The sequence below is a fragment of the Oryctolagus cuniculus genome, chromosome 13 (genome assembly GCF_051225735.1).
Source record: "Oryctolagus cuniculus isolate XC-2025 breed Fujian yellow rabbit chromosome 13, ASM5122573v1, whole genome shotgun sequence".
Taxonomy (NCBI): Eukaryota; Metazoa; Chordata; class Mammalia; order Lagomorpha; family Leporidae; genus Oryctolagus; species Oryctolagus cuniculus.
Window position 1 is genome coordinate 8,589,607 of NC_142879.1, and position 72,089 is coordinate 8,661,695.

Genomic DNA, 72,089 nt, shown 5'->3' on the forward strand with positions numbered 1-72,089 from the left:
TGCTGTTGAGCCACTCCTCTTTTGTTCTCATTCTTGGCCAACAAAGTGATACGGTTAATTGATAACATAAGGAGAAAGAACCCAGTGAACACAGCCAGACCTTTCTTGGCATCCTCACAGGTGGAGTAAATGCAATGTTCTGTGCTCTCCACTCAGGTATGCTAGGTGAACTTTCCATCCAGGTGCTGTTCTAGGAAGAACTGAGGCCTGGAATTGTGCCACTGCTGAGGTTAAAGCCTTGGTGGCATCACTTTCGCCTTGGATCCAACAGGTGTCCTCCAGTCAAGTCTTACCAAGCATTAGGCAGATACTCACTCTACGTCATATCTCTATCTCCTTAGGTGTTTCAGATCCCACAGGAAAAAAAAGAACCCCCAGGAGAAAGGACACGGTTTGTTGGTTTGTTGACCACCCACGCATTTATTATTGAAATATTCTTTAAAAATATATGAATTTGTAAAGAAGTATCTTGGAGATGTGTGTTCCATAGCAAACACACTAAGAAAAAAATGATTGAGGAGTCTATACTGTACAGATCAATGCCTTTCAAAATATGTTTGACAGAATTCTCATTGCTTATTGAGTGCTAGAAATATAACTGACTACATAGAAGAGTCAGAATCAGAAGTCCGTGATTCATGGGAGGCAGTTTGAAATAATGTCAGCACGATTTTTAGAAAATTCAGGCAAGGTTCAAATTCTGGCTTCTGCACGTTTTAGCTGAGAAACTGCACCTTTCAAGTGAATCATGTATAAAGTGCAGCAAAACATGTTCTGTGGAGTTACAACAACAATACACATAGAAGTGACTCAACAGTAATTTTTGTTGAACATGACTGAATAAAATACTGGCAAATGTGCAATGCCTCCCAGAGGGGAAGCTGAATAAATAGTAGCTCTCACCATGCTATTATTTTAATTAATAACATTAATAATGTCCATCAATAAAAGTCTGGTGGGTTGCCATTGGTTCATTATTGAACACATTATGCAATAGTTTACTGATAGTTTTTAGATTAGTGTTGCTGGAAAACACTTTGAAGTCAATAGAGAGTTGGCAGAAGTTAAGAGGAGATGATGAATATGGTTATAACAGAATTAGGATTTAAAATGAAATTGGAAGCAGGAATAATGAACCAAAAATAACTAAAATATATAGAAATTTGTAAAAAGCCTTAGGCTCTGGGCCGGTGCAGTGGTTCCATGGGTAAAGCCACCACCTGCAGTGCCAGCACCCCATATGGGCACTGGTTTGAGACCCAGCTGCTCCACTTCTGATCCAGTTCCCTGCTATGGCCTAGGAAAGCAGGGAAGGTGACTCAAGTCCTTGGGCCTCTGCACCCATGTGAGACACCCAGAAGAAGCTGCCGGCTTCAGATCAGCCCAGCTCTGGCTGTTGCAGCCATTTGGAGAGTGAACCAGTGGATGGAAAATCTCTCTCTCTCCCTCTGCCTCTGCCGCTGCCTCTCTGTAACTCCTGCTTTCAAATAAATAAGTAAATCATTGAAAAAAAAAAAAAAAGAGCACTAGGCTCCCATAATGTAGCAGCAGCCAATGTAAAATAATTAAACTGTCTAGGTAAATAAAAGCATTCTATTAGTAAATGATGCTGTATCTATAAAGCATGCTAGTTTCATTAATATAAATTGTCTTCAAAAATAGCCAAGAAAATGTCCTAAAGATCTTTGTATTACCCAAATAACTATTGGGTTTTAATATTAAAATAGGGAACAGCATTTTGGTGCCAGTATCCTGTATTATCAGCCGCTCGAGTCCTGGCTAATCTACTTCCCATCAGGTGCCTGGGAAAGCAACAGGAAATGGTCCAAGTACTTGGGCCCCCATCACCCATGTGGAAGACACGGATGGTGTTCCAAGCTCCAGGCTTCAGCCTCATCCAGACTTTGGCCATTGTGGCCATTTGGGGGAAATGAAACAACTGATGAAAGACCTCGCCTTCTTCCTCTCGATGTAATTCTGCCTTTGTAATAAGTTTTTTTTTTTTTTTTTGAAAATTTAAAATATGGGGCACATTCCAATGAGATAGTCCAGGAAGATATCAGAAGACAAAACTAGCAAAAGAGGAATGATTTAAAGTCCTGGTCCCATTTATCAAGCAGAAAGAAGGGTTAGTAACTATACAAAGTATCTTCTAAATTCTTTAGGAACCTTTAAGTAAGAAGGATGGATTCACTTTGCATGACTCCTGATGTGAAAATAAGCACTGTAGAGTGCTTTATTGGGAAATCAAACTCCAATCAGCATTTCAAAGAGCATGACACATTTTAAAAATTAAACAATCCTGGGAATTACGTTTGGAAGGAACTACTTTCAACAGATGTCTTCTCAGCCCCCTTTACATCTCCAACAGTATTTCTACCATTTTGTTTCCTAGCATTGGGGGATATCAATGGAAAGGTTTAATCATCAGCACACCTATAGTATTCTTACATGCAAAATTCCCATGGATGTCTTCTATAGGAATTTAGAGGTTCATTTAAATCTCATGTGAGATGTTTGGACATCTCCAAATTATATTCTGAATTTAATTTCAAATTGGCTCATCAAGTTTTCTATTTTAAAATGCTTGCCACAAATGAAAGGCTAAGAAAAAATATTTAGTTCCTTTTTCACTTTTATAGTTGAATTAAATAGATTCAATGATCACTGGTCTTCTCATTGACAATGAATGTTACTTTTACCCACTTTTTCGTGGAAATTGTTTCTGGGATTTCATTTCACATCCAGTATTATAAGTAAGAAACTACATTAGGTAATGAATTAATTAGTAGGAAGGAAATACAAAAACAAAATACCCCCTTTCTCTAATAACAAACAAAAGGGGCCAGCATTGTGGTGCAAAGGGTCAGGTCACCACTTAGGACACCAGCATCCCATTATAATGCACCCATTTGAGTCCCAGCTGCTCTGCTTCCTATACCTGAGAAGGCAGCAGAACATGGACTTGGACCCCTGCCATCCACGTAGATGACCTGGATAGAGTTCTTGGCTCTTGGCTTCATTCTAGCCCAACCCAACCATCACAGCCATTTGGGGAGTGAACTAGTGGATCAAAGATTTCTTTCTCATAATTATATTATGAATAATATAATTAGTGCTGAATTAAGCCTGTGAATAGAGTAGATTAAAATGATGCCTTTGCAAAAACGGATAATGGGTGGGGAGGAAGGGAAGGTGGATGGGAGTGAAGGAAGTGTGCTTGTCTTTTTGGAACTATACCTATGGAATGAGGAAAATCTGTTTTCCTTATATTAACAAGAAATTTTAAACAGACCTTATCAGAATGTTAAAAAAATCTGAAAAAAAATACACTATTTTAGAAATAACATTATGATGTTTAGGTAACCCTTCTAATTCTACTGCTGCACTTCTGAGTAGCTACACAAACAACAGAATTACATATACAAAGAAAGACTTTTTTATTTCAATTATTTATTTATTTTAAGATTATTTATTTGAAAGTCAGAGTTACAGAGAGTAAGTGAGAAACAAAGAGAACATTCCAACCACGGGTTCATTCGCCAGATAACCACAACAGCTAGCTCTGGGGCCAGGCCAAAGCCAGGAGTAAGGAGCTTCTTCCAGGTCTCCCATGTGGGTAACAAGGACCCAGGTACTCCAGCCATCTTCCACTGCTTTCTCAGGTGCATTAGCAGTGAGTTGGATAGGAAGTGGAGCAGCTGGGATTTGAACCAGTGCCCATATAGAATGTCGGCATCACAGGTGGCTGCTTTACCCATTACGCCACAGCACCGGCCCCCTAAAGTTTTCATTTTTAACACAAATGACTATCTACAGTAGATATGTCCAGAAATTCTAGTTATCTAAGGGAATGCTACATATCAATAGGAAAGAACAACTGATGAACAGTATGGATGGATCTCAGACACGAAGCTGTGTGAAAAGAAGACAAAAAAGAAAGTACATGGTTATGATTCCATTTGTATGAAGACATAAAAAAATACAGATCCATTTATTAGGCAGGTGATAGAAGGTGTAAGTCCATATCGGAGAGCACTACAAGTGTTCCATAACTTGATCATGGTGACATGATTTATTGGTGATGACACAAGAGAAGGAGAAGCACAATTTATGAGGCTGGACGATTAGGATTCATGTCCTTCACTGTAATTTACACCTAAAGAAAACTAAAGGTGAGGGAGTGTGCAGGGAGGAGTTGACACAGCAGGCAGTTGCGACTGCCACTTCCCAAAGGCCTTTTGTGCGAAGTCCGCCCTTGGCTGTCACGCTTGAGCTTGGATTTGGCAGTGTTTTCATCATGCCCAGATCTTAGGAACAGTTTTCTGCACCTGAGTGGCTTCTGCTTCTAATATGGTTGATGCCGAACACCTGCTCTCCTTCTGGGACTCTGGAATTGTGGCGCGTGCCAGACAGAAGCTGCTTTGTGACCCGCCTCCAGTGAAAAGTCTGGGTGCTGAGTCTCTAATGAGCTTCTCTGGCAGACAGCACTTCTCTAGAATAAATAACAGTCAGGAATGCAGCTATTTGTGAGTTTTTCTACTGAATTATCTAATATGAGAGTAGCTGAAAATTCCTGGCACAGGGATGTTAGGAAACTAGATTTTCTTGTTGTTTTACAGTTAAAATTTTAACACTTGAAATGTAATACTTCTTCTTGTTCCTATTCATTTCACTTCTTTTGAAAGGTGCGTGCCTGAGTTGAGAAAGAGGATCTCCCACATGGAGAGTAAGCCCTGAGGAGGAGAATGAGCAGCTTGGTTCCATAATGAGGGCTCAAGGAGATGAGCAGCCTAGTCCATGATTTTGAACTTGAGAAAGGTATGTGGATGTCCACGTGGGGGCGGGGCAGGAGCGTCCTAGCTCTACTAAGTATTCTACCAGGTAGAGAAGTAGACTTGGGGGCAGAGTTATTGGCAGTGGTGACGAGACGCGAGTTCAATACAGGAGGTCCAACCACATAATTAGCAGTATGAGGGATAAAGGGACATACTACTCTTACCGTAACAACGTTCGTTACAAATACAGAAGCGTGTTATTGGATTTGGACTGGATGTATATTTGTCATCTTCCATATACACATGTAGATATATGCTGCATGCACACCTCTACGAGACGTGTGTACTGAATAGACAGGGAATAGAAACAGGCTAATAACACAAAGCACAATTAGCACACACCATTGGTTTCTATAAAATTTTTTTCCACTACAAAGCAACAGGCCTCATTAAAGAAATGGCTAATTTTAGAACTATGACCTAAACATTCATGTGATTTTGGAACATCACTTTTGTCAGAAAGTAAGAAATTACTCCAACAATATGGTGATATGTTAAAAGTAAACATCAATCAACTGGGACTTCCACTAATGAAACCATAAAGAGTTGAGGATTAAAACAAGTAGTTGTGTTAATGGATTACATCCCACAATTAAAAACGAGAAACTGCAAACCCCGAAGGACTTAAACATGAATGCATTGAAAGTGTAAGGAACAATACCTTTCTCTTATGGTTCACTTCTATAACATTGTTATAAGTTTAAAGGAAGTGGTGAAGTAATTTTAAAATGGAGAATCCGGGCACACAGTCATGGACCAAATGAACAGACTAACATTGCCAGTCATGGGACATATTGGACTCACACGCCCACCAGGAGGGAGAGTCAAGAGGGCAGGATCACTTCTGTGTTGTTCCTGACAAAGGTACAGAGCCTTAGTGTAAACACAGGGAAAGGTTAAACACAACCCGATTGAGTGGCACTTGTAAGGGTAAACACAAACCACAGAAGGGAAAAATAATTCCAAAAAAAAAAAAAAAAAAGAGTGAGGAGACTCCTTCCTTCCTTACAGCATGTACTTTATAAAACTTAGAATTCTAGGTTCTTTATCTCTGAAATATCTGTAAATCCTGAAAACTAAGTAAATCTCTTCTGGGTTTACAGATTAAGGGCTGGGTTTCTCAAAGGTGGGAGCTACCTCTTTGAAAGGTATTCATCAACCAAGAGAGCACTCTGCTTCTGGGGAAAGGTAGCAGGCTAACTTAGAAGGGCACCTCACTCTAAGTTGTACAATCACCTCTAGTCAGAGACATAAGGACTTCATTTTTCTTTCTGATATAGCCAGTTAGCAAGCACAGAAGGTTCCTTCCATCATGAAGTGAATTTGGGATGGACTATTTGTAACAAATGCTGCTGCCAAGCCACTAACTTGAGGTCTAGTTACTGTTTATAGAACATGTATGCAATGGATTGCACCTGCTTGCCATTTAAAAGGGTAAGATTTTTCTCTTTTCAATTTCTTGTGATGTGAATCATACTCTGGTTTGTTATTCAATAAGAAAAGTTAAACTATTTTGTTTCTCTTCTAGCTTTATGGAGAAGTTTTCCAGATTAGGAGGATGACCCGTAATCATAGAAAGCATAAAGATCATGATACCAAAGGCTGTAGAGACAATGTAGGTCAAAACAAACAAACAAACAAATAAAAACAAAATGATCACGACTAAATGCAATGTGAAATTCTAGACTGTTGAAGAGTTCAGTGGCTGCCAGATATTAGATATTAGTAGTATACTGATGTTATTTTTCTTATGTTCTTGGTTTTATCGAAGAAAATGTTTGGAAAAAAAATACTATTTATAATTTTTCATTATTTTCAAATCGTTTAGTAAAAAGTTATTTGTATTGTATCTTTTGTACGTTTGAGATGCTTTCAAAGTTAGAGTGGAAAGGCATGTAGATGAAGAGGAGACACCTGCATATTCCTCAAGAAATGTAAGATTTGTTAAAATTTCTCAAGTATTTTTTTAAAAGGACAGATAATGGATACTGTTACAGTTCCACTGTGTCTCCTCACTTGTATATTAGTTAAAATAGAGAACTTGTATATTAGTTAGTTCCACTGTGTCTCCTCACTTGTGTATTAGTTAAAATAGAGAACAATAGTGTGTTATATAAGTCTTAGATACGTAAGTGCTATCTTACATACAGATACATACATGGCTTTTTAAACTAATGTTTCTTGAGATTTATATGATTTTTTTACATCTTGCCAAATTTTATTTTAACAGCAGTGTTGTATATGCCAGTTTATACATTCCCCTACTGAGAAACAAGTTTTGATTTTTCCAAGTATTACAGATGCTGTTGAAGCGTTACATAAAGATTAACAAAAGTCTCCTGGGGTATCCCTAAGGTAAGTCTTTAATTTTTCCCTTGGTTGACATGGGGCATGTGAGAGTTTTTAATTATGGGAACATTTATTGATCAATTTTAATGTTATATACTATCATTTAAAAAGAGAAAGAAAATCATTATTACACTCATGTACTTTATACATTTTAATGTATACATGGGGGGAAGTACAGTGAGGTTTTTGAGAAAAGCTTTATCTTGAAAAACAGGCAACTTAAATAACTCACTAGAAGATTTTGTATATATGCTCAAGGAATATTTATATAATGCTATGTAAATACTCATTAAGAGTACATAGGTGTACATAGTCTTCTAAAATAATTGCATAAAGAATTTAAATTTGAGTTTTGAGACAATGGAAGAAAATAAGCAAGGTACTAACTCTTAATTTATCATGTAGGAAAATGTTTGAAATTAGTTTCTGAATCAACGTCTAAAATCATTTACTAATTTATCCATGCATCCATGCAAGCATTCATCCATTTCACTCAACAAATAATGTACTTACTTATGTTTATTTTAGTATCTTATAAATGCAGTAGAATATTGGAGGTCAAACAAAATCTCTGGCTACAGAAATCTTGCATTTTGATAAGGAAAATAACCAATAAACTACTGAATCAGTAACTGTCCAATGGTCAGGTGATGCTAGGTGCTATGGAGAATATAGAGCAGCTGGAGTGGAGGTGAAGTGGTGGCTGCTCACACACACAGGGAAGGAAGAATATTCCAGGGAAGAGAAGGGCAGTACAGTGGCCCCCACCCTGACCCCTGCCCCATCCACAGAGCAACCTAACAGCCCCAGAGAATACCTGAAACTCTGGAGACTACCAAGTCCTCCATATTGTACGCTTTCACCCTGTATGTGGTGCCTCAACATGCACTGTGGCCATAACTTTTACATTTTGAAATGCAGCAAATTATGCATAGAAGATTCTGTTTTACCAAAAACCTGAGCAACTGAAGCAAAGCATGCTTGTTCTCTGTAAGTTTAGAACTCGCATCTTTGAATTCAAAGGAAGCACTTTATGGCTTCTCTTTGGCATATCCAAATCGCAATTATCACTACTCCTGTGCTTTGGGGCCATTAAGAAATAAAACAAGTATTACTTGAAGACAAGCACAGCCATAACACAACAGTTCACCTGACAACCAAGACGGCTGCTAAGTGATTCACGGTGGGAAGCAGATATGACCTGGATACATTGACGATGGAATGACTCAAGTCCCAGGTGGGGCAGAACAGCACAGCTTAGGAAGTTTGTCATGCTAATTAGAATGGTGAACAACTTACAATGTATGAACTTTTCCAGGAGTTTTCCATTTCCTGTTTCAGGCCATAGTTGGCAGCAGGTAGCTGAAAACTCAGAAAGTTGCAGATAAAGAGGGGTTAATATGCAAAGGTTCTGAGCTCCAATTGCACGTGTGTGTTGAAGCAAGTCTTTAGATAGTGACAAGGACAGTAGCCACATTGCAGCTGAATGGGCACAAACTGTCCCAGAAGACGGGGTAAAGGAAGGAAAGGAGAAGGAAGCCAAGTCATGGAGAACATGAGGGAAAAGTGTTGGCTTTTACTCTGAAAAAGCTGGAAAAAGCTAAAAAGTTTGGTCAAAAATTAACACAAACTGACTTACTATTAAAATATACTCTTTGCTGTCATGTTCAAAACAGACAGCATAGAAATATGGAGGAATTGTATGAACACACTGTGGTAACACTGCTAGTGACTTGGATTAGCATGGCCAGAAGTGTGCTGAATTCATACTATGGTACAGACATGGTTTGAAGGCAGAGATGAGGGGTCAAGAGAATGCACAAAATCAACCGTGAAATCAAAGTTTAAGGCTTGAGCAACTGAAAAGACCAAACTTGGCTTTATTCGAGTTTGACAGGAGAATCTAATCTTAAAGGTCATCTTAGATCAGTAGAACAATAAGTCTTATCTATCCCCTGCACACATATTAGTGACTAATACTTTTTAGCAAGATAAATTAAGAGATGGAAAAACCTGTTGAGTAGTTGATGCCAGCAAGGCTGCCTGACTTTACATGAACTGAACAAACATTTTGGCTCATCAGGCTGAGTATCTTCTGAACGGCACATGGAGGAAAATATTCAGAATTCTGGAGATCAGTCATAAGCATCAGAGGGAAAAGTGTGAAAAACCTCCTCCCCAGACTGGTTTTATCCAGTATTTGATTAAGATGGCAACTAATGGCAAGAGACAAATAGAAAAGACAAGATCTGTCATCTGCAAACCTTGTCACCAGACAATCTGTAAAGACATTTGCACTCAGAGTAACATAATATCAATATAATACAGACTAATGATCACCAAAACACTATACAGGTGGCTTTTGTCTAAGTCAACTATTAAATGAGTTAGAAACTTTCCCCGCTTCTTCCTTCTCTCTATCCCCCACCCCCTTAGAGGCCAGTAAAACAGCATTTCTTGTAGTATGTAAAGTATAAAAAAAAAAAAGAAAAAAACCACCCTGTCTGCTGTTACTGCAGCGAGAATATGGCTGGAGCAACAATTAACTTCTGTGACCTTCTGAATATCAGTTAGAAACACTGAATTTCTTGTCACTGTCACAGAAAAATGTCAGGTGTCATGATGAGGAAACTTAACTCACCATCATGGTGAACAAAAAAGGGAAGAACCATGTATAGTAATTTCTCTGAAAAAGGGTAAACATTGAGTCTGATAATGGTCTAAGATTAATCTGTTTGGGTATCAAGATACTATATTGGAGGGAAAAAAGTGGTGATGCTAAAAATTGTGTGACTAGAGAGACCAAGTAAAAATGACTTGACCACCAACTGAATTTTTAATCAGTATTGATGCTAACACAGACATTATGTGTAACTAGGACATCATGTTTGCATTACTGACTTCACCACGTTGTAACTGGCTATGGGAACCTTCAGAATCATGTCAACCTTTCTAGAGCTAAGAAGTGAGCAGGAGTAGAGGCCAGTGTTATGGTGCAGGTGGCTATGCCACCACTTGTGATGCGAGCATCCTACATCCGAGTGACAGTTTGAGTCCCAGCTGCTCCACTTCCTATGAGGCTCCTTGCTAATGCACCTCAACAAGCAACAGAAGATGGCCCCCAAGTACTCAGGCCCCTGCCACTCACATGGGAGACCTGCATGGAATTCCAGGCTTCTGGCTTCAGCCTTGATCAAGCCTGGCTGTTAAGACCATTTGAGGGAGTGAGCTAGTAGATGCAAAATCTTTCTCAGTCTCTCCCTATCACTCTGCCTTTCAAATAAAGAAATAACTCACTTTAAAAAAAGAATTAAGCAAAATTAAAGTCTGTAATTTAGCAAGACATTGTTACCTTGAGTAAGCAAACGTCTGGGTGTGACTTTGGATCTCCATAACCTAACGTTTCAATCATCTGATATGTTCCATACATAACAAGAAGTGTTCCTGAGAGCAAAGGAGTTCTCACCCATCTTGACTTCAATAACTCTTCTCTTTTAGAGCGCTGAGAACCACAAAGAGCTTTTGCATGTGTGGGTTGTAGCAGCACTTATTGATATGTACTATATTTGAAAAGAAGGTTAAGATATTTATGTATTAAAATATAATAACTACAATGTGATTATCAAACATTAATGAAAAGAATTATTTTCAATAGTAAAGTGAAGAGGGGGCAGCATTATGTTACCTAATTGCCAATATTTTTAATGCGTGGCTTAAAAGGCAACTTGGTTCTTACCTCTGACTGGGCATTAAGTCTGTTGTGCATTGTTTTATTTAAAAAATAAATAAAAAATAAAATAAAGATTTATTTATCTGAAAGTCAGAGTTACAGAGAGAGAGAGAGGTCTTCCATCTGCTGGTTTACTCTTCAACTGGGCACAAAGGCCAGAGCTGTACTGATCTGAAGCCAGGAGCCAGGAGCTTCTTTCAGGTCTCCCACAGGTACCCAAAGGACTTGCACCATCTTCCACTGCCTTCCCAGACCATAGCAGAGAGCAGGATAGGAAGTGGAACAGCCAAGACTCAAACCGGCACCCATATGGGATACCAGCACTGCAGGCAATGGCTTTACCCATTACACTACAGCGCCAGCCCCCATCTTCATTGTACTGCAAAAGTCTGACACATGAATGCCACTAGAAAAAAAAATAATTTTAATAGTCAAGTAATTAGCTATTTCTCTTTGTGATTCAGCACAACCAATAAGTAATAGCTTTTTAAAAACTGATTGCACTGTGTAATCTGTAAACACATCCATAAATTTCTCATTCTCTTTAAAACGCATTGATCTTGGGGTCAGCACTGTGATGTAGCGGGTAAAGCTGCCACCTGCAGTGCCAGCATCCCATATGGATGCCGGTTCGACTCCCTGCTGCTCCACTTCCCATCCAGCTCTCAGCTATGGCCCAAGTCCTTGGGCCTCTGCAGCCATGTGAAAGGACCAGAGGAAGCTCCTGACTCTGGACTTTGGTTCAACGCAGCTCTGGCCAATGTAACCACCTGGAGAGTGAACCACCAGATGGAAGACCTCTCTCTGTCACGCTCTCTGTTGCTCTCTCTCCCTCTCTCTCTACTTCTGCCTCTCTGTAACTCTGGCTTTCAAATAAATAAATCTCTTGAACTCATTGGTCTCACACTTCCAATGTTTCTTTCATCACAAATTATTTTGTCTACTGGCAAATTGGCAATTTGGAAAATATTGGTTTATTCAGTCAAATGGATCTTCTAAATGTTGACCCATTGCACTATGTAATATCAAACACTATATTTTAATCTCTCTAGTGATAGCTTCAGCATATAAAATGTGAAACTGTCTTGTATTTGTTACAGTGTACTGAAAAACAATTAGTGTTACTGGCTTTGGATGGAAACTGCCTCCACCATTATGGGCATCATTGTTCAAAGTCACCAATTTTTCATTGGATAAACCCGTAAAGACATCCAATTGAGGAAAGGACAGTACAGCCAAGTTCACTTCTCAAAGGAACATGCTATAGTGAAGAATGTGATTAGTAAAGGGAGAAGTCCCTTGTACACATAAGCAGGTTGCTCTATTCCTCAAAGGGACATGGGGACAATGCCTTTGTGTTCCAGGCATCATGACTGTCTCCAGCTCAGGCAAAGCCACTGATCATCGCCGCCTGTTATATAGTGCTCCCCACTGGAGAGTTCCCCTGTGGGTACATAAACAGTCTATGCTGCTCCCCGAAGGAATTACATTTGGGGGTTTAATGTACTCTGCAATAGGCTCATGGAGCACCCAATACTTGGGGGTTCAGGCCATTTTTCCAGGATCACCCATATTTTATCAATGTGAAATGGCAACAGTATGTGTGGTAGTGAGATAAGCACTGGGCTCACTTTGGTAAACATACTGCCGATTTGATAGGAGTTTGTGGGAGCCTGTCAAGAGGCAAAATACTTGTGAACTCAACAAGGGACACTAGAGGGCGTGATCTTCCAAGAAACGAGCAGCAACTGGAGGCAAGCAGAAGGCTCCAGCACTTAAAATGAGCAGAGGATCCCGACAGCGCCACTGATGGAGACCCACACCCCACAGCAACACTGAGAGGTTACGTCCTTACCTCGAAAGGAACGCTGGAGAGACACCATGGAACAAGCTTGTAGTGATTAAGATTTATTTTATTCGTTTGAAAGAGTTACAGAGAGAGGTCTTCCATCCGCTGGTTCACTACCCAGATGGCCGCAATGGCCGGAGCTGCACTGATCCGAAGCCAGGAGCTTCTTCCAGGTCTCCCATGTGGGTACAAGGCCCAAGGACATGGGCCATCTTCTACTGCTACCCCAGGCCATAGCAGAGAGCTGGATCGGAAGAGGAGCAGCCAGGACTAGAACCAGCACCCATATGGGATGCCAGCATTTCAGGCAGTGACTTCACACACCACGCCACAGCCCCGGCCCCTGTAGTGATCTTAAATAAGAGCAGAGAATGACAAGAAAGTGTGATCTTTATCATCCTATAATTGCTTCAGTACCATTTTTTTTTCCTGTTTTTAATGTATGTTTCCAGTAGTGCAGCTAATTGGAACCGGACATAAAAAGAAACAAAAAATGTTATTTTAACTGGTGGAGAGAAGCTAGATGAGCAGAGCTACCTGATGGTATGTGGAAGCGATTTCTTTTATAATGCCTAGCATAGGATTCTTTCTACGGAAAAGATGAAAACCAGAATTTGCTGAATACAGACCTCGTCACCCCACCTGTTGCTGACGCTATGTAGTATCTGGGGAAAGGTGGTATCTGTTGAACGTACAGAGAGGGTAACAAATTTAAACCAATGTCTGATCAAGTGTTAACACTAGTAATGACGGAAAGATGAAAGTGAAAGAGGAATTGTGGGTTTATTGCAAAAATTAAAGGAAATCCAGGCTTGTGTAAAGGATTCCTCATGAGAAAATGAGGGTTTAAGACCCCAACAGTTAGAATGCATATGCAAACCTACTTCGCTAAGAAGCTGGACTTTAGTAGTTAGGTTATGTCCTTGATCTGGTTACATTTTTTTCCTATTTGTATTGCTAATGGAAATTAGTTGGGTGAGTAACATTCTCAACAAACAGGGCAAGAACTTCCCGCTACTGAATAGTGGTCAACAGGGTAATAAGCAGAAAATGTCAGCAGGAAAAGAATGTGATTAATGCTGAGATAGAAATTTAGAAAACAGAAGACATAGCTCAAGAACATGGGTTTAAGGAAACGGAAGTGAAAATCTCATGTTTCTCAGAAGTATGCTCCAGCTTTTTTTTTTTTTTTTAACAGATTTTTTGATTTAAAAGCAGGGCAGGTGGTGAGGGTGGTGGCAGGGGGTGGGAGGAGAGAAAGGGGAGGTAAGAGATCTTCCTTCAGCTGATTCACTCCCCAAATGACCACAAAGACTTGGGCAGGGCTAGGCTGAACCCAGGAGCCCCAGAACTGTAGCTTGTTCTCCTACCTGGATGGCAGGGCTCTGAGTATTCGCGTGATGTTCTGCTGCCTTCCCAGGCACTTTAGCAGAGAACTGACTCAGAAGCAAAGCAGCTGGGAAATAAACCAGCACTCACATGGTATGCCTGCTTGGCAAGCTGCAGCTTAACTCACTGTGCCACAACTCCAGCCCCTGCACCGTATTTTTAAGTTGTAGGAGTTCTGTTTAATAATAGTTTACCCTTAGATAATCAACAAGTTCATAGTTTCCTGATATAATCTCACCTGTATCAAATACCATATTTAACTATTTAAACTCCATAGCATATTATTTTACAAAAGCCATAAAGCAAAACTAACACACTTAGCTGGCAAATTTTTCAATTTATTTTTAAGATTGAGGTTTATTACACGGACATCATTTAAAATGACTCCAATATTCTTAGCCTTTAGAATACTCTTCTCTCCTCTCCCCTTTAATACGATAATTTGTGATAAAAATACTCTCTTGCCAACAAAGCTAGCTCTCTATCACTATCAAAAATATCAGATTTTTATTCTGAAAGGCAAAAAATGTAAAAACCTCAAAGTAACTTTGACAATATGAGTCCTCAAACATCCGCTATATTGGAGATTAACCAGTTATAAACTAGGAATCTGCTTATAGTAATTTAATAAAAGAATATTAGCATTTCCAGAACATTAATGATTGATTTTTTAATACTGAAAGCATATAATGGAACTGAATCTGATTTTTATACAAAGACAAATAAAGTTAACTTCATTTTCCTGGATATGTATGTGTCCTTTCCAAATGCACATTTTGATCATTTTTATTTATAAAGATAATCAAATTCATAGTTCTGATGAAGTCACTGAAACACTTATCTGTCATATTTACAAACTTCAAATATGTTCTATTAAAAATTGTTGACAAAGCCATTTTGTATTTTGGAAGATCAAAGACAAATGTGCAAAATAGTTTGGAGAGATTACTGTAACCTCTTGAATTCAAACACAGAGTTCAAGTATAAACTGTAAGGTTTAGGACAATTTCTCAGCATCACTTTCTTCCTAGTTAATAACGGATATGTCCTGGGTCCCATCTTTTGGTGTTGTTTTTGTTGTTAAAAGTTTATATACAATTTATATCAACAGCAGAAGTATTATGAGTACTCAATCTTATATCCATTTGTTTAGTAACTTTAAATAAAATTTACAAGGACATTGAGATTTAGAAATGTGTGATTCTATTTATATTTAACTTCATTAACTTTCCATTTTTAAATTACAAAGATAATTGCCCAAATTATAAGTCACAGAAATTTTGTTCCAATAGAGTGAGGTAAGGTGAAAAGGGCACTAAGTAAAGTTTCTAAATGGCCAAGTTAACAAGCTCCGTTTTCATATATTTGAAGAGCATTTGATCCTTAGAAATACATTTGTGTAAGTGTTTTCATGGAAGCAATGGAGTGAAGAAAACCCCAGATCTGAGAGCTTTAACCGGGAAGGTAACTTGAGATGTCTTTTAGACTACCAAATAAAATCTTCTGAGAGTCAGGAATCTGCCTGTCCTCAGGAAAAATGAGGCAGTGCCTTCGAGTTCACCGGGTGATACAAATGGGGCCCACAAGCAAGCGGAATACGATTCCCAACTGGAACTTCTGCTACAACTCAACCTAGCGGCTGCTGGCTTCAGAGGACGAATCATCCTGAATCATCCAAGTTAATATTTCATGTCCAGGATACAGTCAAAAACCACTTACCATAACAATAATCTGGACAACGACTATTTTTTTTTAAACCACACTCAGAAAATGCCAATACTGACATGACTCAGATGGAATTGTATTCTTAGTATTTTAAGGCAGACAGAAGATGTGAAAAAGAACCAAGTGAACTTTTAGAACTAAAACAGATAACTGAAATAAAAAAATCTCTGGACAGGCTCAAAGTAGATTCGAGATGAGAGGGAATTAGAGAACTCAATGACTCAATAGAAATTACTTACTCTCAGTGAAAGAAGAGAAACTGAATGATGCAACAATAAACTCTGTCATCTACAGGACAACAACAGAAGTCCAACTAGTGTTACCATATGTGTCACAAAAGGAAAAAAAGTCAGAGCTGAATAACTGAGTGAATATGGCTAACATGTTTGAGATGTATCACACAATTATGTAAGATCTCACAGAAGGGGCAAGCTGGGGAAAGGGTCCACAGGACTCTAAGTTTTGAAAACTCCTGCAAATGCACCACTATCATTAAAAAATACATTTCAAAGGCTACGATAATTGAAGTACTACAGTACACATACAGTAATTGGCATTCAATGTGAAATTTCACAATAATCAATTTAGTTATTGCGTATTAAACATTTTAAAGGATTTTAAAAATATAATACAGAAAGAAGCAAAATTACAATACTGTGCATCTCAGGTGGGAACCTGTGATATACCAACATGTTTTATGTTTCAAAATTAATATTGTGCTGCTTTCCCAAAGAAAAAGTTAATTTAACTGTCCAAAACATTTTCCCCCCAATGGAACAGGTTCTTCTAGGAGCACCTCATAGCATCTATTGGAAATAATTTCACAAACACAGTTTCATAAATGTACCTTAATGTATGACCATTCCTTTAAGATGAACACAGTTAACACTAGAAGGGAAAAAATATTACAAACATAGAAACAATACAAATAATGAATCAAATTGTTTAAGACACTTATTAATTAATGAAAGACTGGATTAAAATAAATGACTATTCTGAAAAATTTACATTCATGAAAATTACTGGAAAAAGAGTAAAATTTTAAGAGAATACTAAATTTAAATAAGTTTATAATAATTTCTGTGAATAATTTAAATGTACAGAAAATATTGTCTTAAAAATGCAAAAAAAAATACAATTAGATGTATTTCCGCAGTAGCAAGAGCTGTGGCCCAGTCCAAAGAAAAGTCTCAATAATGTAAACAATAATATGTAATTTGGTTGGAACAGGAAATACTGAAGGAAATTAGTTTCAATCTAGGTAGGAAAGCAGATGGCAGAATTTTATCTCCTGAATTGAGTAATAAAAATAGCAAGAGCTTGCCAAACAGAGGCTGTAGCAAGTGAGAAACCAGCCTCATCAACAAGGTATGGATTTCCAGACACATTTAAGGAGCTCAAGTGTTGCAGGAAGAAATATCCAGTTCTTGGCAGTCCTCAAGGGACGTATCATGGCAACTGTATTGAGACAATGATCTTACCTCTCTTGGGATGAGGATACCTCTTCTTAGCTGGTAAATGTATGGCCTTAGGAAAATTACGAAATAAAGCTCACAATGAGGAAAATCTAACTCAAGCAAATTTTAACAGTGCTTGATTGAATTCAGGAAAATCTTTGTGTTGTTGCTTTCTAAATGATTACAAGGCACAATACAGCACCAAATACTAGAGCCTTGCAAAGGCAAGGTTAAACAGAGTATGCCTAAATGTTCTTATATCAATCCCTTTTTAAAAATATTAATATTCAAGGGATAAAAGGATAAGCTGAATATGCAATGATATAAAGTTATTAGTATTTTATTATCATTAATGTGAACTCTTGGAGTGGGCATATACTCCTATGAAGTTCTTGAAATACTGCTGTATATTATAATATTGATTTAAGAAGTTGGCAAAAGAAAAATCAGACAATAAAAAGTAAAAAATAGAAGCACAATGTGATCAAAATAAGAAGACTGGCATTACCAAAACAGTAATAACATATAGACATCCACATTTAAATTAGAATGGAATTAAACTGGCAGTTCATATCCTGAGTGACAGTAGCCACGACTGGTGCTAAACAGCCACAGACCCAGGACCTCCACGGCTGACATCACTACCACCAATGCACACCAAAGCTAGTTCTAAGTAAAAGCTCCAGAAAGAAAAATGTACCCAGAAATGTCTGAAACAAGGCATACTGGAGAGAGAAGATAATAGTTAAACCTGTTATTTACATTAAATACTGGTTATAAAGTGAATGGTAATAATTCATGGGGTAAAAAATAAGTTTGAATTATAATATTGGGCAAAGTGGTCATATAATTTGTGATGCATGGCCAGTGTTAACCAGTTGTAAACTTCTAACAATGTACAGCAAGAGAGTAAAAATAAATCTAAACTTAAAGGCTAAAATTTTTGTCCAGGGCAGTAGAAAAAATAAAATAGTCAATTGAAAGGCAGAGGTGAGTATTTATGGGATGGTCTAGATAGCACTTGGGATGCCCATCCCATACAAGTCTGCCTGTTTCAGTCCAAGCTACACATTCCAGCTTCTGACATTCACCAGGTAAGGCAGAGGTAGTATTTCAAAAGCAGCGAGTTCCTGACACTTGCATAGCAGACTCAACTGAATTCCTGACACTTGGCTTTGGCCTGGTCCAGACCATCTTTTGCAGGCATTTGGAGAGCAAACCAGCAGATGGAAGATCTCTCTCTCTCCCTCTCCCTCTCCCTCTCTCCTCTACACCTTTCACATAAATAAGTTATTTAAGGAGCTGGCATTTTGGCATAGTGGGTAAAAGCTACTGCCTGTAACAGCAGCAGGTGCCGGTTCAAGACTTATCTGCTCCATGTCTGATCCAGCTTCCTGCTAAGGAGCCTGGTAAAGCAGTAGAAAATGGTTCAAGTGCTTGGGCCCCTGCACCAATGTGGGAGACCTGGAAGAAGCTCAGAGCTTCTGGCTTAAGCCTGGGCCAGCCCCAGCTGTCATGGCCGTTTCAGGGTGAACCAGCTGATGGAAGGTCCCTCTCTCTCTGTAACTCTGCCTTCCAAATAAATAAGGAGTAAAATGATACATAAAAATCATAGACTGAGAAATATAAAGTATCATACTATATGAATAAAACTTATTTAAAGACAAAAATGAGTATTAAACTAGAAAAGTAAAGAATGGACTAGGAAAGAATGAGGAAATGAATTCACTTGACTGTTAAAAATAAAGACATTTAGCTGCAAATAGATCTTATACAAAATCAACTATACTGACAATTTAAAAGGTCGCTAAATATTAGGAATTTTTTAAACCAGAAAAACATAAGGATTCTAAGTGTGACTTCATAATAATCTTTATAATATAAAGCAAATATAAAAACTATTAGAAATTAAAGAATCAAATATCACAGGGGATAAATATGGCTCTTATTAAGTAGAAGCATGTTGGCAAATTATTAAAAGAATTTATGAAGTGTAATAAATGTGGTCTGAGTTTTAGAAAAAACATTCTATAATTAAATATCACACAGTGTCGTGTCAATGTTTAAATCATTTTCCATAAACAGAAAACCCATATTATTTTTTATGATTTTTTCTATTTGACAGGTAGAGTTATAGACAGTGAGAGAGAGAGACAGAGAGAAAGGTCTTCCTTCCGTTGGTTCACCCCCCAAATGGCCGCTACGGCCGGTGCTGTGCCGATCCAAAGGTAGGAGCTAGGTGCTTCTTCCTGGTCTCCCACGCGGTGCAGGGGCCCAAGCACTTGGGCCATCCTCCACTGCCTTCCCGGGCCACAGCAGAGAGCTGGACTGTAAGAGGAGCAACCAGAACTAGAACTGGCGCCCATATGGGATGCCGGCACTGCAGGCGGAGGATTAACCAAGTGAGCCACGGTGCCAGCCCCAAAATCTAGATGATTTTAATCATGTATAATATTTGATGAACTTCAATGTATCAACAATCTAGACTAACTTACTGTATGATGCCGACATTTCCTTGACTCTAAAACCAGACAAGAATGTAGTAAGAAATCAAAATCAAAGGCTGACCTCACATATAAAATTAGGTTGAAGCTACAGACTAGGGTGGTAGGAGAGATCTTCTGTCCACTGCTTCACTCCCCAAATGGTTGCAAAGACCAGGTCTCGGCCAGGCTGAAGCCAAGGCTGAAGCCAAGAGCCAGAAATTTCATCCAGGTCTCCTAAGTGGGTGGCATTTGGGCCATTTTCCACTGCTTTTCCAGATGCATTAACAGGGAGCTTGATCAGAAGTGGAGCAGCTGGGTCTTGAACCAGTGCTCATATTGGATACTGGCACTGTAGACAGCAGCTTAACCAAAGTGCCACAATGCTGGCTCCAAAGTTCAAAATAAAAATTTTGTTTACGCAAATTGAGGCTGGTGTTGTGGCATAGCCAGTTAAGCGCTGCCTGCAATGCCTGAATCCCAAATGAATGCTGGTTCTTGTGGTTGCTCTGCTTCGGAGTTAGCTCCCTGCTCATGTACCTAGAAAAAGCACCAGAAGATAGTCTAAGTGTTTGGGCCCCTGCACCCATGTGGGAGACCTGAATGAAGCTCCTGGATTCAGTCTAGCCAAGCCCCAGGGCTCTGCGGCCATTTGGGGAGTGAACCAACAAATGGAGGCTGTCTCTCTCTCTCTCTCTCTCTCTCTCTCTCTCTCTCTCTCTCTCTTTCTCTCTCTCCCCTTCTAACTCTGTTTGTCAAATAAATAAGCTTAAAAAAAAAAGATATAAATGAACACTTTGGTAGGTATTTTCCCCATGGGAAGTAGTCTATTTCCCCTATGTAAAAATCCTATTTCAAAGCAGGGTTTAACTATACATTATTTTTTTGAAAGGCAGAGTTACAGAGAGAGATATTGATAATTCTTCCATGGATCTCTCCACCAGTTCAGGGTTCCTGTTATATATTCGTAGGTAACAGACTCAGATTCTGCAGATCAGAATGCAGACATTTTAGGGGAAGATATTTTTTCCAGCCTACCATATATATTCCATAAGTTATATACATTAGAGAAAACATAGTATTACAAAGTACAATTGTGAAAATTAAAATTAAAAAGCACAAGTTCTCATACCCTAAGAATATAAGCATAAAATTGCACAAACTTGACTTGATCAGCATAGCCCTGTTAATGAACAACTTAATACATTATCCCTCTTAGTAGTTTTTTTGTCTGTTCTACTTAATATGACTGGTTTAAATCTGTAACTAATACACAGTTATTCTTAAGTGTTGAAAATTAACTGAAATGTGATCCCTGTTAAACATAAGAGTGGGAATAAGAGAGGGAAGAGATGTACAATTTGGGACATGCTCAAGCTGACTTGCCCCAAATGGTAGAGTTAGAAACATACCAGGGGATTCCAATTCAATCCCATCAAGGTGGCATGTACCAATGCCATCTCACTATTCCAAGTGATCAATTTCAGTTCACAATTGATCATAATGAAAGGACTAAGAGTCAAAGGGAGCACATAAACAAGTCTAGTACCTGCTCATACTAACCGATAGAATAAATAAAGGGGAGAGTGATCCAACATGGGAAGTGAGATACTCAGCAGACTCATAGAATGGCAGATGTCCTAAATAGCACTCTGGCCTCAGAATCAGCCCTAAAGGCATTCGGAGCTGGCTGAAAAGCCCATGAGAGTATTTCAGGCATGGAAAGCCAAGACACTCTGGCAAAAGATCTCTGTGAGTGAGATCCCAGTGGAAAGAACAGGTCTTCAAAGAAGGAGGTACCTTTCTCTGAAGGGAGGAGAGAACCTCCACTTTGACTATGACCTTGTCTAAACAAGATAAGAATCGGAGAACTCAGAGGGCTTCCATAGCCTTGGGAACTCATGACTGGAGCACAGGGAGATTACTGATGCCATAGACAGGAGTGTCAATTGGTAAAGTCAACAACAGGAGTCACTGTGCACTTACTCCTCATGTAGGATCTCTGTCCTTAATGTGCTGTACATTGAGATTTAATGCTATAACGAGTACTCAAACAATATATTTCACTTTGTGTTTCTATGGGGGTGCAAACTGTTGAAATCTTTACTTAATGCGTACTAAACTGATCTTCTGTAAAAAAAAAAAAAAAAGAAGAAGAAAAAGAAATTATCAATTCCCAACTTGACTCTCACTGGGATTAAACATGACAATAGGTCTGATCTGATTTCATCATCATTTAAAAAAAATCATCTATTATTTTTCACTTTATGTTTCTGTGTGGGAGCAAACTGTTGAAATCCTTACTTAATGTATACTAAACTGATCTTCTGTATAATAAGATAATCAAAAATGAATCTTGATGTGAATGGAAGGGGAGAGGGAGTGGGAAAGGGGAGGGTTGTGGGTGGGAGGGACGGTATGGGGGGGGAAGCCATTGTAATCCATAAGTCGTACTTTGGAAATTTATATTCATTAAATAAAAGTTAAAAAAAATTTTCCAGTATTTTCTTAATGACCTAAATTACCCATTTTCTTTGATCCAGCAATTCCCCTTCTAAGACAGAATGACTATTTCAGGAACACACATACGATTGAGTGAACATTTAACAGATGTTACCTCTGTATTTTGTTTTTGTATTTTCTTTTTAATCATTAATTTTAACAAAAATAGATTTTTTCATGGAAGTAGCAAATGAGAGAATGTTTCTCACTGGACTCTGGCCAAACACTTTGCTGCGAGTGTCCCAAGTCATCAAGATGACTGGGAGGACAGGGAGGTGAAGATGTCGCCACAATTTAAGCACTGGGAAAAGTACAGCACCAAATTAGAACAGGATGCAGACAAAAGGCAGCCCTATTTCACGTTGGTGTTAGAAGCTGAGCTGCAAATTCTGTCTTCCAGGAACATCGATCTTGATACAGTGAGATGTTAACAGTGGCAGGCAACAAATTCCAAGAGGCCACAAAATGCCAACCGCAGCAGATGTGGAGGTGCAAGGGCTGTGGAAACTTTGTTGGTATGTGATCACCATTTGTAAAGATTTTGGTTAATTTGGAGATCTTCTATCATCAGTACCAGCTTAGCCAATAGATTTTGGTTTTAAATATTAGGGTTCCTAAGTATTTTGGGTTAAGTGTTTGGGGAAGAGGAGAAGTTTTTTCTTAGTGTGCTTTCCCTCCTTTATATTGAGTTATCTCTTCCTCAAAAAAAGAGGGTTGACCAAGGTAGAGGAATGATTGAAAAATACATATTTAGGATTTATCTATAGGGTTCAATAAGTGAGCAAAAACAATTTTCAGGTTTTGGTCAGTTCAGTTTATTTACAGATACGCACAAGAAGTTTTTGGCTACAGCAGTCTTCGAACTGAAGACCCAGAGTGTGATAAAATGCATGCAGATGGATGAAGAATTCGGTTGATTCATTTAAATTACTAACTATACAGGAGAACTCATTAAAAAAATTACCCTTACTTCAACTTTCCATTACTAAATTTGCTCCTCCTGTGACATATTGCCTGAAAGTGTTAGCTGAGAAATAGTATTCCAGATGAAGTGTAATTTTTTAATCATCTGTTGAGTGGTTGAAATACTTAAAAGCATTGTTAGTGATGGAACGCCCACCTTTCGCCAGCTGAGTATCTGCACATTGCCTGCAGATGTGAGGGTGGAGGGAACAGATTTTAGACCTGAAGATTACATCTTAGTCTATTTTGAAAATCAAAGTTTATAATATTTAGGAGCAAACTCACAGAATGATGTCAAACGCAATTTGCATCATTGCATTGATGAAAAAGAAAGCCACAGCATTCATTTAGAAAACACAGTAACTATTGGCTAGATGAGTTCATTGTATTGCCCATAGATTTGATATTAAACATAAACTGCATCTCAAAATGGAATTTTATTGTAAATGCTTTGTGACTCAAACTATTTGCAAATGTCTAGAGTTAACCCAATATCCAACGAATGCTACCTGCAGACAAATTCTGCAACCACATAGATTTATAGTAACATATTTAGTAGGAATGCTACATTTATGTGTTTCTGTTCTAAATTAGAAGATATGAACAAAAATGTTAGCTAGGATAGTTTTTCCATGTTTTGCATTCCACTTCTCCGACTCTTATCAAATAATCAAGTTGCCAAATTGTTGTAAACAGCCCATTAAAAAAAGGCTTTATTAATACAACACAAACTATAAAAGAAATGTAAATATCCATGTCATAATGAAAATGTGGTAGTTTAACACTGGCTGAAAGAATGCTTGAAGGAGATGACAACAGATTGGATATAAAGTGAATGACTTCTAAATGACAGTTATGACAGTATCAATCTACTGTCAGGTTAATCCTTGCAGGAAGTTTGAGAACCCAACTAGCTGTCTTAACTGCAAGGATCTATCTTTTCATTTTGCAGAAAATGTATCAGGTATATGATAAGAAGCATTCCTGATCCCTTTTGTAGAATTTATCATGCAGTTTAAGGAGAAAGAAAGCTTGGCAATGAGGTCAAACTTCATCTACCAAACCTCAAAGTTTACAGAAAGCCTTCTGGCCATATTGAATATATTAATGCTTAGGGACATTGATGAAATAAAATATCTCCTGATAATAATATAATTACAAACAACTACTTAATATAATAATAAATGAATATTTTTATTTAGAAACAGACCATTTGTTTTTCTTTCTCATCTCATATTAAGTCATATTTTGTGTAATTCCTATATGTAGTGCTGGCTTCTAGCAAAGAACTAATTTTGGCATCACTTAACACAGGTTTTCAGAACTCAACCTCTATTTTCATCTGTATTTATTTTTTTAAAGTGGCACTGTATTTCCTCGTGATGTTAGGCCAACCCAATTACTATCAATTTGAGTAATATTGAGATAGTTCTCTCCCCAGTCATTATGGAGGGATATACTAAGAACACAAATATCAATAATGTGCTGCATTTCAAGGTGACATTTTCCACTGTAAAATAGTTATTCCCAGTAAGATCTGCAACAATCTTGTTAACTATTTGTTTAATGTTTCTATGCACCAAATCATACAATCACCTGTTTAAAACTGTGGCTTAGCCAGTGATTTTGTATTATTTTCCAGTTTCCATGGTGTCAGTACTCCTCAAGTGGCCAATTTTAAGCTACCAAGGTGAAGCCCAGTGTCTTGCAAACTTTCTGAAATTTTAACAAGAAGCCCACCACAGTCAGTGTGCACCAGCTGCAGCACCCCAGCCAAAGATCACAACCAATTTTTCTACTTGCAGATTCTGCTTTCTCCTCATGCGATCCCCAAGTGCTTGTCATCTTTGATCCACTTTATCCTGGTCACCACCTTTATTGGCTACTGCCCACCCATAGCTACTAACATCTCATTCATTCTCAACTTAGCCTTTTTTAAAACAGTTTTCCTAGTAGTGATAAGCAATACTCAGTGTCATACTAATTCCTCTACTCAAGGTTTTTTTTTCCCCCTGATAATGTTGCTTACCTTTTTCAGAAGGCCATTAACATTTGGAAGGTTACATTTCAGAGTTCATTCTATTAACATTTTTTTCCATTAACATTCCCCAAAACATGGAAAGGACAAATTTGGAAAATCAGCATTCTTTAGTCTCCTGATAGAATTTCATAACTTCCTGGTTTTCCGAGTATCTAATATCTCATTCATGATTTCCAAACCAAGAGCACACAAGCAAGCAGAATGTCTGCTTTCTTCTCCTCATCATCCTAACTACAATACTGAAAAAGATACTAAACTTTATAGCCCTCAAGTCATTTGTTCATAAAATACCATTAACAAAATATAGTCATCTTTGAAAATGAAGATAAATGGCCAATGAAGAGTGTTTATTAAATCGTTAGAAGCAAAAATTTTGGAAATGGAATGCAAGTAACCTTTGATGAAAAATAAACATTTATGTAAATTATATTTCACCATTGTACCAATGACTGAATTATTAGTTATTTCAGAAAATATTTTTATTATAATTTGAAAAACCTGGTTAATAGTCTGTTGTCAAAAACAATTTATGGTCTCTTTTTGGAAAAAGTCAATCTACTATAAGATTACCTGAAAAATAAACAAAATAGTATTATTTTAATGTTTGCTAAGTGAATATTATTTGAGCATCTGCTATTTAATGGCAATACAGTCGTGAGCTTCTGAGTCTGTGTAGTAAGATCATATTCTAGTCTACATTTTCCCATGTATTGATAACTGAATCCACAAGAATTACCTGTGTTCCAGAGGATTTATATCATTGACAGTTCTAACTGAAAATGCAGTTTTCTATATTTAAAAATCAGTAGAGAAATTATTTATGTATTTTATCTTTTAACTAGAAAAATATGTTATACCCTGAAGCCATGACAGGAGAGAACAGGCGTGCATGCTCATGTCCCTGTCTGTTTATCCTTTGGATCATGGGTCTACAAATGTCTTTCCACCAGCCAATTCTACCTCTCAATTGTCAATATCCACTTTTGTTGCAGCTCAGCACGTTTTTGCTTGGGTTATCTATAGTAGGGCTCCTACTGCACATGAATGTTTAGTAATTGCAACAGAATATGTGGCCCTCAAAGTCCAGTATAGTAACTGTCACTTTTCACAAAGGAAGTTTGCCTATCTTTGCTACAAATATTGTTAAACAGTATAATGCTTTTAGAAATTTCAAACCTTCAAATTACATATAATCACTAAATTCTTACAGTAGAAACAAAGAAAGGTTTCACATCAATATCCCAAGTTTCTATCTCAGGAAACTTGGGGAAAAAGCAAAATGTACTTAAAGCAAACAGAAGGGAGGAATTAATCAAAAAAATTGAAAATAGGAAGACAACAGACTAAAACCAATGAAAATAAAACCTAATTATTAAAAAAAATCAATACAATTTATAAGCCTCTAGCAAGACTCAGAAAAAGAGAAATGAAAAAGACATGTATCACCTATATCAGGAACTAAATAGGGGGTAGCACTGCAAATCCTGTAGATATTAGGAAGTTGAAAAGGGAAAACTATGAATAACTTTATGCTCATATTCAAAACTTGGAAGAAATAAAGCAACTTCAAAAACTAGTAACTATCAAAACTCAAGCAACTGAAATAGACAATCTGAAGAGCTGTGAAATCATTTATGAAATTGAATTTATAACTTTTAAAACTTCCAAAAGAGAAGCCTCCAGGTTAAGCTGGTTTCGCTGAAGAATGCTACCATTTAGAGAAGTATTAGCATGCGTGTTGACACAATCCTTAAAAAAGGAGAAGAGTAACTACCAGCTCCTTTTATAAGGCCAGGATTTCAAACACAGTAGCAAAAATAAGCAGAAGAGCACCCACGTATTTCTCTCTCATGAACTCAGGCACACCAATCCACAAGGTATCAGCATTTGAAATCCAGCAACAAATAAAATGAATGAAATACCATTGCCAAAAGAGATTTTTTTTCTAGGCATGCAAAGCCCATTTAACATTTGAAAATCAGCCTGAGCAATCCACAATAACAACTAAAGAAAAACAGCTGATGAAATCAGACATTTACTCATGGGGAGGGGGAGACCACTCAGAAAGTCAGGAACAGAAAGTACTCACTCATACTGAACAATGGAAGAATGAGCGTTCCCTCTAAAGTTGGAAAGAGGAACGGGACACGTGCCCTTGCAACTATTATGCACCATAGCACTACAAGTTCCAGTTATCACAATACTCAAGAAAAAGACATAAATGGCATGCAGACTGCAAGGGATGAAATAAACTGTCTCTCTTCAGATGGCCATCATTATCTATGTGGAAAATTGCAGGCAACCACCCACAAAAGTTTAAAAAAAAAAAAAAAAACCGTAGAAACAGTAAAGTTAGTCACATCACACCATACAAGATGGATACACAGAAATCAATTGCAATTACATTTCCAAATATCAACAACGAACAATGAGAAAAACAGTCCCTGTAACTTGGGGGCAAACTCTGACAGACTTACAAATAAAACAGCATTATTTCTCACACCTCGCTTTAGAATAATCTGGGGGAAACACAATAAGATAGCAATACATGTGCAGCAAGATTGGCCCTGGGCTGACAGCGGTTAAAGCTGAGTGACGAGGAGGTCTCTGTCCCAGCACTAACCTGCGGAGCACAAGGGTCTGCGAAGGGGGTCTCCGCACCCCCAGCACCCGCAGCACCCGCAGCACCCGCAGCACCCGCAGCACCCGCAGCACCCGCAGCACCCGCAGCACTCAGCAACTTCCTGGAAAAGTGCACTCTCAAGCTCAGCCCACCCCTTTTCAAGCCGAGACTGGACGTGGCCCCCAGCAGTGTTTGATTTAACAGGCTCCTCAGGTGATGCTGATCAACCTCCCTGTTTCAAACCTCTGCTGTCCTAACTGGCTTGGTGTTTGCATACACATTGCATGGATATATATTTTAATAATACAGAAACAATGGAAATGCCTAGGACAGGTGTTTCACTGTCAAATTCAAATAAATAGAAGCTAAAGACCTTGTCATATAATGCTAATCTTACACACACACTTCCAGCAGACTAAGAGGCTGTGTTCCTCAACTCAGAACTAGAAAACAGTCATGAAAAGAGGGGTGTGTCAAAGGTCATCTTATCCATGACACAGGATGCAGTCATCTTCCCCAGAAGTTAACCAAACTGAACCCAGTGGTATAGGAAACCAGTAATGCAAAGTAACCGCCCTGCACCCAGCAGCTGAAAGCTGATTCAACATTCAAAAACGCTGTGAATGCAAGAAAGCCGAAAGGGGTTTGTGAGTCCTAATCATAGGTCCTGGCTGTGCCCTAGATGTTTACAGAGTTTATTTAGTTTTTGAAAATGTATTCAAATGTTCAAAATGATTTAATGCTTCGATTATAAAATAAGTGACGTTTTGAAATTGTTTTTAAAATTATGATTACACTCAAAATTATTATCACAATTTGTGATTGATAAAAATAGGAACAAAAACCTTTCTTAGTTGAAATGCATTTATGAAGAAAATAAAATTATTTACTTTTTTCCAATTGACTTGAGATTCCTTCATTTACCAAATTCTGATGTAAAAAACTTTAAAATAATCTAATAAAAAATTCTATAACAATATGCAATCATTTAAAAGAAAAAAATAGCTATAATGAGAAATAATTGGCATTTTAAATAGCACAGCAATCTGGAACTTTTCATTTTCTCATTTAGGATGTAAGATATTAAATTATTTGATTTAACTTATCAATAATAATGCAGTAATTAAAAAATTACAGAGTCTTTGTTGATGTAGTAAAAAATAATAATTTCATCCTACCTTTCAATATGTCTCTGGTCCCAAAAACAAGCCTGATACAAAATGTCAGTTTAATAATGATTTAGCAATAAAATATTTTCTTTTGGAAACATTTAGTCTTCATCATATCTTATTCTATGAATTAAGTTGAAGATTTTAATGGTATTAATAATTTATAAATTCCATATACTTATGTACAATTCTTTAAAAATACAATAATTAAATATTATAATTAAAATTGCATTTAAACTATACTTATATCACAGATTATTAACTTATTTTAGTTTCATTAGAGGATTGGTGAATCACATATTGCTATGGAAGATGTTGGTATGTAAAAAAAAATTGGAAATTCTGATGTCATCCATAGGCACAAACCAGTGCCTACAAATAGAAACCTTTGATATTTTTCAGAAATATGTTTCTTTTGCAATTAAACAAAAATAATTTTACAGGTATATAGTTTGAGCATTTCTTTATTTGCCCTGTTATTAGTATTTAAAAAGAGGAAAATAATCCAGAGAAATACTCAATGCATATATTTGACTTGGGGTAATTTCTTCTACATCATATATACATTTAAATCTACTTTGATAAAATGTGTGATGAAATACCTGAAAAATAATGTCACAATTAATCTAATATCTAGGAGGAACACATGTTCTAGTAAATCAATTCATTATTTTTCCTTAGCTAGAAAAATATCATCCTTTTTTGAAGGTTTTAGACTTATTTGTGCATACAGGCTTTTTGAAGGAAAATAAATGCATTATCCTAAACTTCTTAATTTCCACCTCTAACTTTTTTCATGAAGCCATTAATTGCATTTCAGTGGCTTCTACTTTTACAAGACTCATTATTCCAGCTTTCTCTGAGTGACCTTTTAACACCAGTGACAATCCCACAAAACATAATGGTGGATGTGCAATAATTTGTAGTCTAAAAATAATCATTCGCTTAATTATGAAACTCAACTGTGAGTGCATGGATATGTGTTTGTATTTTTATTTCTCCCACTGGGTTTGTCAGAATTTACACATGTGTATATATATATTTATATAGCATATACACACATATTAGTTTATGTCAATCATTACTACTAAATTGCCACTGTTTGCTTCCATACTTTATTATAAAACGCCTTTACGTGAGTGAAGTAATGAGTGCTAAAGTTAGATAATGCATATATATTGGTGAAGTGTTAATTACATGAAGAGTACTTTTTTCAATTGTATTTTATGTTAAGGAAATAAAATACCCTTATTTATATACACACACATATATACATCACACACACACACAAGCATAAATGTAGACATAGAGAGTCAGAGAGAGAAAATAATTGCAACAATTGGATGGTGTCAGATCTTTACTTTCTACTTCCATCTTAGATAACTATCAACAAAGTGAATGAATATTGTTGAATATGGTTTTAGGTTTGCAAGGGGTTGGCAGGAGTGGTTGCCTCTGTAATCAGCTAGAAAGTGGGCTTCTCATCTTTATAGTCTTGCTATTTGTGGAATATTTAACATTTACCTATGTTTGGCTTTTTTCAAAACTTAAAAAAAAGATATTTTTTGAAAAGAGATTTATTTCATAGCTTCCTCTATAATCAGAAAAACAGTTTAAATTAAAGCAAAAGGGATTACTTAAATGATTAAAGAAAAGCTTCCTAATTTATCAAGTTTCTAATCTTATTTATGGAAATTTTGATAAAATATATTTTGCATGAAAGGTTTCAAAAATCTATGCATGGTCTTAAAAATTTTATTCCAAAATAAAATTACCTTTTAATTCTATTTTTACGGAGCTCTTTGATATTTCCTTGCATAGAAGGCCACACTATTGCTGTAGTTTTTGGATTGGATAAGCATGCATTTTAAAAAAAAAATGAGAAGTGAAGAGAAAGAAAGAGTAAGAGACAGTTATACACGTGCACACAGGGGTGGGGGTGTGTGCTAGTTTACTCTGAATATCTGAGATGGCCAAGGCCAGTAGCTGAGAACACAATCCACATTCTGATGTGAGTGGCAGAAACTCAATTACTTGAGTCATTTCTGCCACCCTTCAGGGTCTGCATTTGTAGCAATCAGGAGTCAGAGGGGGAATCAAACCCAGGCATCCTAAACATTAGGCCAAATGCCCACCCTGAGCACCCATTTCTAAGGATACTAATTAAAATATTTATTTTGCTAGAAAAAATACTTTGGAATGGACTACTTTATTCTTCATCGATGACAGAATGAATACATTCCCAATGGCTTTTTAAAGTTTTTCATATTACTGTATTCATGTTGACCTCTAAAACTGGGCTATCAGCCCTATTCCTAAGTTGTTGGTGAAAAAGAAAGAACTTAGGCCAATGCCAAGGCACTCAGAGAATAAACTGTGAATCATTCCAGATAATTTAGAACCATTTCCATAGACAGCCTTAAGGTTCCTTGAGTAATTTATAGCAATGTGTCTTTGTTTTGTTCATAGTTTCAAGCAACTACCCTACTTAGCATTTATTCACTTGTTAAAGCATTGTGTACAGAACACCAGCTATAAGGCTGCTTACTGCTGGGTGGGTAAGTGAAATGAACCTGAATGTCTGCATTGTGAAATCCTGACACAAAGCCACAGAACAACAGCATGAACAAGTAAATAACATGTGAGAGTTAGGGAAGAAGTAAGTAGCAATTCAAAATAGAGAAAAACAAAAGATCTAATTATGAATGGTCAGAGAAGTTTCATTTGAGAAAGTGATATACATGATACCTGTTTGGAGGAGAAAAATCCAGTAAGGATTAAGGGGCATAAGTTTCCTGGCAGAGAGAGACTGTTTGCAAAGGCCAAAGTTGGCAAGCCTGAAATATTTTAGAATCTTAAAAGAGCTGATAGTTAGGGAGTGAAGTGATACATGGGATAAGACCTAAATGAAATATCTCTGTGAGTGAGATCCCAGTGGAAAGAACGGGCCATCAAAGAAGGAGGTACCTTTCTCTGAAGGGAGGAGAGAACTTCCACTTTGACTATAGCCTTGTCTAAATAAGATCGGAGTTTGTGAATTCAAGAGGCTCCCATAGCCTTGGCAGCTCATGACAAGAGCCTCGGGTGACTACTGACGTCATAAATAAGAGTGTCAATTGTTAAATCAACTGTGCACCTGCTCCCCATGTAGGACCTCTGTTCTTAATGTGTTGTACTATGTGAATTAACGGTAAAACTACTACTCAAACAGTACTCTTTACTTTGTGTGTCTTTGTGGGTGCAGTCTGGTGAAATCTTTACATAGTATATACTAAGTTGACCTTCTGTATATAAAGATAATTGAAAATGAATTTTGATGAAGAATGGGATGGTAGAGGGAGTGGGAGATGGCATTGTTGCAGGTGGGAGGGAGGTTATGGGGGAAAAGCCACTATAATTCAAAAGTTGTGCTTTGGAAATTTATATTTATTAAATAAAGGTTAAAAAAAAAGACTGATCAAAACCTGGCCATGCAGAGCTGATGTAAGTAGTTTGGCATGGATTTGAAGACGGTGATGAAGAAACATAATCTGACAGATAATTGGATGATAGAAAGATGATTGATACTGATAGATAGCAAAAAGCCAGAGATAGAGACATAATAACCCGAAAGAAACAGGGGTAGACCAATAGGAAGTGATCACTGTGGTATTACATAAAAGGGGCTACATGTGAATGCAGTTTTGAAATCATCCTATATACTTAATAGCATCCTTTTGTCCTCTTGTAACCATTCATTAACTTCATCTACACCCGCTTTGCTTTCACGCTCCCTACTAAAATTAATTTCTGTATTTCTACTCAGAATTCCTTCATTGCTACACTTGGGGAATGTCTATTTTCCTATCCTAATTCTACCAGAAATAGTTCTCAAAGGAACTTTTCACTGTGAATCACTTGATTTTCAAGTTCTGCTATCTTTGCTTTTTGGAAATACTCTTTCTCCTTCATGAAACTATCCGCAGTATCTCAGTGTGGGGAGCAATCCGGACTAGACTGAGTTACTCGAATTAGGACTTATTCTATGCATCTGCTCTCCCACAATATGGCGCTGGGAGAGAAGTAAACAGCTTCCGCACAGCTGCCTCCAGTTCAACCAATTAACTGTAGGACTTGCTCCTGATTGGAGGAGAGCAGCGTACCTGGCGTGTGGGCAGCCGAGTAGGGATTGGCGGAGGAGGACTATAAAGGAGGAGAGAAACGGCATGCACCAGGAACATCTATGGGGAACATCTAAGGGAACCCGTGCAGCCCCCGAGAGAACCGGCCGGCGGTGTGCCGCTCCCCTGCGGAAGTGGGGAATGCGGCCAGGGGGAACTGCCCTTCCACGGAGGTGGAAGGGATAGTAGCCAACCCGGGAAGAACCAGCAGCAAACCCGGGGAGGGCCGAGCAGACGAAAAGAACAGCGCAGAGTCCTGTGTTGCTCCTCCATGAAGAGGGGGAGCGACATCTCAGTGTTCAGTCTCTGCCACTCTTTCTGAGATGGGACCACAAAGCATGATAATTCGTGTGCATATGCTGCTCACACAAATAGACTATTAAAATTATGCATTTCTTGTTTTTTACCCAATATTTAAGGCATCCCTCATCTTACTGGAAGGAATAAATCCCTACCAGTTGATCTGTATCTATGTGTCACCAGAAAAAGTAATTAAAATTCCAGTTCCTTCAAATCCATGGGCATAAAGAAAGTAAACACCTCATTGGATTGTTCTGCTATTTGAGTGAGATCAAGCTCTCTGTCAGGATCAATACCCTTTCTTCAGTATCATTGTAGTTGCAATCATCATTATACTGATAATATGAGCAAATAAGAAAGTTCCTGCTATATTGTGGGTATTTAAATTTCAAATGAAAAGTGAATAAATGAATCACTATTACCAGAGGATAAGACTTGTGTCCAATATTTAAATTTAACATAATACTCAGCCATTTTTCTGTATATAAAGTATATATCTGAATTATGAAGTACTTATTTTTAAGCATGATATTATTGTTGGATAGGTAGTTAGATTCACAGAACATATTTTTCACCAAAATTAAGCTTATAATATGTTCATTATAAAACAATTAGTGGACGTACCAATATGTTTCAGAGAACCAATAACATCAATAACATTGATGGTAAACAAATTTCCTGGGAGGATTAAGATGGCAGAGTAGGGAGGGAGCTTGCTGCTTGAGTCTAGGAAAAGATAGTTTAAACAAAGTGAAAACAGTGCAGTCTCAGGAAAGAGGTAGGGAGAAAACAGCAGAGGAAACTCTGTAAATTGAAGGAACACGGTGGAGCTACACGGAGGGCAAAGATGTGCACAACTTAGGGCCCCACCAGCAGAGAGCATCTGCACCAGTGTTGGACAGAAAGTGAGACCAGACTGCAGCAGCTCAAGCCATGGGTGAAAAGGCTGCAGGAAGAGCCTGGAGGGAACCCAGCTTGGAGCTCTGTGGGAGACAGTGTCCGCACCAAACCAGAGGATAAAAATCAAAGGGGGGCATCTCTTCCCGATCATCCTGCAAAGGTGTCCTGTAACAAGCTGACAAAGAGCAGGTGCCATTTTGGACATATGTAACAGCTGTGCCAGTTCGTGTCTGCTCCCAGCAACCAGCCAAGTGGAGAATCCCGAGTCTGATGAGGAGAATGGACATGGGGCTGGTGCTCCTGACTGTGGGAGGCTTGTGTGCTGGGACTGTGAAAACACCAAGGTTCAGGGTGTGGCTGGAACATTGGGCAGTCCCTGTGGGAGGCTCCACATGATCAGGGCCTGCTGACTACCTGGCAAGAGACATTGCTGGGGAATATGAGCTTATACTGAGGACTGTGCAGATCTTTTGTGTGGTCCTTGTGGCAGGGAAGATAAATAATATACTCACTGGGACTACCGACTAGGAACTGGTCTCTTTGAAAGAGATGAGCTCAGCTGAGTCTATGCCAACAGACAAGAAGAAACCTCCCTTAGGATAAAAAAAAGGGGGGGGGGATTTAACACTTCAAACCTGGCTGTGTCACCTCAAACACACCCTTCACACTGGAGTACTGGACAGAGCTCTTGGGCCACTCCCACCACACAGCTCTAGGTATTCACTGAAAGCAGATACTTCGTACATCACACAAAGTCCAGATAAAAGCCAAAGTTACCTCAGTGAAAAATCAAAGAAGCCAATGAGTAGCCTCACAAATGTCAAATAACAAACACACGAATCCAAGAAACAAGAACAAGAAAGACAAAGTGACACCCCCAAAAGAAAACAACACTTCAGGACTAGATTGTGAAGATGATGAAATTGAAGAAATGCCAGAAATGGAATTCATAAAGTTGATCAAAGGATTACTTAGAAGTAATCAGAAGCAAATGGACGATCTAATGAAATCATACATGACATGAAAGAATATTTCTCCCACAAATTTGAGAACTTAAAGACAAGTCAAAATGAAATCTTGGAAATGAAGAATTCAATAGAACAAATAAATAATACAGTGGGGAGCCATAATGACAGAATCAATGAAGGAGAAAAAAGAATATCCAACTTACAAGACAAAGCACAAGATTTTATATAGTCAGACCAAACACAAGAAGAAGAAATTAGAAAACTAAAAAACACTGTTGGGAATCCTCAGGATACTATCAAACGACCCAACATATGGCTTCTAGGAGATCCTGGAGGGCATGGAAAGAGAGAAAGGATTAGAAGGCCTTTTAATTGAAATAGTAACAGAAAGCATCTGAAATTTGGAGATTTTTGGAATTCACTCAGACTTCTTTTATGACCATCATGTGGTCAATCCTAGAGAAAGTTCCATGCACTGGTGAGAAGAATTTCTATTCTGTAGCTTGTAGGTGAAAGGCTCTGTAGATATCAGCTAGGTCTATTTGGTCTATAGTGTCGATTAAATCTGCTGTTTCCTTGCTGATTTTCTTTCTGCTTGATCTGTCCATTGTTGAAAGTGGGGTATTGCAATCCCCCCATTACTATTATATTGGAGTCTATGTCTCCCTTTAGATCCTTTAACATTGCTTTTAAATAGCCAGATGCCCTGTAATTAAGTGCATATATATGTTTATAATAGTCACATCTTCCTATTGAATTGATCCCTTAGTCATTACATAGTGTCCTTCATTGTCTCTTTTAACAGTTTTTGTGTTAAAGTCTAATTTGTCTGATTTTAGGATGGCTGCACCAGTTCTTTTTTGGTTTCTGTTAGAATGGACTATCTTTTGCTGTCCTTTCACTCTCAATCTGCATTCGTCTTTGTTGGTGAGATGTGTAGGCAGCAAATAGATGGGTTTTGTTTTTTAATCCATTCATCCAGTCTGTGTACTTTTACTGGGAACTTTCTTTCTTTTACCTTCTTCCATTGTGATGACCATGTTTCTGTGTTTCTGTGTAGAGATAATCCTTTAGCATGTTTTGTAGGGCTAGATGGGTGGTGACAAATTCTTTCAGTTTCTGTTTTTTCATGGAATATCTTTGTTTCTCCTTCATTCATAAATGAGAGTTTTCCAGGCTGTAATATCCTGGGTTGATTTTTTTTTTCTCTCTTAAGACTTGGACTATATCTCCCCATTCTCTCCTAGCTTGTAGGGTTTCTGATGAGAAGTCTGCTGTGAGTCTATTTGGAGATCCTCTGAAAGTAATCAGGCATTTCTCTTATGCATGCTTCAGAATCTTTATTTTATTTATTTATTTTTTTTTTTTGGTGGAGAATTTGATTATAATGTGTTATGTTGAAGATCTTTTCTGGTCATGCCTATTAGGAGTTCTGTGTACTTACTGTGCATGGTGAGGATGTGAGGAAACAATACCATAAGCCACTGTTGCTGGTAATGTAAACTGGTAAAGCCACTGTGGAAGACACTATGGAGATACCTCAGAAATCTTAATACAGACCTACCATATGACCCAGCCATCCCACTCCTGGAAATTTACCTGTTAGGAAAAGGGGGCAGTCTTATCTATGGTGAGATCCACACCCTGACACCATCCTAGGCTCTAGCCCCCACTGCCATTGCTGGAAGCCCAACCACCAGTGTCAGCCCCACCCCCATCCTAATGGGATTCGCTGCTCCCACTTCCCTGCCCACTCCCTGCGAAGTTTTAAAAGGACCTGCTCCTGGCCAGTGCCGCGGCTCACTAGGCTAATCCTCCGCCTTGCGGCGCCAGCACACCGGGTTCTAGTCCCGGTTGGGGCGCCGGATTCTGTCCAGGTTGCCCCTCTTCCAGGCCAGCTCTCTGCTGTGGCCAGGGAGTGCAGTGGAGGATGGCCCAAGTACACTCTTTTTCTCCCTCTCTTCCTTTTTTGCCCCTTCCCTCCAGTCTGTAAGGTTTCCCCCAATAAACTCTTTCCCTTACTCCAGTGTTTGGTGTGTTTTGTGGTGGCCTTACACTACCTAAGGGAAATAAACCAGCATATGGAAGAGTTATCTACAGCCCCATGTTTATTGCAGCTCAATTCACGATAGCTAAGATTTGAAATTAACCTAAATGCCTATCAACTGAAAACTGGATACAGAAATTATGCAACATGTACTCTATGGTTACTATACAGCAGTAAAAAAATGAAATCCAGTCATTTTCAAAAAAATGCATAAATCTGGAAAGCATCATACTGAGTGAAGTAAGCCAGTCCCAGAGGGACAAATACTATATGTTCTCCCTGATCTCTGATAACCTAAAACAAAATCTGTATAAAGTGAAATTTCTCAAAGTGACTTTGAGAAACAATGACTTGAGCAGCCTTTGTCTTGACTATCAAGGAACATTTTTTTTTAACTTTTTTTTCTTAAATAAGAATGGGACTGGGACTGGGAGAGGGAGGAGATGGTAGCTAGGATTGGGGGTGGGAGGGCAGGTATGATAGGAAGAATCACTATATTCCTAAAGTTGTACATATGAAATTTGTACTTATTAAATAAACAGTTTCTTTGGCAAAAAAAATGTCCTATCTGGCTTTGTGAATAGCATATAATCTTCCAAGGTGGCACTTATCTGCAACAATCACGAATGACTCTTCCATTACATAATTTCATAAAATTTCAGTTTGTATGATTTTAAATATGAATCATACAAATTTTCTATTTTGTTGAATATAAATTCACTTAAGATTTAACTCCCAAAAGAAATATTTGTACTCTTTAACATTTTATTTAAATACAGTACACATATCAAGAAATGTACATAATGTACAGTCGAATGAGGTTTGTTTGTCATAAGATCACATGCATAACACCCAAACTAAGAACAAAGCATTATTAGGACCCTAGAGTCCTCACGATACCCCCATTATTTTTTAATGTGTGGAATAAAAGTATATTGTGGTTATTATTTAGTGAAGCACAATTTATAACCATATACCAAATGATATGCCATTCATACAGTTTTTAAACTCTATATATTAACTACCACAAATAAGAGAAAACTTAATATTGTCTTTTTAGTTCTGCCTTATGTAACAGCATAATGACCTCCAGATGCATCCATTTTATACCAAATGTCAGTTTTTTGTTCTTTCTGATGGCTGAGTAATATTCCATCATATATATTGATATATTTGTATAAATTTAGAATTATTATAACCACTTGATTTTCAAGTTCTGTTGAAATATATATTTCATGTATATACATATATATATATACATATTTCCTTATGCACTCTGTATCTTTTAATTGGAGAATTTAGTACATTTGTATTCAAAGTTATTATCCATCCCTATTGTTTGTTTTGAACCTCCTGTGTTCCTTTACTTAGAGGTGTTCTGTCTTCACAGGCTTTCATGATGCTAGTTGATTTCTCTGTTTCTGCGTGCTATACATATTTACATATCATTTGTAAGGCTGGCTCGGTGATGACAAATTCTTTTAATTTGTGCTTATATTGCGTCAAGTATTCTGGGTTGGCAGTGTTTTTGTTTTTGTTTTCTTTTAGAACTTGGACTGTATCTCTCATTCTCTCCTGGCTTGTAGAGTTGCTGTTGAGAAATCTGTCGTCAGTTTGATGGGAGCTCTTTTAAAGCTGACCTGACATTTTTTTTTTATCTTAAAAATTTCAGGATAGTTTCTTTATGTTTTCTTTTGAAAGCTTGACTACAATGTGTTATGGTGATGTATTTTCAGAACATGCCTATCTGGGGTTCTATAGGCTTCCTGTATTTGAATGTCCACATCTTTCTCCGAATTGGGGAATGCATTTTCACTGAATGCATTTTCTAAGTCATTGTTTTTTTCCAATGTCTTCAGGAATTCCTAAGACACGTATATTTGGTTGTTTTATGGTATCCCATAGATCCCAAACACTGTTTTTGATGTGATTTTTTTCTTCTTCTCCTTTTTTTTTTTCTCTGAAATATTACATCAAACCTGTCTCCTAGATCAGATATTCTTTTTCTGCCTCACCAAATCTAGGTGTCATTAAGGCTTTCCACTCTATTTTTCTGCTTGACTTACTGAATAATTGCTTTCTGATAATTCTGTTTGGTTTTCCTTCAATCTCTCTCTGCTGGATTTTTCATCTATGTCATATACTAACGTCCAAATTTCATTAAACTGTTCCCCTGTATTTTTCAGTATCCTTGCAATTATTCTCTTGAATTCTTCTTCAGGCATGTTTTCTATCTCCCTGTATTCATTGCCCAATATTCATGAATTTCTGTTTTCCTTGGTCACCTTTTCTGTATTCCTATGTTGATTTTTACACATCTGGAGGAATTTCTTGTTATGATCTCTGGAGGGTTTTTTGTTGTTGTTGTTGTTATTATTATTGAAAGCCTGGGAATTTGCCTCTGTGGCTAATGGAGTGCCTAAGGCTGACTCTAGTTTTGGTGGTGTGCGCTTGGCTGGGCTAGGGAGCTTTGGCCACTGTTTGTTTAGTGTGGTAAGACTCCAGAGTAACATCCAGTAGGCAGGCACTTCTGAAAACAGTCATGGAGGGAGATGTTGGAGCTGGCTAGTACGTTCAGGGTGAACCAGCTGATTTAGCGCCTAGAATGAGTTCACAATGCCTGTGTACCCCACCAAACCGGATAAATGCACAATGCAGGACACAAACCCACTCCACAGTGTGTCCCCTGATCCCTCCATGCCATCCCTCTGCAGCATGCATGGGCCACTGAGTCTCCACACTAAGACAAAGCCCTGCACAAGAACCCAGCCCCAACCTACGACCCTCTCAGCTTCCTGGTCCATGCCCAAGACTTTCACAGCCACAGGGTTCGGGGGGCCCACTCTTTAATCTGCAAACCGCACTGTTTCAGCCCCATTGGCCTTCAGCAATGGAGGAATGATCCATCGTTCCCTGACCCAGGACAGAGTTCTCAGCTCTGCCTCAGCAAACTGAGTCTGGCTCTTTGGTGGAAGGATGGGAGAGAGGCAGCATGGCCCCACTTCACGGAGCAAAGTAGTCACTCAGAGCTCTACCAGCCTCCCCAGGCATGACTCAAAGCCAGAGGGGATTGTGGGATATTCCTCCAGTCAACGCTTCCATCTGTAGGGCTGCAGCACCCTCCTCTCTGCTGTGGGGAGATCAAATCTTAGCCTGGAGCCAGCAAGTAGTTGCAGGTCTGACTTTTCTCTCACAGAGGCTCTGTTCTGCCCATTCACTGAGAATTTCTCCTGATAATTCCCTTGGGAATGTGATCTTTCCTGTTTCTCTACTATCTTTCTGTGGCTGAAGTAGTGAAGCTTCTCACTATTCAGCCATCTTGGATCAGTTTAAATGATTCGCATTAATTATTGTTATAAATAAACTAATTAACAGGCTGCCTTTTTTATTTTCTATTAGATGTCATGTTAAACAGTAATTTTTCAGAATTTACATTAAAATTCAAATGTATGAATAAAACTCCAATAATATTTTAGACATTAATGCCATTTTGATGACTTGTAAATAGATGATATATGTATATTTAATTAAAACTTAATTAAATATAAAATGTAAATATACATAATTTATTATATAAACCCAACCAGTAAATATTCATTTATTGATAATTATATATTAATAAATAAAATGAATGACTTTAGAGCAAGAAATGGTTAGCAGTCAATTTTCCATCTCTTGACATTGATTTAGTATACAGTCAAATGCTAATGATGTTGCGAACTTCTCATGCACTTCTGTTTAATGGAAAATGCAATGCTGTAATCTAGTACTGAATCTATTAATCTTTATAAAGTAGCTATTATAATTATTTAACACTATAATTATTAACTATTATAATTATATAATATTAAAGGAAAACTGAGATGCTATTTTTATGCAGTCAAATAAAAATGAATACTAGCCTGAGAAACAATTTTAATAATCCAGTGTTTCTCTTTTTACCTTCAACACTGTGCCTGAGTCCCTTTTAACAGCCTTCAAGTAGATCATTAACTTTGAAAATAAGAGCAACATGACTATGGCTGATAGTTTAGATACTAGTAAATAAAATGCCTCTCAAAGTGGTGGATACTGGTTTAAATGCATGTGTAGACCGAGCTAGCCTTGGGAAACAAATAAAAAACACATTCATTTTAATCAAGTAAACTTATCACAGCCTCGGTTTTGTTAAGGCTTTAACTGATAAGCAGCATCTTCAAACATATCACACACTGTGTGTGAACATAGTGTAGCCATAAATGCAACAGGAAAATGAGGAAGAGATTTTAGAAATATTCATCCATCTCTCTTGAAACAATTAATCTTCAAAGGAAGTTATTAACATCAATCTCTGTAGCTGAACTCACCTGAGAATTAGATGCTGGTACCACACATTCATTATCTAACATTTTAGTTTTTCATCTCTAGACTGAAAATTAAGCAACAACACAGATGCAATTAAAATATAGTTCTAGTTTAACAGTTTCCTCTGTTTAATTACCTTTACAAAGACACTCTTTCAAGCTGACATGCAGAGTATATAATTAATCTTAAGGAACAGGAGAAGTGTATAAGCTGAGAAAGGGTTGTTTTATTTTACTTTTCTCAAAAAGAGCATCCATCACAAGTGAAAACATTCGCCTCAAGACTAACATTTTTCTTTGGTCCTATTTAGGAGCTGAGGGACACAGGCTAATTTTGATTAAATATTAATTTTGTCATGTTTTATGTACTTTTACACAAATCATTCTTCCAGACATAATTACCTTGATAAAGTTAATATTTCAAAAAAGTAACATTTAGATTTGAAAAGGATATAAAATATCTATCTGAAAATGATCTTATCATTATAGTCATAGTTTTCTTTTATCCATTAAAACATGCTTTATTTTTATTCTTGCCTTGTGGACATGAAAAGGATTTTTTCTGAAACCCAAAGACATAACATTTTGTTTCAAAAATTGATCACCAGGTATATAGTCTTAAGATATCATAACAAACTGTTATCACCACCAAACTCCAATTAGGAAATTGCCCAAGTGCAACGGAAGTACTCTCTTTCAGTCATCTAAGGTTCCTGGTCTTCAGGAGTACTTTTCTTTCCTCCAGCTAGTATCAGGAATCACAAGGGTCTTCAATTTCATGGCTCTTTTTCACATTTAAATGCAGCATGTATATTTGCAAACTATGCATCTGATAAAGGATTAATCTCCAGGATACATAAGAAGCTCAAGACACTCAACAACAGAGCAAAAATCCAATTAAGAAATGGGCTAAATACATGAACAGGCATTTTTCAAAGGATAAAATACAAATGGCTAACAGACTCCTTAAAAGATGCTGGCGCCGTTACTCACTTGGTTAATCCTCCACCTGCGGCACTGGCATCCCATATGGGCACCAGGTTCTTGTCCCGGCTGCTCCTCTTCCAGTCCAGCTCTCTGCTGTGGCCCAGGAAGGCAGTGGAGGATGGCCCAAGTGCTTGGGCCCCTGCACCCACATGGGAGACAAAGAAGAAGCACCTGGCTCCTGGCTTCGGATTGGCACAGCACTGGTTGTAGCGGCCATTTGGGGAGTGAACCAACGGAAGGAAGACGTTTCTCTCTGTCTCTCTTTCTCACTGTCTATAACTCTACCTGTCAAATAATAATAATAAAGAAAATGCTCAGGATCAGGAGCTATCAGGGAAATGCAAATAAACACCACAGTGAGGTTTCACTTCACCCCAGTTAGAATCCAAAAATCAAAAAACAATAAATGGTGGTGAGGATAGAGGGGCAAATGCACCCTATTGCACTGTTGTTTTTTTTTTTTTTTTAACTTTTATTCCTAATGCACTGTTGATGGGAATATAAACTCATAAAGCCATTGTGGCAGACAGTATGGAGATTCCTCAGAGATCTGAAAATTGAACTATCATAAGTCCCAGCCATCCCACTCCTGGTAATTTACGCAAAGGAAATGAAATCAGCATATGAAAGAGTTACCTATATGCCTGTGTTTATAGCAGCTCAACTAACAATAACTATGATATGGAATCAACTCAGATGTCCATCCACTGATGACTAGATAAAGAAATTATGGGATTTATGCACTATGGGATAGCACTCATTCATAAAAAAAGAATGAAATCATGTCTTTTGGAACAAAAGGGATGCAACTGGGGACCATCATGCTTACAGAAATAAACCAGTCCCAAAAAGACAAATACCATGTTTTCCCTGATTTGTGGTAACTAATATCCAGAGTACAAAAAAAGTAATATATATAAGCAAAACTGACATTTTGAGATTTGATTATTGTTTACAGTCCTTGTCTATGTTCTGGTAGAACAGTGGCTTTTCTACTTACTGGTAGTTGAATTATGTATTTAGTAGAGAGTTTAGCTTATGGTTATAAAGATAATTGAATGTATGTCATTATAAAAATTAAAAATAAGAAAAATAAAATATTAGAAATAAAAATGTATAGTATGCACTGAAAATCATTTTAAAATAGAGTAGTGATAGCTACCTACAGATTTTAAACTTTTGAATAATTGGAGCCAAGGACTTTTGCTGGCTTACAAAGAATGGCTTTGATTCTTCCAAGTAGAATTTTGAATGACAATCAGCGAAATGAGTATTTTGTTGCCCTATTTAGGACACGGAATTGGAGTGTCCAAGAATGCAACCTTTAAGTATAGCTGCTGTATAAGTCCAGGAAACATTCAAACATCCTGGAAAGTAATGGCTGTGAGACACAAGAAATTGTTGCTTCTCCCTCTTTTTTAAAAAACGTTTTGCTTATTTAAGGTCAACAAATTTCATATATTTCATATATAGAGAATTAAGAACATAATGATGCTCCTCGACCTACCCTCGCTTCCAACGATGCTCCCACCTTGCCTCTGCCTTCCTTTTTTATTCTTTAACTTTTACAGTAACATGCTTTCACTTTATTTTATAATCACAATCTTAACCCTCTACTAAATAAGGAATTCAACAAGCAGCAAGTAGAAAAGCAACTATTCCTCAAGAGTATAGACAAGGACTGTAAACAACAATCAAATTTCAAAATGTTAATTTCCCTTGTATGCATTGCATTGTGTTGCACTCTGTATATTAGTTATCACAAATCAGGGAAACGCATGCCATTTGTCTTTTTGCATCAGCTCGCTTCTTATTCTATTCTCTTGCACAAATGTACAATTTTAGCAGATATTTGTAAAACCTATCAAAGCATCGTGTTAAAGGCTAGAAATAAAATTGTGAAAATAATACACTTCTTTCTCTCAGAGATACATCCCAGTGGAGGAAGCACATACTTAAGGGAACAATTACACTGCAATAGCTAGAGTAGAAGAAAGCCTACAAAGTCACAGGAGCAGAATAAAAAGAAAAAAGGAATAAGAAAAACACCGTATGCCCTAATGAAAGTTTAAAAGACCTTCGCTGGGAAGTCAAGCTAATTCCAAATAAAATTTAATTTCCTTTAGTATACATGTATTAAAATCAGAACCACAAAAACCAGAACCCAAAAGTACCAAATAATGAAGACTTGGCTTTTGTGTTCAAGGGGATCATCATGTAGAGGAGAGGAAAGAGACTTCTGACTGAAATAATCAGAGTCTCACTGGAAAACTGGAAAATCCAAGTTGAAGTGAATTCAAACGGTATATGGAAATAACCAGCCATGGCCTGAGGTGTCTGTTCCACAAGCCTGAGTTTGGTGTCAGGTCTTACACTTTCTTACAGGGTGTGCACATGCATTGAATCAGGTGTAAACAATACAGATGGATGTGTGGTCACCAATCACACTGGAAATTGAAGAACACCTGGTGATACCTAACAGACTAGGTGATTAGGAGAGGACACTACACCTCCACACTCATTATCACTCAGATGTTTTCTATATTCAGGAAGACGGGAACTTTGGGATCATTCATCACTCCTCTTACAATGTAAAGGCCTCTGCTTCTTAGGGTAGAATAGATGTTTCTTTGCCCACTGACAACTGATGTTCCCTTCATCATGTCTGATGTTCCTGGAGAGATCATGCTACCAGGGAACCTGCTGAAGGGCACATTCACAGCACAGACAGTAACCCAGCTGCCTTAAGTCTCTGCAGTCATCATTCCACTCTTTTTAAAATCCACCACGCAGTAACACACGTGTCAAGTTTATTCGTAAGACTTGCAGTTTAGGTTTTCTGTGAGAGTCCTGCCACACTGGATGACCAGCAAATGGTGTCTTCCATATTTCCATATAGGAAATGGATAATAGGAAGAAACAAGGAACGGATGAAGAAACATGGAATCAGTTAAAGTGCAGTGGCATCGGTTTTATAAATAATTTTGCTAGCAAGACTTGAATTTCTGGGCTCAAAGTGTCTAAAGTTAAAAACAAAGATAGAAGGAGGTGTAGCAGTCATGTACTGGCAAGAAAGGATCTAGGCCCGTGTTTGTCTTAGAGACGTTATACCCACCCCTCTCCATCTGTAGTCTCTCTGAACATGCTGCTTTCCCCAAGGTGAAAAAATACCTTTGCACTGAGATATAAAATAGTTATTCTTGCTCCAACAATTGAGACAGAAAAGATAAAGGTCTGGATGGCCTGCGAGCAGACAAGAAAAGCAAAGAGAAGAAGCAATTTAGTGCTTCAAAAATCATCATTAGGGGAGTATTTCTTGCTGTCTTCTCCGATTGATCTATTACGTCTTAGAACCACTGATTCACGTTAGGCATTGAAACTAAGGCAACTGTTTCCGCTGTCATTTGCTACGCAACAAGGCTTCTCAACAGTTAGTTGCTGACAGCACCTGTTTGTTGCTTATTGTGCTTCTTAAAACTGGAAAGGCTTTGTTTCACACGTGTTTACTTATACGTTGTATTCAGGAAAGGATTCTCCTGGAGACCATGGTCCTGTGGATTTCACCTGCATGTCCGGCAGTTGGCACTGGCTGGCAGAATAGCTTGCTTCTCCTCCAGTGGGAACAGATGTACTCCCTCCCATTGTGATCTCAGAAGATCAAAATCAGAAGACCTCCTAAGACTCTGCCCTCAACTCAGCACAGCCTTACATCTGCTGCATTCTGCAGGTCAAACCTACACAGGACTATTCTGGGTTTAAGGGGAGAGGAAGAGACCCTGTCACACTGCTAAAGGATACTGCAGACTGATGAACTTGTCTTAGAAACAGAGTATCAAAGTTAACAAAGCACAAATAGAAGAAGACAGAGAGGAGCAGCTTTCTAGAGATTCTCCATGTGAATGATCCAGAGCCAGCAGAAAGATGAACCATGACATACAATCCAAGCCTGGGGAATTTGTAGCAAGAACTGAGATAGAACTTGTCTTCTAAAGGGTTATATGTCATCTTTGCATCCTCATTCTTTTCAAAGTTTCCATTGATAAGATCTGGACTTACTGCGGGAACTCCATTTCCCTTCACATTTTGCATGGATACTCTAAACGGGGCTGAGTTTTTAGAAAATACATATACATATATATATATATATATATATATATTTTACAGGCAGAGTGGACAGTGAGAGAGAGAGACAGAGAGAAAGGTCTTCCTTTGCCGTTGGTTCACCCTCCAATGGCTGCCGCGGCTATATTTTTGTATGAATAGAAAAGTATGCAGGGATCCACTTTCTAAGTACCGTAATAATAAGGGAGGAAAAGGAAAACAAAAAACCCTGCTGTATTTTCTCAGCACACAATGCTTTTCTCAATCAAAAGTATGTTGAAGTTCTAAACTTTTAAATATATTTCTAAAGGCTGTGAGTTTTGTATCAAAGTATACCTAGATCTAAATTTCATTCCTGCCACCAATAAATATAAATTTGCTATTTAAATTATGTTAGGCTGGGGAGTTCAAAGATGGCACAGTAGGGAGAGAGCTTACTGCTCTAGTCTAGGAGAAAATAGTTTAAAAAATGGGGAGAGAGTACAGTCTCAGGGAAGAGTTAGGGGAAAAATGGCAAAGGAAATTCTATGCAAATTAGAGGGACACGGTGGACATATGAGTAGGGCATGGATGCCCAAAACTCAGGACTCCAGCAGCCAAGAGCTTACGCACCAGTGTTGGAAACTGAGGTGAGATCAGACTGCAGCAGCCCATGCCACTGGCGATAAATCTGCAGGAAGAGCCTAGAGGGAACCTGGCTTGGAGCCCCGTGCAGGATGGTATACCTGCCCAACTAACAGAGGAAAAAAAGGAGAGACATGTTTCTCTCTCCCTTAGCAGTTTACAACAGTATCCTGTAACAAGCCGATAGAGCAAGCACCATTTTGGACATATGTAAGAGCTGTGTCAGCCTGTGTCTGCACCCAGCAACCAGCCAAGTGGAGAATCCTGCATATGGTGAGGAGAAGAACAGGGGACTAGGAGCTAGTGATTGTGGGAGGCTTGTGTGCTGGGACTGTGAAAAATAAAAACTGAGGCTGTGTGGGAGGACTCACGGTGGGGCTGCGACACTGGACAGTCACTGTGGGAGACTCCACATGCTCAGGGCTTCCTGGTCACCTGGTGAGCAATATTGCTGGGGAATCTGAGCTAACACTGAGGACTGAAGAGATCCTTTGTGTGGTCCTTGGGGAAGAGCAAATGAATATTATACCCACTGGGGCTAGTGCTCAGCACTGGTCTCCTTTGAGGAAAGAAGCTGAGCTGAGCAGAATAAACTTCCCTTCTAATAAAAAAAAAAAAAAGAGAGAGAGAAGAGATTTACCTTGCCAAACCTGGGTGTGTCAATTTAGACATGCCCTTCACACTGGAGAACTGAACATAACTCCCTGGCCACACCCACTACATGCCTCTAGGTATTTCCTGAGAGCAGAAACTCCACTTATCTACAGAGGGATAGTACAAAGATAAAAGCCACCACAGAGGGGGGAAAAAACAAAAAAAAGAAAGAAGAAATCAATGAATATCTCCACAAATGCCAAATAACAAACACACCAATTCAAGAAACAAGAATAAGGAAGACAACATTATGCCCCCAAAAGAACATAACACTTCAATACTAGATTGTGAAAATGATGAGATGGAAGAAATGGAAGAAACTGAATGCAAAAAAAAGATCATAAGATTACACAGAAGGGGCCAGCGCCGTGGCTCACTTGGTTAATCCTCCGCCTGCTGCACCGGCATCCCATATCGGTACTGGGTTCTAGTCCCGGTTGCTCATCTTCCAGTCCAGCTCTCTGCTGTGGCCCAGGAGGGCAGTGAAGGATGGCCCAAGTGCTTGGGCCCCAGCACCCACATGGCAGACCAGGAAGAAGCACCTGGCTCCTAGCTTTGGATCAGCACAGCACCAGCCATAGCGCCCATTTGGGGAGTGAACCAATGGAAGGAAGACCTTTCTCTCCGTCTCTGTCTCTTTCTCTTTCACTGTGTACAACTCTACCTGTCAAATAAAAAAAAAAAATTTAAAAAAAAGATTACATAGAAGTCAGAAGCAAATGCATAAACTACTGAAATCTCTACATGATATGAAAGAAAATTTCTCCCATGAAATTGAGATCTTAAAGAGAAATTAAAATGAAATGAAGAATTCAATAGAAAAAATAAAAAATGCAGTGGAAAGCCTTAACAACAAAATTGATGAAGCAGAAGAAAGAATGGCCAACTGAGAAGATAAAGCACAGGAAATTATACAGTTAAACCAAAAACAAGAAAGGACATGAGAACTAAAAAACACTGTTGGGAATCTACAATATACTACCAAATGACTCAACATAGGGATTCTAGGTGGTCCTGAATGTGTGGAAAGAGAGAAAGTATTAGAAGGTTTTTTTAGTGAAATAATAACAGAAAATTTCCCCAATTTGGAGAAAGGGGCATCTAAGTACAAGAAACACAGAGGACACCTAAAAGAGATGACCAGAAAAGATCCTCGCCATGACATGTTGTAATCAAACTCACAATAGTAAAACATAAAGAAAATATTCTAAAATGCACACAAGATAAAATCTGAATTACATTCAGAGGATCTACAGAAACCATACAGGCTAGGAGAATGGTGAGATATATTGCAAGTCTTAAGATAAAAAAAAAAAAACTGTCAACCCAGAATACTGTCCCTGGGAAAGATCTCATTTATGAATGAAGGTTAAATAGACTTTCCATAACAAACATAAATTGAAAGAATTTGTTACCAACCAACCAGCCCTACAAAGCATGCTAAAGGATTATCTCTACACAGAAACATGGTCATCACTATGGAAAAAGGTAAAAGAAGGAAAGATCCCAATAAAAGTACAAAGGAAATCCAAAGAAAAAAAGAGGAATATTTTTGGAAAATTGGCAGTGCTAAGTCGATATTTATCAGTAGTCACCTTGAATTTAAATGGCTTCAACTCTCCAGTTAAAAGACACAGACTGGCTGAATGGATTAAAAAACAAATTCCAAATATTTGTTGCCTACAAGAAACACTTCTCACCAATAAAGAGGAATGCAGATTGAAAGTGAAAGGACGGCAAAAAAACCCAAAAGAGCTGGTGTAGCCATCCTTATATCAGACAATATGGACTTTAACAAAAAAACTGTAAAAGAGACAGTGAAGGACACAATGTAATGACTAATGGATCAATTAAACAGGAATATGTAACAATTATAAATGGATATGCACTGAATTACATGGCACCTGGTTATTTAAAAGAAATGTTAAGGGGCCAGCACCGTGGCTCACTTGGTTAATCCTCTGCCTGTGGTGCCAGCATCCCATATGGGTGCCAGGTTCTAGTCCCAGTTGCTCCTCTTCCAGTCCAGCTCTCTGCTATGGCCCAGGAAGGCAGTGGAGGATGGCCCAAGTGCTTGGGCCCCTGCACCCACATGGGAGACAAGGAAGAAGCACCTGGCTCCTGGCTTCAGATTGGCGCAGCACTGGCTGTAGCGGCCATTTGGGGAGTGAATCAACGGAAGGAAGACCTTTCTCTCTGTCTCTCTCTCTCTGTCTATAACTCTACCTGTCAAATAAAAAAAATAAATAAATGTTAAGGGATCTAAAGGGAGACATAGACTCCAATATAATAGTAATGGGGGACTTTAGTACCCCACTTTCTGCAATGGACAGATCAACCAGAAAGACAATCATTAAGGAAACAGCAGATTTAATTGACACTACAGAGCAAAGGGACCTAACAGATATTTATAGAACTTTTCATCTTATAGTTGCAGAATACATATTATTTTCACAAGTGCATGGAATTTTCTCTATGACTGACCACAAACTAGGCCATAAAACACATCTCAGCCCCCCCCCCCCAAAAAAAAATAGAGATCATACCATGCATCTTCTCACACCACAATAGAGTGAGCCTGAAAATCAGCAACTCTGGAATCTGTACAGCATATTCAAACACATAGAGACTGAACACATACTGCTGAATCAACAGTGGGTCATCCAAGTAATCAAAAGAGAAATCAAAAAATTTCTGAAAACAAATGAAGACGACAATACAATATATCAAATTTATGGGATCCAGCAAAAGCAGTGTTAAGAAGAGAGTTTATAGCAATCAGTACCTACGTCAATAAATTGGAAAGGCATCAAAAACCATATGATTATCTGAGAAAATAAGAGAAAACATCTGATAATTACAACACCACTTCATGATTAAAACTCTAAGGAAATTGGGTATAGAAGGAACATTCCTAACACAATCAAACCAAGTTATGATAAACACACAGTCAGCATCCTATTCAATGGGGAAAAGTTGGAAGCATTCCTACTGAGATCTGGAGCCAGACAAGTATGCCCTCTTTCATCATTGCTATTCAACCTAGTCCTAGAAGTTTTAGCCAGAGCCATTAGGCAAGAAAATGAAATCAAAGGGATACAAATTGGGAATGAGGAAGTCAAATTACCTTGCAAATGACATGATTCTATCTGTAGGAGATCCAAAAGACTCCACAAAGAGACTATTGGATCTCATAGAAGAGTTTGGTAAAAGTAGCAGGATATAAAGTCAATACACAAAAATCAATAGCCTTTGTATACCAAAACAATGCCAAGGCTGAGATTGAGCTTCTAAGGTCAATCTCATTCACAGTAGCTACAATATAAATCAAATACCTTAGAATAAATTTAACCAAGGATGTCTAAGATCTCTACAATGACAAATACAAAACATTAAAGAAAGAAATAGAAGAAGATACAAAAAATGGAAAAAAATGTTCCACTTTCATGGATTAGAAGAATCAATATCCTCAAAAGGTCCATTCTTCTAAAAGCACTTTACAGATGCAATGTGATACTAATCAAAATACCAAAAGCATTCTTCTTAGATCTAGAAACAACAATGCTGACATTCATACTAGAACACAAGAGACCTTAAGTAGCTACAACAATCTTCTACAACAAAAACAAAGCTGGAGGCATCACAATATAAGATTTTTAGACATACTATAAGGCAGTTATAATAAAACAGCCTAATACTGGTACAAAAACAGATGGAAAGACCAATGGAACAGTACAGAAATGCCAGAATAATCCAAGCCTCTACAACCAACGTATACTTAACAAAGGAGCTAAAACTAATCCATGGATTAAGGACACTGTCTTTATGGGAAAACTGGATTTCCATATGCAGAAGTATAAAGCAAGACCCCTACTTTACACGTTACACAAGTATCCACTCAACCTGGATTGAAGATCCAAATCCATGACCTGGCACCATCAAATTATTAGAGAACATTGAGAAAACCTGCAAGACAATGGCATAGGCAAACAGTTCTTGGAAAAGACCCCAGAGGCACAGGCAGTCAAAACCAACTTTAACAGATGGGATTACATTAAATGAAAAGTTTCTGTACTGTAAAAGAAACACTCAGGAAACTAAAGAGGCAACAGTCAGAATGGGAGAAATTATTTGCACACTATGCAACTAATAAGGATTAATAACCAGAATATAAAAGAGATCAAGAAACTTCACAACTACAAAACAAAGAACCAGTTAAGAAATGGGCTAAGGACTTGAACAGACATTTTTCAAAAGAGGAAATCCAAATGGCCAACGATCATATGAAAAAATGTTCAGGATCACTAACTGTCAGGGAAATGCCAATAAAAACCTCAATAATTTTACCTCACCCCAGTTAGAATGGCTTTCATAGAGAAATCAACAAACAACAAATACTGGTAAGGATGTGGGGAAAAAGGCACCATAAGCCACTGTTGGTGGAAATGTAAACTGAAAAAGCCACTATGGAAGACAGTATGGAGATACTTCAAAAATCTGAATATAGAACTACCATATGAACCAGCCATCCCATTCCTGGGAATTTACCCAAGGAAACTTAAATCAGTAAACAAAAGAGTTATCTGCACCTCCATGTTTATTGCAGCTCAATTCACAATAGCTAAGAAATGGAATCAATCTAAATGCCCCATAAAGAAATTATGGGATATGTACACTATGGAATATGACACAGCAGTAAAAAAAATGAAATCCTGTCATTTTCAACAAAATGGATGAATCTGGAAAACATTATACTTAGTGAAATACGTCAATCCCAAAGGAACAATGCCATATTTTCTCCTGATCTGCAAGAAGTAACAGAGCACCTAAAACGAAACCTGTAGAAATGGAATTGACACTTCAAGTAGGGATGACCTTGTCTTGACTGTCAAGGAACAGTTTCATATTTTTTTGTTTTTCGTTTTTTTCTTCATACTATTTTTTAAACTCTTTTTTTTTTTTTTTTTTGACAGGCAGAGTGGACAGTGAGAGAGAGAGACAGAGAGAAAGGTCTTCCTTTTGCTGTTGGTTCACCCTCCAATGGCTACCGTGGCCAGTGCACTGCAGCCGGCGCACCGCGCTGATCCGATGGCAGGAGACAGGTACTTATCCTGGTCTCCCATGGGGTGCAGGGCCCATGTACTAGGGGCATCCTCCACTGCACTCCCTGGCCACAGCAGAGAGCTGGCCTGGAAGAGGGGCAAGCGGGACAGAATCCGGGGTCCCGACCGGGACTAGACCCCAGTGTGCCGGCACCGCAAGGTGGAGGATTAGCCTAGTGAGCCACGGCGCCGGCTATTTTTTGAACTCTTAACATAGATTTAATCATATGTGTATAAATTCAATTGAAAATAAATCTCAGAAAAAATAAGAATGGGAATAAGATAGAGCCCTTGAAGTTTTTAACTATAAAGCTGTATAGCTCTGTGTACATTCCTTTGGACTTACTTATAATGGTACAGTTTAAAAACTTGCCATGGGACCCCAAACCCTATTAAGCTGGGTGGTAAAAAATGCTATCTTAAGTGTTAAAGCAATCATATTAAGTGTTAAACTGAGCATATAGATAGGATTAAGTGTTAAAGTAATCATATAAATAGGATCAATTGTCTGGTAATAATAATAAGATAGAATTAAAAAGGAGGGAGTGCTCCAACATGGGAAGCAGTCCACACAGCTGACTCATAGAATGACAATTGCTTTAAGCAACACTCTGACCTCAGAATCAGCCCTTAAGGCTTCCTGGTCTGGATGAAAAGCCAGTGAGAGCATTTCAGGCATGGAAAGCCAAGACACTATAGCAAAAGATGTTCTACATGAAGGATCTATATGAGTGAGACCCCAGGGGAAAGAAGTGGGCATCAAAGAAGGATGTACTTTTCTCTAAAGGGAAGAGAGAACTTCCACTTTGCTTATGGCCTTTTCTAAATACTGATGGAGTTGGTGGACTCAAAAGGTCTCCATATCCTAGGCAGCTCACATCAAGAGCCTCAGGTGGTCAGTGACATCATACATAAAAGTGTTAATTGTGAAATTAACTGTAAAACTAGTTCTCAGTTTGTGTGTGTGTGTGTGTGTGTGCATATGCATGCAAATTGTTGAAATCCTTACTTAGTGTAGAGTTGGTCTTCTTTATTCAGGGCAGACAGAGCTGCTGAGGTGGGGTGGGGCAGAAATTGTGAGCCTGTTCTTAATCATTCTTCACCAGGTGCCCCAGCCTCTAAACCACAGAACCCCTAAATAAAACTGATTCCAAATATGCCAGCCCCTAAGTCACGAGGCCCCCTCAAACCAAGTACAAGAGCCACAAGATTCCACAGCTCTGAAACGCCATGGACCACAGCCACTAATCCCATAGCAACTGCACTCCGCAGCTCAGATATAACATGAATGTTACTATGCTGGTAGACCAAGCCCAAAGAAAATCCATGTTTGCCCCAAGAATAGCCTTGGGCTCCTGGATTCACCTGTGTGGTCCATTGCTAGCCAGGTGGGGCTGGAGGGTGCACAAGGAGCAAGGTATTAATTTGCCTCCAGGTGAGGGTGTGTGCCTCACTCTTCCTCCCTGGCTTGTGGAGGCCCAGTGATGCTTGCTCCAGGCTGAGTCTTCTGTTTGAGTCTGGCAGCCAGCCACTCCCCAGGTTAGCCTGATGGAGATATGCACATTCCTTCCACTGAGCTGTTCCTTTGGTGTGCCATGCCTGCCAGAATGAATCCCCAGGGAGAGCATCCAGGCTGGCATGGGTGGGGGATGTGCGATCTGGAAGGGAGGGTCCAGGTTTCCCGTGTGGGTGGCGGGAACTCAGCCATCTGGGCCATTGCCACTGCCTCCTAGGGGCCACACCAGAAGGAAGCTGGAGTCACAAGCCAGAGCCAGGAATTGACACCAGGTACTCCAATGTGGGACACATTTGTCCCAACCAGCATATTGGCTGTCAGGCCAAACGCCCACCCTGTGACAACATTTCAGTGCCCAGCTTGGACAATTTGCTGGATTGTGATGACTGAAACAGGGACAGACAATATACAAAAAGGAGCGAGCTGGGAAGTATTTGTTTATCTCTATCCCTGCACTCACAACCTCCCTGGAGGATAGGCATTTGGCCCCAAGGGTTAAGATGTCACTTGAGACTTCCATATAAGACTACCTGGCTTCAGGTCCTGGCTCTGCTCCTAATTCCAGCTTCCTGCTAACATAAACCCTGGGAGGCAACAGGTGATGGCTCAAGTATGTGGGTCCCTGCCACCCACATGGGAGCCTTGGACTGTATTCCCGGTTCCTGGCACCCATCTGTTCTAGTCCTGGGGGAGCGAACCAGCATATGGAAGATCTCTCTGTCTCTTAAATAAATACATAAATAAATTAAAAAATAAAAAAATTGTTTCACTTTTTAATTTATAATGAGCTATATCAATCGAACAATAAATGTTAAGAGCTAAGCATCTGAGAGGGATAATATATAGTTCCTGTTCTGGAAAGACCACTTGTACAGAGCAGATTAACAGACAAGTAGATGGGTAAGGATAATGTATTTTACTGTCATGTGGATAGAAACGTGTATCTGGTACAATGGGGCCACAAAGCCATAGGTAGTCACTTCTGCCTGGGAACACTGATGGATTAAGAAAGGCTTGACCAATGCAGTCCTTGAACTAAATACTCAACTGTACCTGTGTACTCACTAGGCTCAATAAGAAGCCTAGCAAAGGCACAAAAATTAAAAAAAATGTTTCACATCTAGGAGAAGCTGCAGGGTTAGCATACCTCGAATGTAGGGTGGAGGGAAAACTCTGGGGCTACATGCCTAGTGAGGAGAGAGGGTTGAATCATACAGAGAAACTGGAGTGCTATTCAAATGAGTTTCAAATATATTCTCTAAGCTTAAAGTACTGTTAAAAGTACTTATCAGGGGAGTGAAATGATCAGATTTCAGTTTTTAAAAGATTATCGTAGAATAATGCAGTGGGTGGACTGTAGGACTGGTTGACTAGAAGTGAGAGGCCAGTTTAAGTCTTTTTCGGGAGAGTACATGAAACATTATTAGAGCCTAGGCTAAGGCAGTAGTGGAGGAAGCGATGCAAGAGCAGTTACCCAAATAATGGATAGATTTATTTAACAGGGAGTAGGTTTGCTGCACCACTGGATTGTATCAAAAGCTATAATTTTACATCATTTTATGATATGAAATCTCCTAAAAGTAGGGTTTGGCACTGTCTTTTTTCCTACATGCTATGGAAGAAAAGGCATTAAAATAAGATTGATTATGCAACTATGATATCAATTAACAAGTTACTTTTCATATCCAAATATTAAAAAGGAATAAATGTCATTGAATCATGACTCAAAACTGAATGACTCCTCTTAGTCCATTTTTAATCCTGAAATACCTGGAGCCTTTTTATATTCTTCTTTAATCAATAACAAAATATCCTGCATTTTATTTTGAGACATGCACTCCAAAATTGGATTCTTTTAAACTGATTTTTAAAGCCTCATAGAACTATCACAGCAAATGGCAGCAAGAGAAACTATTCTACACAATTCAAAACCCACAGTCATATTCACTGACAAATATTCACAACGGTCACATCCTTTTGGAGACATATGTAGAACCAAGTGGTGTACATCACTGGCAAATGACAGTATTCTCTGCTTAGTTCTCACTCTGTAAACATAAATAAATTACCTCATTTGAAAGGCCACCATTATGTGACTAAGTAATGCACATCTTTGCATCTTTCGCACTTTGTCTTTTCTGAAGTTAGTGTCCTACAAGGGGGAGAAATTCAATATGCCTGAAGCTCCAGATTGTGTCTAAATGACTCAGTAGGGAAGAAAAATCCCCCAGGCTTTCATCTTTCTACAAATTCTGTTCAAGTAAGAACTATATGTTTACATGCAGTTGGTCTCTGTCTCTCTCTCTCTCTTTCTCTCTCACTCACACACACACACACACACACACACACAAACACACCCTAAAGCCTGTGGATACTTTTCAGTATTTTATTAAATCCAGGAAAAATTAATTTAATATTTATATACCAATACAAAAATAACACAAAAACATCTATAAATAAATGTACCACATGTTAAAAGACAGAGACACTTCAGTCAAAACTAAATGATTGCAGAAAGCTTTTAAGAGAAAGTAAGATATAAAATGATCTGTAGAAGTTACACAGGAATTGATTAGGGAAGAACACGGAATAGGAATTCCTGGCAGAAAGAAGGGCCCCCATGGAACTACTTAGTTCTGAGGAACCGGGCATGGTCCAAAGACAATCTACAAGTTGATTACAGTAACACTGCTTCATTTATTTCCCATGGTATCAAAACTGAATGCACTCTAATAAATAGTGATAAAATAATAAAAAGTGACTTCATTTTTAACAAAAAGGGCCACTAAAAGTAGAAATTTATGGATATCTAGAGAGTAAGAAAAGCAGCAAAGACTGTGTCTTGGCTTCAGTGTAAGTTTACGCAGGCTGGGTCAACACGTTTGGCAGTCACCAGACCACAGTTCTATATAGGGATGCTGTAAAGTGTCATAAAGCTCTTCGAATGGAGGATTTCTGCTTATCCAGTATGTCCAAAACATCGCAACACTACAGATATACCGGCACCATAAACTGTCCTTGTTCATATATATATATGAAGTTGTCTACAAGTCACAGAGCAGTTTTCAAGTATATTAATTCAAGTAATTCTCATGGTAACCTTTCAAACAGATAAAGTTATTTTTTCAACTTGATGATAAATATCATCATTGTTTTACCATTAAGTAGTTGCTAAGAAAAACATAACAGAAAATGTAACACATTTTTCAGACTCATAAAGTTAATAAGTAAAAACTCCAGTTCAAATTTTCAAATTTTAGGTTTTATACAATGCCATGTAACATATAATTTAATAAACTGTAACACAAGAAATACTGGTGAAATATAAATGAACATATTGTCTATTTAGGGAGTGGCTATTTTTACATATAATTATAATAAAGTTTTGACTTCAGATAACTATATATGTCAGGAAAGACAACAATTCAAAAGGCAGGCGGGCAACTCAACATTGAGTATGAAAGCCTTCATATTTTTGGAATGTAGGAAACTAAAAATTGTCCAATGTTACAAGTCTATCTACAACTAACAGAAAAACCACTTGTTGACTTCTGTTAGCTTATTTATATTCTTTAGAAAGCAAGTTTATGAGTCATGTTATAATTTGTATATAATGAGTAGGCACTTTGATCTTCTACTTAATTACATAGGCTGTGTCAGCAGTGATAATCATATAGTATTCAATTGGACATATTTGATTAATAAAAGGGTGATGAAATTAATATTCATAAATTTTAGCATATTTGTCAAAGTTTCAAATGAATCAATAAGTCAGAGATCATATAGATAATACAGTTTTTATTTATTTATTTATTTGAGAGATACAGTTGCAGAGAGAGAAAGGGAGAGACAGAGAGATCTTCTATCTGCTGGTTCACTCCCCAAATGGCCACAATGGCCAGAGCTGAGCCAATCCAAAACCAGGAACCAGGAACTTCTTCCAGGTCTCCCATGCAGGTGCAGGGCCTAAGCACTTGGGCCATCTTCCACTGATTTCCCAGGCCATAAACAGAGAGCTGGATCAGAAGAGGAGCAGCGAGGACACGAAGTGGTGCCCATATGGGATGCTGGCACCACATGCGGAGGCTTAGCCTACTACAGCACAGCACCGGCCCCAAATTACAGTTTTGTAAGTCTAAAGCGTGAAACCAAACTTAGAAAGATCTAGAAAATTTAGAACATCCAAGAGGAGATAAGGAATAGCATTTCATCACAAAGATTGTGGAAGTCCATATTTTTTTAAAGATTCATTTATTTATTTAAAAGTCAGAGTTACACAGAGAGAGGAGAGGCAGAGAGAGAGAGAGGTCTTCCATCTGATGGTTCACTCCTCAGTTGGCCACAACAGCCAAAGCTCTGCCAATCCAGAGTCAGGAGCCAGGAGCTTCTTCTGGGTCTCCCATGTGGGTGCAGGGGCCCAAGCACCTGAGCCATGTTCTACTGCTTTCCCAGGCCACAGCAGAGAGCTGGATCAGAAGTGGAGCAGCCAGGTCTCAAACCAGCTCCCATATGGGATGCCGGCACTTCAGGCCAGGGTGTCAACCCACTGTGCCACAGTGCCAGCCCCATATTTTTATTTCTTTAATCAAAAAGAAAATCAGGGGGCTAGCATTGTGTCACCATCATCTCATTTGGGCACTGGTTCAAGCCCCAGCTGCTCCACTTCGAATCCATCACCCTGCTGTTTCTCCTGGGAAAGCAGCAGAGGATGGCACAAGTGGTTTGGCCCTTGCACCTATACAGGAAACTCAGAAGCAGCTCTAGGCGCCTGGCTTGGCCTGGTCCAGCCCTGGCTGTTGTGGCCATTTGGGGCAATGAACCAGTGGATAGAGGATCTCTCTCTCTCTCTGTATCTTACTCTCATTGTGTAATTCTGACTTTCAAATAAATAAATAAATATTTTTAAAAATAAGAAATTTTGCCTAAATTTTAAAGAATCTGTTGGCCAGTGCCGTGGCTCACTGGGCTAATCCTCCACCTGCTGCGCCAACACACCGGGTTCTAGTCCCGGTCGGGGCACTGGATTCTGTCCTGGTTGCCCCTCTTCCAGGCCAGCTCTCTGCTTTGGCCCGGGAGTGCAGTGGAGGATGGCCCAAGTGCTTGGGCCCTGCACCCCATGGGAGACCAGGAGGAAGTACCTGGCTCCTGGCTTCGGTTTGGTGCAGCGTGCTGGCCGTAGCGGCCATTTGGGGGGTGAACCAACGGCAAAAAGAAGACCTTTCTCTCTGTCTCTCTCTCTCTCTCTCACTGTCCACTCTGCCTGTCAAAAAAAGTAATAAAAATAATAAAAAAAGAATCTGTTACAAATTTTAAGACATTTCGTTGCACTCTGAAAATTGGAATCACAATCACAAATTACAAAATCAACTGTAATAAAATTATAATAGCCAAGATATTTTAACTGATAGTCCATTTAATATGGCCATTGTCAATCCAGTTTATATCAGAAATAACTGAAGCATGGAGAATCAAGGATTTCATACACAGTAAGAAAACAGAGCAAGAGAAAATGCATAAGCCTCACTAGTATTACAGAAGTATACATGATTATATGCTATAAGGATCTTATCATTGCATAGCAACTAAAACAGAATACAACTTTTGAGATGCTGTGTGACTCAAAATTACCAGGATATTTCTGCATTTCTCATTTGTAAAAAATCATAAAATGTACATATGCATATATAATTTCAAAATGTAATATATGTATACAACAAAATATATTTACTCATTGTTCACATAAGAAATATGATTTATGAATATTTATTGATATAAATTAATTACTTGATATATATTGTTTAAATTTATATAGATACAGAAACAATATAAGCAGACATATGCAGTTTCACAGGGAGAATATAACAATCCAGGCCTGAAGTGTAACATGGTAGGTTATTCCTCCACCTGTAGCACCACATCCCATGTGAGTACTGGTCAGTGTCCAGGCTTCTCCACTTCAATCCAGCTCTCTGATGTGGCCTGGGAAAGCAGTGGAAGATGGCCCAAGTGCTTGGGCTCTGCACCTGCATGGCAGACCTGGAAGAAGCTCCTGACTCCTATCTTCAGATATTCCCAGCTCTGGCCATTGCAGCCATTTGGGGAATGTACCAGTGGATGGAAGATTGATCTCTCTTTCTCTCTCTCTCTCTCTAACTCTGCCTCCCAAATAAAAAAAATCTTCTTTGGAAATTTATATTCATTAAATAAAAGTTAAAAAAAATCTTTAAAAAATCCAAAATTTATTTATATGCATCTAATAACCCAGCTTCAAACTATATAAACTATGAGTAAAATCTGTCAGAATTAAAAGGAATATTGACAAATCTGCAGATAGTAGCAGATAACAAAATTTTTGTATGTAAGATAGGATACACATGTAGCTAAATCAAGAAGGCAACAGAGAATTTGGTCAGGATTCTCAAATTCGTCTGAATGACATATAGCACTCTATCCAAGGGCACACTTTTGAAAAGAATCACATGAAGGAACGCCCTGAAGGGACTCCCAATAATTCCCACCACCTGATGCTCACACCCTTTGGTAATCTCCTCCCTTTGAGTGTGAGTTAGTCCTACAGAAATTTTTCTAGCAAATTAAAAACAGCCTAATTGATGGGATGTCAGTTTGGTGATGAAGTTACAGGATATTATGGTCTCCATATTGCTAGTACTCTTCCACGTTCTCACTGATAACCTCCCCTGCTTGCTGTCGTGCTCCCTCTGATAAAACAAACAGCTGTGTCATGAACATTTCATGAGGGAGTGAATCTTGCCAGCACACACGTGAGCAGACAGGAAGTAGATCCCACACAGCCAGGCCTCCTGAAGCCTACAGCCTTGGAAAACGCCGTGGCCAGGGCAGCACTGCAGCATGACCAGTCTTGACCTGCATAACCTGCAGAAAATACATGTTTCAGTCACCACGTCCTGGGGCAATTTGTTACAAAGCAATATATTACTACTACATGGAGAATAAGCAAAGTTTTCATAAAGTTTAAATAATATGAAATCATAAAGAGTATATCTAGCTAAGGATTTATCAATTTTGAAAATATCAACAGAATCAATGAGAAAAATCATTGAGAAAAAAAGAGGATTCAAATACGTAGAATCAGAGACGAAAATGGAGACATTACATATGACAGAACAAAATAAAAAGAACTGTTAGAGAATCTTATGAACAACTATCTGGGAACAAATTTAATAACATAGGAGAAATGGAAGAACTGAACACATACGCCTTATCAAAATTGAATTGTGAAGGACCAGAATACTTAAACAGATCAATAATGCATAGCAAGACTGAATCAGTAATAATAATAATAAAAAAGCTCCCTATCAAAGAAAAAGCCAGGACCAGATGATTTCACTGCTAAATCCTATCAAATATTTAACAAGGAATTAGTATGAATCTTTCTTAAATCATCTTTTTAAAATCTTTATATGAGGACAGAATTACTGTGGCCAAAACCAGACATGGACACAATGAAAAAAGTGATGGTGAAAAATATCTTTGATGAACACAGATGCAAAAATCATCAACAAAATAAAAGCAAACTGAATCCAAAAACACATTAAAATGATGATTCACCATGACCAAGTGGGATTGATCCCAGGGATGCAATGATGGTTCATCAAAAATAAATTAATAAATATGAAATACCACATCAACACCAGGAAGGACAATGTTCACATGATTATCTCAATAGATGCAGAAAAGACATTTGATAAAATTCAATTTTCCTCATGATATAAACACTGAACAAATTTAGTATGGAAGAAGCATAGCTCAACCTGATAAAGGACATATATAACAAGTCAACAACTAACATCATTCTGAATGAAACAAGTTTAAAGACTTTCTCCCTAAGATCTGGAGCAAGGCAAAGATGCCCACTTTCATCATTCTTTTCAATACAAAGTCCTAGCCAGATCAGCTAGGCCAGAGAAAGAAATGAAGACCATCCAAATTGGAATAGAGGAAGTCAAATTGTGACTGTCCACAAGTGACATGATTTTATATATATAAGTGTTAAATATCCCACCAAAAAGATGTTAGGAATAATACACAAAGTCAGCAAAGTTGCAGGATACAAAGTCAGTGTCAAAAATCAGCAGTGTTGTTATAATTAATCATTTAAGAAATCAAGAAATTAACCCTATTTACAATAACTACAAAAAGTTAAAATATTTGTGATCCCATGTTTATTGCGGCACTACTCACAATAGCCTCCTCCAGTTCTATAGACACACTGAGAGATGACTACTCAAAAGATACTTGGTTGTGTTGAGAATAAAGAAGTGGTCCCTGAGAAGAAAGAATGGAACATCCATGTAGTCTGATGATCATGGAAGCCTATATCTCTTGCTTGACTGATTATGAATGTGGGGTACACAGTGCATTTTCTGTGGAAACACTGAAGGCAATCGATAGCAGGACTTGGTTAGAATATTCATTTCAAAACGAATAAAGGAAATTAAGAGTGACTGTGTCAAGCCTTTAACGCAAAGAGAAGTAGGAATCACCTAACTTAGAAGAAAAAATTTACTCTAATGAAGGTGAAAGGAGAACAAGGGGAAGAATCTAGCAAACCTTTAGGTCGTATGGGAAGCCTGTGGCTTTCTGCACAAGCCGGTTTATTCAGGAGCCTAGAATGGGAAGTGAATATCTTCCAACACAATGCATTTTATTTAAGGGCTAACCTAATACAGAGAACAAGCATAATATCTGCCAACCTAATATGTAGACCAAACATAATTTTGTCAACTTCACATATAGACCATATATAATATTGTAGTTGCAAAGGAGTAATTGTAGGGGACTACTGATAATAATGTGACTCTACAACCCAACGCATCTAGCATCACAAATTGGTGATCTTATGAGCACTGAGTCTTCAGTATTTATAATTTTATGAACATAGATCCTAAGAAATAATTTTACTAGGATGTACTTAAGTATTATTTCTGTGTAGATATAATATTTTTATTATATCATCACATTCATGAAACTTTCATCCCAATAGTTGATTTTGGCTTTGGCTGCCCGTGCCTCTGGGGTCTTTTCCAAGAAGTCTTTGCCAGTGCCAATATCTTGCAGGGTTTCTCCAATGTTCTCTAATAATTTGATGGTGTCAGGTCATAGATTTAGGTCTTTAATCCATGTTTAGTGGATTTTTGTGTAAGGTGTAAGGTAGGGGTCTTGCTTCATGCTTCTGCACGTGGAAATCCAGTTTTCCCAGCACCATTTATTGAATAGACTGTCCTTGCTCCAGGAATTGGTTTTAGATCCTTGATCAAATATAAGTTGGCTGTAGATGTTTGGGTTGATTTCTGGTGTTTCTGTTCTGTTCCACTGGTCTATCCATCTGTTTCTGTACCAGTACCATGCTGTTTTGATTACAACTGTCCTGGAAAAAAACAATAAGGGAAAGATCTGTCTACAGACTTTTATACTCAAATACACTTCAAAATAATTTTGAAAAGCTAAGCATAGTTCACACACTTTTAGATTGACATTTGAAGCTTTTCATCAAATTTAAAAAGATATAAAGCAAATTTTTCCAGTGTATATAAATGAAATACTTTGAAATAAATGTTTCATCACTCTTTTGAAAATGTCTAATTGAGTCTAAATACAATGGTTAATTACCCATAATTATCCATCTAAAAATGCACAGAGACTCATTATTTTTCCTAGCGTCCTTAAACTTATTTTTTAACTTTAATTTCTTCACAGAACTAAAAGTTTTTGTGCTTCAAATATTTGTAGTGATCATCTATGATGATTTTCTTTAATAAATTTTGAATATAATAGAAAATTATTTTAAAAGTACTTTGTGACCATAAGTATAAATTTGAAAAATATATTCTGGAATGGGTCGTTATCATATGAGTCACACAATTTATAAAAATATCAATTTTTCTACTGATTTTTTTATAACAAGTAAACTTTTATAAGGAGTTGTTTTCATGTGAGTAAGCAGTTATTCAATTTCCTTTTTTTTTTTTTTTGGATGAATTGTACTGAATAGTAGATTGAGCTATAACTCAGCAACAGTTTCATGAGTTTGTTATAAAAGTTCCCATAGGTACATTTTGCATATTCCATTTGAGGGAATTAAGATTTTGTGACATTTTGATATATTTTTGCTGACACAAAAATATTGATAAAATAATTGATAAAATTGTTAAGTGCTTCAAATGCATATACATTTAGCTCTGTAACTTTGCAGATAAAGCGGACAAATAACTAAACTGACAAATTCCATTGTATTTCTAAATGAATCATCCAAATCATACTTCATTCAGAAAAAAAAAAAATACTAACTGTAGTGGAATGAGAAGGCCATGCCAAGGTGGCCACTGGCAAGTGAGCGTCAGTTACTCAGGAATGGCTTTGAAACCCACCTGGCAACGGAGCCTGCCTGGCAACAGGCTGTGATTGGTTGGGGCATAGACCGCCCCTTGACCAGATTGGCTGGTCTTGGCTATATAAGATGTGGTTCCAACTGTAATAAACGAGTCTGCGGGCTGCTCGCCTCCAGCCTGCTTTCACCCGACTCCCGGGGTCTGTGTGGTGACTCCGCGCCTCTTGCCCCCACCATGCTGCTCCTCTCAGAAACGAATCCACTGCAACATTGTTGAGAAATCAATGGCAACAACTAACCTCCCATTTCAATTCAAATGTATACATTACATGTTTTGAGAAATACTGAAAAAGCTCATGAGAATACGTTTAGAAAGATCTGGTACCAAAATTAATCAAGTAAAAATGAAAACAATATAAACTATTATCAACTCATTTGTTTTATTAGACTCCTTAACAATATTTATCCTGAATCCTGTTTGTGATTGTTTATCTGTAATCAAGCAATGCAAGATATAGAAAAGATAAATTATTTATAAAGTGAGAAGTATGACAGATAGGATAATATTCTCTTTGTAAAGTATATTGTTTTATATATCATTTATAAGAAAAGTTAAATAAGTCATGTAGAAAATTCATAATTAATTCCATTAATACTATTATGCAGCATGACTAAATAAAGCCAAAATATATGGAGTTTTAAAAGCAATCCATCTAATATCTAATATATACCTTCATTCTTCATAACAAGTATAAAATGTTGATTATTTTGTCAAATGATATAATAATCAGCTAGTGCTGGGTGAAGATTTCACGATATGATTGACCCAACACATTTTTACCTGCTTTTGGCAGTGAGATTCGTGAGTACATCCAAGCCTCCAAAAGGAGGAATCGAGAATTGACATAGGCACAAAACTTCATGTGAATATGGGAAGAGTCTGGAAGTGTGGTCTGGAGGGGAGACTCAGACACACAGAGAAGTGCCGCTGACCAATCCCCTAAAGAACTGATGCAGGAAGCGGGGGGCAGGGTGGAGGCTGTGCTGCCTGCAACGCTCAGATGCCACAGGATTGTGGGTTTGAGTCCCGGCTACTCTGCGTCTGATCCAGCTTCCTACTAATGTGCCTGGGAAGGTAGTAGAGAATGGCCCAGGCACTTCGGCCCCTGCTACTCACATGGGAGAATCTGATGGAGTCCTGGGTACTGGCTTCAGCCTAACCCCGTTTGCACTGTTGCAGCTACTTGGAAAGTGAACCAGTGAATGAAGTTCTCTCTCCCCCAACTCTCTCTGTGTCCCTTTTTTTAAAAAGAAAGAAAGAACTGATAGTGGTGTACAAGACTGAGCAGCTAGAAAGCTCACACACCTAAGGATGATTGCCTGCATATGTGGAACTGGGGCAGGGCGGCCCATGGGGACCTCCGTGGGAGCCACAACCTCAGGATGTAGCTGTCCATGGCTACGGATCTGAGCTCCTTGTGGGGTTCAGGCTGCCAGTGGTGCACAGAGGTACCAGTGAGAGGCAGAGGAGAGGGGAGCAAGCACACGCTGGGTCTCTGACCATGCCTGACAACCTCCCAAGAGCAATACCGCCAGCCTTAATTCAGCCTCCGAAATCATGAGATGTTCCTGTTTAGGCCACTCAAGTCTGGAAACATACTAGAAAGGATTTTTTTAAAGATTTAAGTTTTATTTATTTGAAAGGCAGAGTTAAAGAGAGGGGAAGACACACAGAGTGATCCTCCATACCCCAAAGGTCACAATGGCTGGGGCTGGGCCAGGCTGAAGCTAGGAGTCAGAAGCTTCTTCTAGGTCTCTCATGAGGGTGCAGGGGCCCAAGGACTTGGGACATGGGCTGCTTTCCCAGGCCATAGCAGAGCTGGATTGCAAGTGGAGCAGTCAGGACATAAACCAGCACCCACAAGGGATGTTGGCATTGCAGGCAGTGGCTTTACCCGCTACACCACAGTGCCAGCCCCTAGATTTTTAACTTCAGTAAATTCGCATTGGAAACCAGGAAGCTAATCATCTATTTTTTAAGCACTCTTAGAGTTTAGAAAGTATAGCACTGAGGTACATATGGAAACCATTAAAGATGTTTCTGTCTAGCATAGCAAAGGATTTTTTCCTCGGTGTTGGTTTCTGAATGGGAGTTCAGAGAGAACACCTTCTTAGAGCGCCTCTGTGTGACTTAATTTCCACTTGGTCTGGGTGCAGCTATGACCAGGGAACCCACCTTCATTTCCTCACCTGTGCCTGCTGGCAATTATAATATGAAAAACGTGCCAATCCTTTACTCACCAGACAGTGTGGGAACCAATCAACTCACTAGTTTTGGTTTGTTTGTTTTTAGAGAGAAAATTAGATTATTTCTAACTCTACCATTTGAGGCAAGTCAGCTTGAGCATGTCCCGAATTGCACATCTCTTCCCTCTCTTATTCCCACTCTTACATTTAACAGCGATTACTTTTCAGTTAAGTTTCAGCACTTAAGAAGAATTGTGTATTGATTACAGTATTCAACCAAAAGTATTAAGTAGAACAAACAAAAAAAATACTCAGAGGGATAACATATTAAGTTGCTCATCAACAGTCAGGGTGAACATACCAGGGGATTCCAATTCAATCCCATCGAGGTGACATGTACCAATGCCATCTCACTAGTCCCAGTGATCAATTTCTGTTCACAATTGATCATAATGATAGGACTAAGAACCAAAGGGATCACATAAACAAGAATAGTGTCTGCAAATACTAGCTGATAGAATAAAAAAGGGAGAGAATGATCCAACATGGGAAGTGAGATAGACAGCAGACCCATAGAATGGCAGATGTCCTAAACAGCACTCTGGCCTCAGAATCAGCCCTGAAGGCATGCGGATCCAGCTGAAATGCCCATGAGAGTATTTCAGGCATGGAAAGCCAAGACACTCTGGGGAAAAAAAAAAAAAAAAAAAAAAAAAAACCTAAATGAAAGATCTCCACGAGTGAGATCCCAGTGGAAAGAATGGGTCATCAAAGAAGGAGGTACCTTTCTCTGAAGGGAGGAGAGAACTTCCACTTTGACCATGGCCTTGTCTAAATATGATCAGAGTCGGTGAACTCAGGGGGCTTCCATAGCCTTGGCAGCTCATGACAACAGCCTAGGGTGATTACTGATGCCATAAACAAGAGTGTCAATTTGTTAAGTCAACAACAGGAGTCACTGTGCACTTACTCCTCATGTAGGATCTTTGTCCTTAGTGTGCTGTACATTGAGATTTAATGCTATAACTAGTACTCAAACAGTATTTTTCACTTTATGTTTCTGTGTGGGAGCAAACTGTTGAAATCTTTACTTAATGTATGCTCAACTGATCTTCTGTATATAAAGAGAAACGAAAATGAATCTTGATGTGAATGGAAGGGGAGAGGAAGTGGGAAAGGAGAGGGTTGCGGGTGGGAGGGATGTTATGGGGGGGAAGCCATTGTAATCCATAAGCTGTACTTTGGAAATTTATATTCATTAAATAAAAGTTTGAAAGCAAAAAAAAATTAGATTATTTGGAACCCAGAAAATTGTAGATAATAATGCAGTATATGTTTTTGAAACCAAGGTTAGATTTTTTTTCCAGTTCAATGTGCAGTTCCTTCTCACTCCTAATGTTCCACGTCGTAAATCAAATTGTAATTAGTTCAAGTCACCTTGTTTTCCTTTTTTAGGAAAGCATCTTAAAAAAGTTGACAAAACTCTGTTTTATATGTCACATATACACTAGTCCTTCAAACTAAATGTCTCAATTGAAGTTTTGTTGCCAACTAAATGTAAACTATAAATGCTATTGTTCAAGACAGTGCATTATCCTCATTGTCTTCTCTTGCTAATGAGTGCAGACACCACACCGGTAAATGTTATTATTACTAAATCTTCAGATATTTTAGAAACTAGAGTGGGAATAAGTAGAAAATATCAAAAGTTAATGCTCAGGGTTCACTGGGGCTTGGATAATAAAATGTCTCAATCATTTCTAGGCCATCCACAAAGACATGGATCTATTACTCAAAGAAAATGCTTAATAATTAGCTATAAGTATGATTTCATGGAGAATGAAACTTTTATGTTACAAGGTTGTCAAAAAGGAATAAGTAGAAGAGAAAAAGGGGTCAAGAATGAAACCTCCTGTGTTGAAGAATGATGACCACATGTGTTGAAGGGAATCAAGGAGAACATGAAACTGTAAGAGGTAAACTGAAGGAGTTTAAATTCAAAACAATGCTGGGTGCCGGCATATGCTTAGTTGTAGCCACTAAATGTTATTGAACACCATGACTGGAGCATGCTCAGTGAAATGGTAAAGGCATACACCAGACTTCATGGGGTTTCACTTCATGCAAAAGTGAAAGCAACCAGTGTATATAATCCTACAAAATTATATGAGTATTTTTTAAGATTATTTATTTATTTGAAAGGCAGAGTTACAGAGAGGCAGAGGCAGAGGCAATTTCTCATCCACTAGTTCACTTCCCAAATGGCCTCAACAGCCGGAGCTGGGCTGATCTGAAAATAGGAGCCAGGAGCTTCTTCCGGGTCTCCCACAGGGGTGCAGGGGCCCAAGTATTTGGGCCGTCTTCCACTGCTTTCCCATGCCATAGCAGAGAGCTGGATCGGAAAGGGAGCAGCCAGGACTCAAACTGGCTCCCACATAGTATGCCAGTACTGCAGGCGGCGGCTTTACCCACTTCACCACAGCACTGGCTCCAAAATATACAAGCATTTATATAAAAATATAAAAGTATTTAAAGGGGGATATACTTTTCTTATTTTATTTCATTATTTTCTTTTCTTATGTTATTGTAGCTAAAAAGGGACATCCAAGCTATGAGTAGTTTATTCTTTTTGCTATGTTACTATTGTTTATATATATATAAAAAGCAAGCTGGATTTCCTTTTATCCATGCTAATGAGAAGGAGCCAGTGGTGATAAAACACTGGGGAAGGAAGCTACTGTCACACAAAGCATGGGCTTCCTAGGAGCCTAGGAACGTGTAATGAGCTTGTGTTTATACATCAGCAAATCAGATGCAGTAAAATATATTTTTGATAAAATTTGATGTTTTACATTTCACATATGTGGCAGTATTATAACATGAGTTGCTAATCCGTTACTTCTACTTCCTCTCTTCTCTGATAGCTATCTCAGTGGCTGCTTCTCCCTTCTCTAGCCTGAAGCAAAACCAGACAATCAAAAGCCACAGTGTAGCAATCTGTGAGGCAGGCTTGCATGCCTAGTTTCTGTACTCCAAAAGATTAGGTAGGAGGAAAGGAAAGGTAACTTGGACATGAAAGGATGGTGTGGATAGACTTGGAGCTATGGGAGGGAGAGAGAAGGAAGGGGCATTCTTTTCCATTCTTTTTTTCTTTTTTTTTTTTTCCTTAAAGACTTGGGAATTCTGTATGTGGAACCCAATGCCTTTGAGATGTGCTCAAACAGTAAACGGGCTAGTCCTCCACCAACAGTACTAGACACTTGTAAAGTCCCTGAAGAATGAGGATCATTTTATATGGGAATGGACAAGTAAAGAAAACCACTGACCCTGACCAAGATGAAACCATATCAGATCTAATGGGGGTTTTTCCATGGGCTAAGGCAGCTATGAGACACCACCACTTCTAAGCTAGAGGCGGATGGTAAGGATGAGTTGTGAAAGAGAGAAGGTGCTCCTGGTTTACAGAGAAGTCAAGACTAGGAAGAGGTTAGGGCACAAGGAGAGTAGAGACATATTTTTGAACAAAAATTCGGTATTTGACATTTCAGTTAGGGAAAAAGCGAATTTCTAATAGCACCAAAGTACTAATTCTGATTCAAGTTGGGCACAATAACCTGCATGGTTCTATTCAGCAGTATGTCAGTGCAGCAAAGGGTAAGGAAGTGCAGTACCAGCATAATTTGGCACTGTGGTTACCCAGTGTTACTCACGGCAACTGTCATTCTATGAGTCAGCTGTGTGGACTGCTTCCCGTGTTGGAACACTCTCTCCTTTTTAATTCTATCTATTATTATTATCAGACACTTGGTCCTATTTATATAATTACTTTAACACTTACTCCTATCTATATGCTCACCTTAACACTTAATATGATCGCTTTAACACTTAAGATGGCATTTTTACCACCCAGCTTAATGGGATTTGAGGTCCCATAGCAAGTTTTTAAACTGTACTCCTAGAAGTTAAGTCCATAGGAATGTACTCAGAACTATACATCTTTACAGTTATAAACTTCATCCTCCCTCTTTATTCCTACTCATAGTTTTTACTGAGATATATTTTCAACTGACTTTATACACAAATGATTAACTCTATGTTAAGTAAAGAGTTCAGCAAACAGTATGGGGGAAAAAATGAAAAAAGAAAAAGAAAAAAGAAACTGTTCCTGGAGAGTCAAGCCAAGGGCAGCTAAAGTCTTTCCTTCTTGAAGTGTCAATTTCACTTCTACAGATTTCGGTTTATGTGCTGTATTATTTCTCACAGATAAGGGAAACCATATCAAAAATACTAAAGGCATTCTTCTTAGATCTAGAAACAATGATGCTGAAATTCATATGGAAACACAGGAGATCTCAAATAGCTAAAGCAATCTTACACAACAAAAACAAAGCTAGAGGCATCACAATACCAGAGTGCAAGACATACTACAGGACAGTATTAATCAAAATAGCCTGGTGCTGGTATAAAAACAAATGGATAGACCAATGAAACAGATTAAAAACGTCAGAATTCAATCCAGCCATCTACACTCAACTTATATTTGACCAAGGAGTTAAAATTGATCTCTGGAGCAAGGACAGTCTCTTCAACAAATGGTGCTGGGAAAACTGGATTTCCACATGCAGAAATTTGAAGCAAGACCCCTACCATACA

General features: G+C 38.3%; 1 long non-coding RNA gene across 1 annotated transcript; it reads right to left on the bottom strand.

Moving 5' to 3' along the window:
* Window positions 1-12,812: 12,812 nt before the first annotated feature.
* Window positions 12,813-28,203, bottom strand: LOC138845052 (uncharacterized). The gene is made up of 3 exons (XR_016219299.1): window positions 27,950-28,203; window positions 14,137-14,222; window positions 12,813-13,119 (listed from the first exon to the last, which is right to left on the bottom strand). It is a non-coding gene; the product is annotated as an uncharacterized LOC138845052 (long non-coding RNA).
* Between the last annotated feature and the right edge of the window lie 43,886 nt (window positions 28,204-72,089).